At 41.4% G+C, this 72089-nt stretch overlaps 1 protein-coding gene across 2 annotated transcripts; it reads left to right on the top strand.

Moving 5' to 3' along the window:
• The first annotated feature begins 24002 nt into the window (after positions 1-24002).
• Positions 24003-68338, top strand: LOC148032215 (adaptin family protein). 2 transcript variants are annotated; one of them, XM_087682869.1, is made up of 11 exons: positions 24003-24268; positions 24337-24853; positions 25363-25487; positions 52808-53006; positions 56568-56796; positions 58487-58653; positions 62892-63101; positions 63533-63643; positions 66845-67021; positions 67213-67707; positions 67801-68338. In XM_087682869.1, the coding sequence occupies exons 1-11, from the start codon at positions 24252-24254 to the stop codon at positions 68095-68097; spliced, it is 2544 nt and encodes an 847-aa protein (XP_087538995.1). In that variant the 5' UTR covers positions 24003-24251; the 3' UTR covers positions 68098-68338. The 2 variants fall into 2 exon arrangements, with proteins under 2 accessions (XP_087538995.1, XP_087538993.1); XM_087682867.1 differs by having other exon boundaries at positions 24004-24249; positions 67801-68337.
• The last annotated feature ends 3751 nt before the right edge of the window (positions 68339-72089 follow it).

The following is a 72089-nucleotide window of genomic DNA, read 5'->3' as shown; positions in this document are numbered from 1 at the left end:
ATTTGGGTGCCTAAAAATGGCCGGCTAAGAAGCTCATCTACAAGCAATCTCATCCTAATGAGAGAGGCTTGCACAAGTGGCGCCCAGAACATAGTTAGCAGGCCATGGCCACCTGTGGCTAGCAAGCCTCAGCTCATCTATCGACCAAAGCAAACGCCATAGGCCTTAAACCTACCTAATCCAGAGAACTTACAAACCACCATTACTGCTCATCCACAACCTAACTCAACCCCCATGCCTACGGATCTTCCTGTAGCACCTCAAAGTGCTTCAGAGTGCAAGGCCCAACCCGTGACACCGATGAGGGAGTCACAACTATCCAGTCCAGTTGCACCACCCCCACCAGCGGGTCTTAAACCTTCATACGCAATACAACCTTTCCTCTCTTTGGCTAAGGACCTTACCGCAACTTCTGGGGATGACTTAATAACCTGCATTAAAATATTAGAGGAAACTTTCACTACATTTGCTAGAAGCTACGAGAGGCTAGACCTAGGACTTCTTAATGAAACGCTTGCTTCGGATGTTCATGCATTACCATGCACTTGGCAGGAATACGAACTTATGACCACTAAAGTCCCCAAAATTGCTGCCGAACTTATAGCAAACGACGAAATCTCGAAGGATCAAGCTGCCCTCAGAAGACTTATCACTTTGTATCGTAAGCCTCCTCGTTCTACCCCTGAATAGGAGTTACAAGAGCTCACGCAGATGGCAAGCTCACCTTCCACATTCTTGCAGCAATGGTTTACGCTAAGGATCCAATGGGAGAAAAAAGGTTGTCGCATAATGACCAATGCTGAGCAACGTAGGGCAATTAAAACTATCGAATATGACCCCACTTATGTGGCACCTATCTCCTTTAGGGTCTTGGCCATCACCCATAATCAGCATTTGGACGACCATGTGCTCGTCCACCCCTACATTGACCAATTCCTCACCAAAGAGGAATTGCATGTTGCCAGTCACCTCAATACCGGAGATCTCTTCCATGACGTTTTGACCTACATTTCCCAAGTCTCCATCCAACCATCTACTCTGGATTGTCATGCCCAACTCGAATACAATCCAAGCTTCTATGATTGGCTATTGGCTAGGTAAGTCAACCCACGTGGAAACAGTGCTTACCTCATCCTTCCCGTGCTAATCCTAGGAAGGATTCTTTGAAAGATCCCCGACAGAGGGGGGAGCAATGTGAGCAAGAGTAGAGCAAAAATGAAAAGTTATGCTATCTAGCTAGCGGATTGTTATAATTAAGAAAGTTTCTATGGAAGAATACTGCAAAGTAAAACAATAGCAATGGTCAAGCCTCTAAGCAAGTGTACCCATTTTGGGCCCATATACTTTTCTCTCAAACTTAGTTCTAATTAAAAATAAGCCGATTGTTAGGCAATAATGTTGGCATGGTGTGTTGCCAGGTCACCACCATGGCAGGAAAGGACAAAGGAGGCAAACTACCGTTCTCTGAAGAGGAAATGACCAAATTCGGCATCAGCATCGAGATGCGCAGATTCAGTCAGTTCACTTTCAAGCACACACTGAATCTGAACGAGGCCATCCTGGAGGAACCCGCGATCAAAGACTTAGTGGACAGATGCCACCTCCACAAGTACGTGGAGAAGGTGGGGCAGGCTGTGGATTACAGCATGTGCGCGGATTTCCTGAGGAATTTCGACAAAAGCAGGAAGTGTGGCACCATCACAGTAAGGACAGGGGAGCAAGAAAGAAGAATCGAAGTGCCCCTCAATGCAACAATCATAGAAAAGGCCCTGGGGCTTGCGCCCAAGAAAGAGAGAAGGCCGAGATGAGATGTTTACACCATGTTGGGGGTCAAGAAAGAAGCGGTGCATACTGTGGATGGAATCAGCTTGGCTGACATCCCGGACCCAGTGGTGAAATTACAAGCAAAGATGATCCATACCCTCTTCTCGGGCCAACGTTACAATGCACTAATGAATAGGATCGGGGTCCCACTATTGGAAAGCATAGCAGTAGGAGTCCCTGAAGAAATAGACTGGAATGGATTCGTACAGAAGACCATTCAAAGTTCAGCTGCCCTCCTCACTCCGACGGAAGCACCAGCAGGAGGAGAATCCCCTGCCTCAACCGCGCACTCCGCAAGGAAGAAACCTGCATCAAAAGCAGCTACAATCAGATACGGGGGCATCCTAACAACCATCATAGATGAAGCAATAAAGAATGAGAGCGTCATGGATGAGGAAGCTGCACGTCAAAGCCCACCTCACCACGAAGGAGGGGAATCAAGCGAAAGAACAGTAAGCGACAAGGGAGAGCAAGAAGTGCCGCCTCCACGAGCGAGCAAACCCGAAGAACAAAGCAAAAGTGGTAGGAGACAGAAGGAGAAGAAAGAGAAATTAAGTAAGGAAGAATGGGCTGACATCAAAAGAGCTAAAAAAGAGTCTCGAAGGGCCAAGGAAGAAAGGAGGAGGAAAGAGGAGGAGGAGCTTGCCAGAATAGGAGAGGAGTCGAAGAAGGCAGAAGAGGATAGGAAAAGGAGGGTGGAGGAAGAAGCCGAGGAGCAGCGACTCAAGGAACTGGCCGAACTGGCGGAAGCTACACGAAGGTCGATGGAAGAGACCCATGGGGGCGGAGAACTCAAATCCGCAAGCCCTGGCCACAAAGCCGAAGCCAGCGCAAGTGTGGAAGCAGCACCGGTGGTCGTAGGCAAGGGAAGTCCCTCCTACATCCACTCCCTCCCTCCTTTGTGCCAACAACAATTGAAACTATGACCGCAACTACTGCACAACCCACGCCTCCCCTCGACAAGGCACAGCTCATGACCATGGTGCAGATGCTCATGAGCAAGGTGGCCGAAATTGTCCCTGAAACTAGATTGAAAAGGCCCACCGCCGCAGATGCAGAGTCACGGCAAGACCCCAAATGACAAAGGCTGGAGGCATCGACCACCATGCCCAATACTCCTATACCTGCCATAGACTATGATGCATATGTGGCCGAGTTACTGACACAACTCGACAAGGCAAAAGAAGAGAAGAAGGTGACCCTGTTGGAACTAGAGAAAGAAAAGGAGACGTCAGCGGCCCTCAGGCTAGAGGTCTCAAGGCAGGAAGCCGACAGACGAAGAGAGATAAAGGCCCTGCAAGACCAGCTAGTAGAGAAAACGAAGGAAGCCCAAACCAATGAAAGCTGCCTTAGGCAAAGGTTGGAGGATGAGGAGTAGAGCTTAGTGGCGGAACAAAGAAACCTAAAACTATTGATGCAGCAATACAGTGATCTTCAGCAAAGGGTGGCCTAAGTGGAAAAGCTCTACCGGGAAGTTCAGGAAGGCGAAGCCACTGTTCCACAAGAACATGCCACAGAGCCCCAGTCATGGCAAGAGCAAGAAGAACAGAACAGACTAATAAGGGAAATCGAATTCCTGAAAAATGAAGGGCCGGGGGTCTCAGCAGGCTGAAGCAAAACGACTACAGGATGAAGTGCAGAGATTGCAAGATGCGTTGGAGACCTCCCAGGAAGACGTGGAAGCCCTCATGGCCATGACCTTCAATCAAAAGAGGCTATTCCTCGCCGAAATCCAGAGCCAAGAACAGCTGGTACAAGAGAAATCAGAAATCCTGGTCGAAGCGCACCACAGGCTCAGCATTGTTGATCAAGCAAGAGGGATCGCTGAAGAACAGCTTGCTCAGAAACTAAGAGAAAGAAACCAGTTATGGTTTTTGTCAAATGAGCAGCAACAGGTAGTAACCACCCTGGCGGGCTAGCTAGAGGAACAAAGGCAAAGGATGGAGGAGAGAGCCATGGAGTGGGAAAAGATACGGTCTTCAAGAGCGGGAGCTTCCAACAAGTACAGGAATAACTAAAGAGCAACAATTCTACTACTTGCGCGGTACGGGCCTTTCCACTGCGGAGCTCAAGGAGTTGGGTTTTCAGGAGCAGGAGCAGCCACCGCCACCACCACCAGTCATTCCTCCTGTGGTAGAGCAAAATGTCGAAGAGGGCTTAGACTTCGAGCAAGATGATGACGAAAAGCCACAAAGGATGCTGAGTCCGCCTCAACCCGAGATCCCACAGGAGGAACCTCCGATGCCGAGCTACCTGAACACATAATTGTAGCAAGGAGAAGGAGGCAAGAGTTAGCAGAGGAGGCCCAACGCCGAGCACGCATACTTCCATGACAACTCCCTGAGGATCCCATGCCACTGACAAATGATACACATCCTGTAGATTGGCCCCAGGAGTTGGTCATCTGGCGCCAGAGGGAGCTACATAAGATGCCATTCGAGCTTTCATTCGCTTTTCCACGCTCCCTGGACCGGGACCTACCTTTAGGAGTCGTAGCCAAGATCAAAGATATGGCTAACGAACTCGCAAACAGATGGATGGAAGAAAGAAGCATGATAGTGACTAGGTGGAGACGAGAGCCACGAGAATACTGAGAAGACAAGGTCAATCTGGTTCCCAAATCCGTCCAAGGCTATGAGGCACAGCCAAAATGGCGAAGGAGGATTTGGGACACCAATTTTGATGCTTGGATCGCATTTTGTAGATCCCTCCCCGAAGAGCGTAACGATCCCATCTAGATGCCCTACCCCATAGGCATGGAGTGGATTACGACAGAGATTTACATGGGGATTTTGACTTCCCAAAAATCTATAATGTAAATGCTAGAAGCTCGAAGGAGTGCTTAGTATTTAGGGTAGAAGATATACTTCCCTCCATAAATCGTTTTCTTGTAGATTTCTCTTCATGCCCCGATCCAGCATTCTTAACCACTTGTAATTACCTCCGACTACTCAAATTCCTGCTACTCCAGAAACCTGCAGCAAAGGAAGCCCATCTCCCTCCACTCTTTTTTTATCTTAACCTAGGAATAGATAGTCGAGCCATGACGAGGTTGATGATGCGCGCTACTCTCCTCCCTGCCTTCTGCTTAGAGCTATTAGAAAATATGAGTGACACCTGTTTTACAAGGTGTAATCACCCCTTTTTGTCCACCACTCCTCTAAGAGCTAGAGCCGGTATTAAGAAATACCTACAAAGTCACACATTTTTATCACAATGCCTGCGACCGCCCCGTGACTAAATAGGTCCCCTATACCTTGCCCAATGTACTCTCTCTCATTCACCCAAAAAAAAAAGTGCTTGCAATCTTCATTCACTATTATGGTGCACCATACTCATTGCATCTAGAGTCCTCTCTAGCCCCTCCCCCACTTCACACTTAGGGCATATCAAGGGCAGGACTTTCAAACATGTCACCCTGATTTTTGCACCGCATCTCCACTGCCGCACGAACTAGGCCCTCAAGTGTGGGACATTACCAAGGGCTAGCCCAAGGTTAGACCCATCTCCCAATTCCACTGGCACGGGCACCATGCACTACACAGTGAGACAGACATACCCCCTAAGAAGTGCACCACTTTTCTTGCAGGTTATGTTCGTGTTTCAAGAACGGGCTGCTTCGTTGAAGGAGATCATCTACTACATCCTCCAATGGCAAGGAATTTTTCCCAGGAATCGGAGATGACCCCATTACTGCAACTTTAGGAGCTTCGCTGCGAAGGTTTAAATGGCTCAACAAATTTCATGCTGCCAACCATCCGCCTACTGATGGCTGCAATGACTGCACCAAATCAAGCAGAAGGAAAACCCAGTGATGGAGCTGCCATTGGCATAGATCTTGGAACCTCATCGTCCAATGATCCATGCCCAACGCCTCAAGATCTATGGATCACTTATTAATACCACAAGCCTGAAGAATTTCAACTCAAACCTGAAGACCCTCTACTCACAGACAAGGGTTTTCAGCCCATGCCATGACTTTTCAAGGCAAACAGCGTTCGGGGGGTTTCTCCAGAATAAATCCCTCCAATACCATCCTCCTAAGGGACTGCTTATTGCTTCAAGCGTTTCGAATACTCAAAAGACGACCGGCAGCATAGGGGTGCCAGAACAGTGTGAAGGATGCCGAGCATCTTCAGGAAGCCTAAAGCACGCCGGAATCTCTCCTCATCATCGTCATCCAACTCCATCACCTCTCATTCACAAGCATCAGTATCATCTACCCACCAGTTCCTTCTTGTTTACCTAGCAATAGCATCATCTATCCCACTACTTCCCACCACAGTGCCATGGGATTGGCACTCGTCTAGGAGGGGGTAATGTTAACCCCAACATGAAGAAAGCAAAAGGAAATAAAAAAGACGTAGGGCAAACGCGGAAAAAAGGTAGCCCGACTGAAGAAAGAAGAGGAGAAAAGGCCAAAAGTGTAAGGGCAACATTAAAAGTCCAAGGCAAATGCAAAAAAAGAAAGGCGCATTTTAAAATAAAAAGGCGCACCCTGAAATCTTGTAAAAGAGCGCCGCCCGTGCAATTTGTAAATGTAGACGGGCGGTGGAAAGGAAGCTAGGAAGATAGAAGGATAATAAGAAAAGGGGCCTAGGCTAATGGCCGGCCATGTAAAAAAGGGGGATGACCACCCATGGAAATTAGGGCATGTATATAAAGTTGAAAAGTGAATGGAAAGCTCATTCTTGTATGTGGCAAAAGCTTCTTCTTCTTCTTCTCTTGTTTGTTGCCTTCTTGCTTGTGCTTGAGAGAGGGATTGAGAGAGTGTGAGGGAGTGAGGGAGTGATTGTGTGAGAGTGAGGGATCTTGGAGAAGAAGCTCTCCATCTTCTCTCTTCATCTTCTCCTCCTCTCTTCTCTTCTCTTGTCTCGCGCGTGGCTATGGAGGATGAAGGCGCTAACCTAGAGTTTAGGTTACTAGAATCCCAATTTATGATGTTTTAGGGGAATGGAATGGGACTATGCCTTATGGGCAGAGAGGTTGAGCCTTGCATCCCTCTCATTTTCCATTCTCCTTGAACCAAGTGCAGCATGAATCCGCTTCATCCCTGGCGTTTCTGCGTAAAGTAGTTCGCATGGGGTTCGATGCTAGCTGCCGTTTAGGAAAGTGACCATTAGGGGAAACCCTGATTCAGGTTGATCCTAAGTGGGAACGGCCAGAATACTTCCATTACGTGGCAGACGCGGGAAGTCCTAGATCGCAAACCCCGTAACATTCCATGAGAGTGCCGGGCGGAGCTTTCTAGACTCTCTTTCCGATGGATTGCTAAGACGTGTCCTGAAAGGGAACAGGTCGACACGTTACAAGTCACTACCACTCCCTATATAGGTGTTTTCAGTAATAATGCCATGGTATAGCTACAAAGCCCTTACACTCATCCGCGCTTACTGGATTGCTATCCTCAGCAATCTAAGGATAATGTGTATTTGACTCATCCGGGGTCTTAACACAGCTTTTTCTAACAAGATGGCCAGTGTTTGTTGATTTAGGATTTTTGGTGAGATGATCACGAGGTCTTAACATAGTCTATGACTGGTCAGTGTATGCCGCACTAGGACTTGGGGGTCTTAACACAGCTTTTTTTAGCAAGTTGGTTAGTGTCTACCCATCTAGACTTGGTAGGGCTCTTTTCTGAGTTTATTGTTTTTGGAGTTACCATTCAAGTCCACCCTCGACTCAAGTACATTTGAGGAGTGGAGGTGCTACTAGGCCTATGATTGAGAATCGTTCATTTGGAGAGGCTTAAGGGGCATTGGAAGGAGTAGTGGGGTTCTCCTTGAGCCAAATGGCAAAGGCATATTTGCTATGCTCACATGCCTCCACTTTGAAAATCTGACTAGCTTCCTTGAGGGGACACCCACACCACTTGGTGAGATACTCAGGGTATCTTTTTTGTTCCCGGTGTCAGAGGATTTCTTTTACTTCGAAGGGACTGTTGAAATGGAGCATTAGTAGGTGCCGTCCCCATTGGTTGTTGGGATAGAACATGCGTAGAAGACGAGCATAAAAAGCATTGTGAACACATACACTTTCTGGCAGGACGAGTTTGTAGGTGACTTCATTCAGCACTTGGGTGATGCGATAGGGTCCATAGTAGTGGTGATTGAACTTGGGGCTCATATTCTTGGGGAGTGGCATATTCTTAGAGCTGACTAGGACCATATCGCCTTTAGTGAACAGTACAGCCTTCCTCTTTTTGTTGGATTGCTTAGTCATCATGGTGATTTTAATTTGTTCTAGGCTCTGCTTGGCCACCACGCAGATCTCTCCATTTCTTCAAGAATTCCTCTACATCTTGATCTTCAGCTTTGGCCACTCCAGATGCTAAGGCAAGTGGGGTGATGACTTCTTTTCCTATGGCCAATTCAAAGGGAGTGTAACCTGTGGCAGAGTGGATGGAGTTGTTGTAGTGAAATCAACACATCGAGGTACAACCAAGCTAATAGGCAAGTAGAGGATACCAATAAGCAGCTTGTGGGGATTTTATCCAAGATTGTATCCAAAGGTAAATGCGATTGGGATAAGAAGTTGTATGTGGATGTTTGGGCTTATAACTCGCTTATAATATGACATTCAAAAGAGCTACAAGCCACACTCCTTTTAAATTAGTATATGGGGAAGAGTGTGATCTACATTTAGAGATTGAGTTGCCTACAATAAGGTTTGCTCTAAATCATTCTTTGGGAGATGAAGAAGCATTACAAGAAAGCTTCATTTTCCTTTCACATCTTGACAAGATTAGATTACAAGATTTGTTACATCAAGAAGTAGGAACGAAGCATATGAAAATAATTCATGACCTTCAGGCTAAAAAGTATAAGTTTATTAAGGGTCAATTGGTTTTATATTATGAGGCCCATCAATAGCTCTTCCCAGGCAAGTTGGAACCCAAATGGGATGGTCCTTATAAGATTGTTCGTATAGGAAAGAATGGCGCTACAGCCCTTTTAGCAATGTGTGCAAGGGGTAGAGTTTAAAACTAAAGTAAATTTAAATAAACTAAAGCCCTATTATGTATAGGGGCTGACATGGGACTTGGTGCCTTTGCAGGTCCTTCAAGATCCAGCCTAAACTTGCAGAGGGTACCATGATTATTGGATGGGGAGAGTTATTCCTTACCTTGAGCATCCATAGATAGAACAACAATACCACCAAGGCAAAGTGATTTGGTGGAGTAAGGGTTATCACATTACTGAGTGGCAAGACGGATCTTTTACATGGGATATTAAGGTCTATTGCCACCATTGTCATAGGGTTTTTATTGGCATTCTTATTGAGTTCAGTGAGAAAGGAGGGATTGTACATCTCTTACATCCTCTATCTCAATTAGACTTTGACTATCATAAGTATGAGTAGGTTGATTACCATGGCAAGTTATATCAATGAAGCCTATGTTTATACATTATATTTTGATGGAGCTTCTTGAGGGCATACTAAGCATGTGAATGTTGGGGTTGTCATTAAAGATCCCCATTGTCAACTGGCTCTAAAAATGGGAGTGTATTTAGGCACTGCTTTTACGAATAACATGGTAGAATACAAGGCCTTGATTATGGGGCTGAATCTAGTCAGATGTGGTGGTATTCGTTGGTTAACAGTGAAAGACAACTCACAATTAGTGATCAACCAATTGAATGGGACTTATAGTGTGAGGGATCCCATTCTAAGAATGTACCATCGTGCAACCTTAGATGCCCTAGAGATCTTTGAGGCAGTGACTTGCCAGCTAATTCCTCAACAGTGGAATCACTTTGTAGATTCCCTATCTAATTATATATTTGTTGAATGTGTTTTTCTTAACTATGGTCATGAGGGGCTTTTACATGTGCCTCCTCATGTTATTCTAGGACTACTATGGGGATTGCTTGGGCTGACATGTCCTATTTTGGCCGTCATGATTAGTATGGGTCATGAGTGAGGTAGCGATTGACCATCTTCCTATTCTATCATGGACGCTTCGAATCATTCAACGCTATATTCAAGGACACCCCTTGCTATTTATACAAGGGAGTTAGCTAATAATTTGATGCATTTAGCGTAGGACTTGAGCAACCCATCCCCTTGGTCATGTTTTGTGCTTCAATATGGTTTATATGGGGACCAAGGGTTTGTTTTCAGTAGTAGGTTGTTGAATGGTGTGTTGTATAGTTATATTTTTGTTAGGCCAAGAGGGTTATTTCTTTTGTAGTGAACTAGGTTTATCTCATTAGGTCAAGAGGGCCATTTGATTGTTGGTGCAAGTGCAGTTAATAGTTTTTTGTTTTAGTGTTGCACCACATAGATTCGACTGAGCACTTGGAGGGAGTCTCTTGCTATGTAGAAGCTTCTTGTGGCCAAGTCCAAGTGATGTCCTTCCTTTACAAGGTCTTTCTCTTTGTGCTAATTACATGTATATGTATGTGAAAATTTTTTCTTTTGTTGGGGACTGGCATTCAAGTCGTGAAGTTCCAAGATTAGGTTAGGTGTGTTTGGGAAGGCTTGAGTAGTTGTCCACCTCCTATAAAAACATTTCTAAGGGAAGCCTACTAAAAAAAAGATAAGAAACAATGAATATATCTGAAATATATGAGATATGGAGATGTGTAAAAATGGATTCAAGAAAAGAAAGCAAAGAAAAATCCCAAGAGCAAATGATCATTCCTGTGCAAAGGCCTGGTAGGTTCCTAGGAATGAGTCAGCACACCCAGGGTTGATGCCTTCTCTTCTTGGGGGCAGCATTTGGCCAAAAATAAATAAATAAGGATGGTTGGAGCGAAAATAAAAGTGAGCGAAATAAGAAAATAATTTAGTGTCGCCTTGTGAGAGCTTGGTAGGTTCTTGGGTATCAAGATAGGACTTAAGGCTGATGCCCTATTCTCCTTGGGTCACAACATGCTTAGCTCCCTCCTTTTTACATGCCCAAGTATAATAATATTGAAGAAGGAACAATGTGATAAAATGGAAAATATATAAACTAGCCTATAGGATTCTTCACCTAGTAGGACTTCCTGGTCCAGTTGTCCTAGGTCCAATAGGCAGGTCAACCATCGTGTACTTAGGATGACTCCTTTGATGGTTCTTTTTAGTCGTTCTTTGTTGGAACAATTAGTTGGCAACTAGCTCCAAATCTATGTTAGATTATGCTTGGCCTATCCCTTGTGGATCTTCATGCCTTAATTTTATTTCAGGGGGTAGGGTGACAGCTGTGTTTGTGTTTTGTTATGTGTTCTTCTTTGTAGCAGCTTGATGCTCTTTATGGTTTCTGTATATATAGATTAGTTCATGGATTCGATGAGCTGAGTCACCCTATCCTATGATTGCCAATGAGAGCAAATTTTTAAGTGTAAAAATACCTCGAGACATTTAAAAGATGCATTTTTAGTGCAAAATGAAACAGTTTTGCAAATCAAGGACCTATAGTTTCCTAGATGCATTTTGATGTTGGGAATCCAATGCTATTGTCCGTTAATCAATCAGAGACCGTTTGACCCCCCATTTAATGGCCGCAAGGTTTGGCATTATGAAGCAACCATCCAGAAGCTAGAAAGCATGTGACAGAGGCCAAGGTGATAAATTTCGACACCAGAAACCCGTCTGTCCAATCGGATCACAATTCCAACGCCATTTGCCCCCTCAACTGAGCCAGAACTACTTTGCACAAGTGTGAAAGTGCAAAAAAGAACTAGTTATTTGTTGGGTTAAGTGTAAAGCTTGATTAAGAAGAGGGAAACATGTAAGGAATGAAATAGTCACTTTTAGGAAAAAAAATATAAATTATTCCCTTCCCTAACAACGTCTACCATTTTTCTATTATTTTCATCAGGAGTGGAACCACACTTGATAAGTGGTAACATGAAATGAAACCCTTGAATCAATCAACCAATACCGAGCATTAGAGAGGCATCAATCAACTGTAAAACATCGAGAGAGGAAGTTTGAAGTATGTAATCATCATCTAAATCAATCTACACCACATTAATCTCTTCAATCTTGACAATGGACTTATTGGAAACAATGCCACAATCATCATCATGCATTTTATGGCACCCTAGCCAAATATGACCTAACTTCCCACAATAATGACAAGTCAATGCGGACTTACTACGAGACTATCCAAATGATAGAGAACAAGAATTTTAAGAGTCTCTCCCATGGTAGTCATTACTGCTCTTAGCATCCTTACTACCTCTAATTATCAAAGCATGAGAGCTACATGAAGCATCAACATTTTTCTTGTTAACTTATTCATTCAATAATGCACCCTCTACATCCTGCAATTTTAGTCCATCAATAGGCATATTTGCACACATAGCAGTACTATGGAATATGTCCCATGATTCAGACAATGTAATTACTAAGAAGAATGGTGGAAAATTCTCCTTAAAATCAATCCCTTGCAATTACAAGGGTAAAAATAGAATGAAACTAATTTAAGTGGGTGGACATGAAAGTCCCTTCCTTCATACAAAGATCCATGAGTTACTTTAGCCAATACACTTGAGAGGTAGGGCTTGGCTTATCATAGATATTACAAGTCTTCTCCCATAACTGCCATGCATTTTGCTCTTTAGAGACAAATTGTAGAATACCTACTTACAAAGTGACAAAATGATTGTAGATTTATATAAGTCATCCAAACCCTCCTCGTTAAAGTTTTTGGGCTTTACACCCTCATGTCTTAATGGCTTAATCTATAATTTCCATACCAAAACTTGCCATACATGTGCCTTCTTGTAGTTATGATTAATGCCATCTAGTTTGTCAATATTAAAGATAGCATTGTTTTCGATCCACCATCCATCATGTCAACAAATAAAAGCATTGTACAAAAACAGGATGCTATAAATGATTGCAAATCAATCGAGACAAGGTCTAAATAGAAGAAACACCAAAGTGTAGGGTTGTCCACTAACTACTAGTAATGAACTATCAAATCAAAGCAAGTATCCAAGCTCCACTGCTAGGTATATCTTGCAACAAATGGGATATGTAAGAGCAACTAGTAGTGAAAATGCATACAACCAATACCAAGGTCTATCACTAACTCAATATGTCAGAGAGAGATACATCCAACGAGCATAGACATCATGCATGTAGTAGGTCTCACGGAGTAAGAAAAGAGAACTGCCAAATGGACAACCAACTGAGCAAGGTTAATGAAGGTCAATATATAGCCAATAAGCATGTATACATCACTAACATCATGTTGATAGAGATAAGCATTAGCATCCAAGACATGTAATCAAATCAACCCATTAAGGAGTAATTGCATCCAACAAGTATCAAGAGAGTGTATACATAGCTCAATGAGTCCCACTATCTCAATGAAAGAAACTCAAGCTCAACTGCATGAATCCAAAGCTCAATGCAAATATCCAAGTGTTATGTGACTCCCAGTAGAACAAAACCCAAATGCCAAGTGAGCAAGACAAAGCTCAATACATCATGTGCATGACATCTAACCATCCAAGATAGATGAAACATAAGCAGAGAGCATAAAACCTAATGAAATCTTTTCGGAGCATCAATGCATTATCCAAGCATTGTAAACATTCTCCATAAGCATCAATAAAGCATAAACCAATCAATTGCTTATTGTTCAAATAAAAACTATTATATTCATATAAAACAGAGAATTGAAAACTACATAAAATCAACTCTATGAGTGCTTAGATCTAGATTCTCATCATGCTCTTTGTTTTGAGCTATAGAATACCTAAAATTGATATTGTATGCAAAAGTTATGGCCAACTACGAAAGTATTGTTAAGTTACCATAGTTTTCCATGACTTCTGCATCATGCTTTTTGTATCCACTCAAAATAAATAGAATGGTTGCTTCTCAACTCAATATCAATAACACTTTAAGGGCTATGGTGAATGGACCAAGATAGTGGGAGAGAGCGACACCGTATATAGAAACTTCAATAGTTGGAATGTGTGATTGGCCTTCCCTTATTCAATAGTCATTGAAAGAATAAAGAATAAAGTAATAGTGATGGGCACATACCACCTACAATGTATAGGTGTATGGTTGTGGTGTGTGTAGTAATATAGGGTGGTATAGATATATGCGTCCTTACCCCCAATATCTTCTTCTATAAATTATGTGCACAACTAGTAGTAGAGATAACATTGAAATATGCGTGCTTAGAAAAAGATAGTATGATAGTGGACTTGTATAAAAAGCTAATCCTAATCATCTTTTTCATTGGTCTTCTATGGCCTAATTTACTTCTTCGGTATTAATACTTGCCATATTTGTGTCTTCCAATATTTAAAGTTGTTACCATCAAGCTTTTCAATGTTGAAAATAACACTATCAATCAATGCATGAGAAGTACAAACCATCACAACAAAATAGCCCCAAAACTAAGCCAAAAGGGAAGGAAAGAGGATAGAAACAAAAGAGGGTATAATATTCCATAAAGAATAGGCAATAAAGTGCTCAAAACAAGGTGTTTACGCTCAAAGAAACTCCTCAAAAATAGTATTCGGCATTACTATCCATAAAACTACACTAAATAACTATATCAATAGGCAAATGACCAATGGAGTAGCTCCCACTATTAGGAATATTCAAGTGGAGCACAAACTGATCAAAAGTTTGCTATCCAAGTTTGGATAGCAATCTGCCCCGAATTGTAGAGTATTGGCTAATCCAAGTCTCTTCAACAATTGATCTCAAAGACAAAGTCGAAGGAAGTAAAAAATACACCCATGAAAAGTATTGAGCAAGATAGAATGACCAAATGGCAAGAGAGGGAGCAACAAGGCATCCCCCTAAAAATGCACCAAAAATTATGAGGGATGCTCTTGAGCCTTTGCCTATTATGAATGAGCTCAAAGCTCACTTGTTGGAGCTCAAATGGTCGGGGGGAAGGCCTTGATCAATGCTAGAAGGGGCAGGGATGGTCAATAAAGGAATGGGATTAATGCATACCTCATTAAGTGACTACCATGAAAGTCAAGTTGAAGCTTCTTTTGTCGGGCTAAAGCCAATGATCGATGAAGCTTTTTAATGTCTGCTTTGATACCAATTAAAAGGTGGAGCAAAAGGTGGAAGCACAAGCAAAAACAAGAAGAGAGCAAGAGCTATGGAGGTTCAAGCAAGAAGAGAGAGACATGTGTGAGAACTCCAACAATCACAATGTGTGTCCTACCTTCCCTTATTCTAGCGCCACTAAAAGAATAAAGAATAAAGTGATAGTGGTGGGTACCCACCATCTACAGTGCACAAGTGTGTGGATACAATATATAAGTAAATGTAGGCGGCTAGGCACAGGCAACCTTTAACCCTCAACAATAGTTCCATGCTTATAACAGTTAGATGATTTATGGATTATGGTGATTTAGGATGTTTGGAACCCAAGCCCAACACTCCTTAGCATTCTACGAAATGCCAAAAAGCTCATGTGGATGGCACTCCTATACTCCTACGAGAAGTAGGTGTTTTCTATTTTGAATCACTTCAGTACTTGAGACGGAAATGGACTTAGTTATAAATACCCCTATTGTTCAAGATGGCTATGGCAGGTCAAGAAAGCTTAGTGGGGCTTTGAGATAGTAAATTCATGGTTGTTCGTAGAAGGAGTGATCACATACAACCCAACCTTGTGAGTGGAACAATTGTCTTCTCTACAAACAGAGAGAAATTGCACCCTATGGAGTGATGAATTTATATAATATTTCATGAAATAAAGGATTATTTTCCAAAGAGTTTGTCGTATGCTAAAGGTTGTGTTAATCAATCATGTTTAATGGGGTAATAAAAGAAAGTTGTTTTGACATATTCCAATAGTATGGTAGCATACTCTACTAATTATATTGCTAAAATAAACCTTGTCAAGGAAAGTGAGAGGCCTTAGTCCCAACAGTCGATCACCTATGGTTGGGTGGACTCGATAAGTTGGGTAGCTTTCCTAACACTATATAGAGTTGTTTAGTATGCGACCCTCCGAATTCAATAGGATAGTTATCAAGCTTAATATTGTTTTAGGGCACCAAAGTTGAGATTTTATCTTATGGGTAGAAAGGTTGAGTTACACTCCCTTTTGTCTCTCACTCTCTTTGAGCCAAGTGTGGTGCTCATCCTATTTTTGCCTCTGATTATCCTTCTTAGGCACATCTTAGATTATTGCTAGGGATAACACATCCATAGTTTCCCTAATTCCCATGCTTGATTAAGTCCTAAGGAGAGACTATGCGGTGATGTGCATGGACACAAAAATCGATTGAAACTAGAGGACTCTTGTGCGTATATTAGAGGAGGCACCTCACATGTGGTATCGAAGTCATAGTTGAAGAGATAGATGGTCATCAAATAAATGAAAGTAATTAGTCAACAACACTTATTTAAATGAATCTCAATTGTTTATTTTCCACTAAATCTCATAAGTGCATTATGGCCTACAAGAAATCAAAGACGAAGAGGTTGCATGGTTTAGGGAGATTTTCTAGCTAATGTATCAAGTGGCCTTAGACTTATACCACTTTTCATATCAAAAAGCAATATTGAAGATATTGAAAAGATATTTATTTCTCTAAATGTATTGCAACCTCACTAAGGTGATTGGTATATGAGTGACTTTTGGGCATGAAATAGGTCACACATAGGGATATACGCAAGCCAAAACTTATTACTCTGATATGAACTGTGGAGGATCCACTAGACTATGATATATCTTTTGTTTGTTGCTTTTAATGAAAAATTGTTGGCAATTGGCAATGAATTGGTACCTAAAACATTGTGGTTCTATATGCAAATATTGTAGGTAGTACCATGTGAAAAAGTTGTCGTAGTGCCAAGAAGGCCTACATTTGGATTTGGATATTGGGGATATTCGCAAGAGCTTGCTACGTATGTTATTTATCATGCTCAAGAGAGACCACCAAGATATAAGGATGTAGATTCTAATGACTTCCATGAAAACAAAAATCATTAAATGGTATTTTGATACATTCATTATGGTTAGTAAAATTTGTAATTACTATTGCATTAATAATGAGAAGCTTTGCTATTGTGAAAAAATCTAAGTATAATGCCCATACTTATTAGTTGAATTGTTTTAACAGGAGAGTGATAGGGTACACCTTATGCAATTGATTTTTAAAATTGCATACACAACTTCTTATCAATCAACTATGCTGGAATTTCAAGAAAGCATTATGACTATATTAGAAAAGACATGTTTTTCAACTTGTTTGAGATTACAAAGAGGCTTCAATTGGAGTTCAACATGGGGTTGGTTGGTCTTGACCCATACTTTTATCTAGATGTAAGCTTGTACAAAGATGATGGGAATTCATCTTAAATTCTTGAAGTGGCTCGAGAAACTTAAGTTAATCAGACTTTATGAGTATGATATTGTTTGAAAAGATATAGTGAAGTTTATATACAAGGAGTTTGCAAGGGAAGATAAATGGATATATGATCAATATACCAAGGTTATCTCACCTCATAGGATTGCTTTTATTGAGGAGTAAAGTCTAATAATTATGAACTCCCTAAGCATCTTGATCTCCCCGAGTGTCATTGATTTTTGGAGACTAAGGCTAATGTGCCTTCCTTTGTAATAAAGGAGATTAATGAGATATATTGTTAAATTTTTATGTTTTCTCAAATTAATAAAGATATTCCTATTTTCTAAACCATGGACATTGAATCATGATGGCACCTTGAGAATCTATCAAATCCACACTATAACTAAATCCAACATGGACTATCACAAGGGATGCCATGGAGAATTTCTTCAATCAATTGTGATTAAATTGGAAACCTTCGAAGGGACCTCAAGAGAATCTAGTGATGCAAGAGCTAAAGTTAGTTCATTACTTCTTGTTTGAAGGAAAAAGGACTAATGATATTGTTGTGATTAAGGGAGAAAGGATTACCTTATGTCATTGAGTCTACTATCAAGTCACTTGAGTTATACCTCATGATTGTATAGTGGTACATAGGAGACATGCTTAGAATGGATATGCTATTAAAGGACACCCTCCTTTGCCTACAACTTGTAGACCCTTTGAAATAACTAAGAGACACTCTATTTTTGTAATTGTACCATTGTGCAAAGTTATAATTAAGATTACAATAATCCTTTGTTCAAGGTATGTAAGAGAGAAAAGTTTTAAATTCTTTAGAAAGTGAATCCTAATATTTTGATTTGTGTATCAATTAGAATTGCCAAGTAATATGTATTGATTATATTTACAAGGAGATCCAAGAAAAGATGTTACTTCTAAAGCAAACACTACTACCTAAGTTTAATGGAGAAGGATCCAAGGTAGAACAAGATGTAGAAGCCTAGATTGCAGCCATCAATTATTACTTTTTGGGTACAAAAACTACCATTCTAGCTAATCCATGAATGTACATCTGTGTCGCATCAATGAGGCCAAACTTTGGTGGAAGCAATGGTGTTTAGATAAGTGAGTGACTAAAGCATCATGGACTTGGAAGTAAATTAAAGAAGTAGTGAAAGAGCAATATCTACTCCCATCTTTCGAATCTATCAAGCTGAATAAATATATAGCCTTTGTTAACTTAAGTTGACCTTGGAAGGATATTACTCAAAGTTTGTGGTCTTCACAAGTATGCACCACTAATGATGAATACTTAACGAATTGTGAGGTTTTGTCAAGGGTTAAATCTACCTCTAAACACTTGAATCAATGAGATCAACAACCATTGAGGATGTCCTAATGTGAGCAAAGCCTATAGCCAAATAATTTACTTGGAATGGTCAAAGGAACTGCCTTGTGAACAACAATTATGGAAGAAACTATCTAAATTCTAGAGCTAATATGGACAATGCCAAAAAAAAAGGTCGGGCTAATGCCATTATTTAAGGACCAAATGTGTTTAAATGTCACAATAAGTCACCATATAGATTGTTTAAATATGAGTGTGAAGAAGTAGCCAAGCAAATTAAGGAGATATTAGAGATGGGTTTCACTAAGCCTAATTCTTCAAGTATGCTTCATGGGGTCTTATTAGTGAAGAAGAATGAATAGTCAAGCCTAGTTGACGATAAGCATTTCAAAGGTCTAATCAACATGAGTTTGTATATATCATCCTTGGGGACAACAACCAACTTCTACAAAGAATAACAATGTTTAAAACAAACAACTTACCTGCAATAGGCTCATCATGCTCGGATATCACCTTGGAGAATGCACTATTCCCAATCCTCTTTCAACCTGGATGTGATGTATATGATGGTAGCATGTACCTTAGTAAATACATCAAGATGCATGTGTCAACACTATTCTTTGTCTATGCCTTGCACAAGCCCTAGATCCTAATCTTATACTAATCAAGAAGCAATATTGATTACAAACAACACGAGCAGTACTTGCTTGCAAAGAGATATTGATAACTGTAAGTGAGCAAACAAGAACATTTCCAATGAGGAAGTGATTAGGCATATACTTTGTTATATCATTTCTACATCAATACTAGGGTCCCCTTCTTGGCACCGTTGTAACTTGAAGGACCTTATTACAATGCTAGACGTGTGGGGCATGCCTCATTTCCTTTTTTTTATGTTCACTATAGATGGGGTGACCAATAAACAAGGTGGGCTAAGATCAACATATTGGAAGCCATTGCAAAGCAATTCAATCTTAAATTCTCATGGAAAGATTGTCTTGTCGAGTGCGCTATCCTATTCATGTGATCAGGTACAAGATTCAACACAAGGGCTTATTGCATGCACATGTCATCCTATGGTTGCACGATGCAAACATTGACAATACAACAAACAAGATCTATGCATATATTCCATCGAATGATGATTAATACAAATTGATACAAGAATTAAGAGTGCAATATCACTCAAAATTACTAGTCTTGTGGGGGCCTCCATGAACATTCAACAAGTAACATACTCATCAATCTCATTCTAACTATTGAAATATGCAATGAAGCCAAAGCCAATGGATAAATTAAACATTCAAAGAAAATATGCCAAAAGACTATGCCTAGAGACTTGGACTCAAACAAGCAAAAACTAGTCTCTGTCATAATACATTGTAAGCCAATATCTTCCACCCAGGTAGCCTTGAGCTGCATGCAAATTTTGATTGTAACATGAAATGAGGTTGTTGAATAAATAGACATCTCCCCCACTAGCATACGACAACAAAAGCTCACAAGGACATGGAATATTGTCATGCACCTTGTCAACCCCTTTAATATGCCCAACCATAATGCTTAAACCACCTGACATTCTATGAATACCACGAAAACTATAGCGCTATTAAGAGATGCAGACACAATCATCATCAATAAGATGTCGATGTTGACACGAATAACATTTGACATAATAGTATACTCAATAGTCAGCATTTGCCAAGGGTTTCTACTTTATCCATTCAACAAAAAATGAATATTGTTCGGTGGCCTTATATAATTGGCATTGATCTATAACCATCGGATCGAGTTTTTCCATTTCGAGTTTTTCCATTAATGTCACATCACCTTGTTAGCATATTGGATATATATGCAACACCACACTCTCCATATTTCGGTTTGACACCCTCAAGATCTACGATTCCTACAATTCTTGTAAGTGATTAGGGACCGGTATCCAACCAAGGAAGAGATATGACTATGCCTACATGAGTACATCATTGAGGAGAAGGAGGCCCTAGACTTCATAGACCAGAGAACAACAATCATATACACACAAAGAAGATGTCCATAAGTACAACAAGCAGCTTCTGCATAAATATTTATGATATATCCGAACAGGTCCATACTATTACTATCAACCTTCAAACAAACATAACTAAAGAGCCGACATTGCAAAGATGGTTATAAGATAAGAACTTTCATAAGATAGAAGAGATAGTAGTCAGAGTGATTGCAATGATAATAGAGAATATCGATCTTACTATAGGTACTACAAATGGTGCCACATGTAAAATCTACCATATCAAAAGAACAAATGATGACATGATCTCCAGAATCGAAGTCACAATCTAATTTACCAACCAATGACTAACATTGCAATATAAAATCACACATCACAAATCTCAAAGAGCTATAGATGCCCAAAAAGTACTCGCATACATAAGGAGCTTATTCATGCCTAGACTAGTCTATGTGATGCTCTCTCACGTAATTGAAAAGAAAAATTTATGTATATTTAGACTCTCAAATCCATTTGCCTTTGCACCAGTACCATACACAATACTATGATTGTTGGAATGCATGGCTATGGTGGCTTGAAGGTATAGAGTAAACGAATGAAGACATAGAGTTGAAGGTAGAATGTCACATGTGTGATTGCAAATATCTCAACACCCCTCCTCAATCACAACCAGAAGTACAAAGTGTGTAGAGGCTTTAGTGAAAGAAACACCTGCAAGACACCATAAACATGGCAAAACACTAGAGGCTATTGCAGAAAAGACTAAGTGTGGGTACCACAAACATGGTGGATATCCATAGGCTGTAATAGGGGCCTCACAAAGTATACTGAGGCTATAGTACAAGGATACATGAGGAGTTTATAAGCTTATGATAAAGGCATTTGGGATTTAGATATTACAAGGCTAAAACAATCTATCAGAGTTGGCATAGAAGGACTGATGAGGCTTGTCCTTCTCCTGGTGGTCTTCTTCTTCCTTTGCTCCATGGTCTTCTTCTTTTTTAATTGCAGCAAGATAGGCTTTCAGGGACCTTTTTTGGCGTGGTAGAACTTATCGATATGTTCAGTACTTTTGCAAAAATCACAAAAAAGCTGGTCCTTCTTGCCTTTGTACCTATTGCAGACAAGAGGCTTGAGTGAAGTTGGAGATGAAAATGGAGTTGATCATGAAGTCATGAGCTCAGGTTGAGCTGGATAGAAATGGAATAGAGGTGGAGGATTGGTGCCATGCTCACCATGGGTCTGATACCATGTTGGAATGCATGGATCTGAGCATGACTATGGTGGCTTGAAGGTATAGAGTGAACTCACGAAGACAAAGTTGAAGGTAGAATGTCACACAAGTGAATTAGGTTCCAAGATTGAGACTTGGACTCATAAACATAGTCTTGTGTGGTTGGACATTGACTCATCAGTCACTTAATTGAAAGGACAATAGTACCATCATATATTGCATGAAAATGAAAGGCAAGTACAGTGCTTTATAGAAAAGTCTAGGCAACACATCCTCCTACTGTGCTTATGGGATTCTTGTCGTGAGCCCTCACTGCTCCATCTAAAGAGACTAAAGTAGGTGTGATTGCAAATATCTCAAGAATGACTCACATACACAAACAACGGATCTCAACAGAGTCCAAACTAAACCACTACTATACAACACATCCCAAAAGACATCATTTACACTTCGTCCAATAAGTACGAAAAACAAACAATTTGGTTGTTTATTTACCAAATATTATCGCTTGTATTAGAATCCTTTCAATATTATTAACATGATTACTTTTCACTCTTTTTTACAGGTAAAGAACATTTGCAAATGCAAATATGACTCCAAATTAGGTACATATGACACAAACAATGCTACTTAGATTCTATAAAAAAACCTATAGTATAAATGCATCTAACAACATCATACTATGCATGCAGATGTTCAAGCTGTACATTTAAAACCATATGAACACACCAATAACAAATCAAGCACAGTTCGATTAAAGCACATTGCCGCATGTATCTAATAACAAACCAGACGAGAATGGTGAACATCATTGGCCATAGGCCATCCACATACATCAATGGCCTCACAAACTATACTGATCTCCAAAACTCAATGGACACATCCAAGTGTATACTCAACAAGAACCTACCTAGAAAATAGAACATAATTACAAAGGGTATAAATCTTGCTATCATCATCAATTCTTTCTTTTTTCTTATAAACTAACCCTACTAACATAAACACATCTCATATGTGGGACTTCTAAAACACGTACTCAATAGATTCAAAATCTAATATGAAGATACACACGATAATCTACTATGAACAGTTTTTGCCCAAATCTTACTAGACACCAGAACAAATGACATCTCTACATACACAATCAAAACCTTGCATTATGGATCCAACATCTCACTCAAGGCCCTAGTAGATGTTTAAAAAAAGAAGAAGCCAACACACCACCAAAAAAATATATGATAGAGAATAAGAACACTCATGACTGTGAAAAGCTTGCTGTGACCATCGAAAAAGTAATATACTTACTCAAGAGAGATGTCCACAACCTTATCCATGGCACCCAAAGCAATCCATTTAATGCTATCATATACCTCCTAGGCAAGTTCTCAAAAGATACCTTATTTAATACTCGCAATATGTTTATCTTAAAACCAAAAACTATCTCTACTAATAGTAACATTCATTGCAGAAGAGCAGAGTCCAACAAACTAACAAGAAATCAAAATTCTAACGGTACCGAACACCAACTTCAACCACTATAAATCTTGTCACCAGCTCAAGCACAACTACATCATCCAATACCAACTCTAAGCAACACTTATCAACAAATCCAAAAGTGACAATGCAAGAAGACAAGAGCATACACTTCATCTACTACATCAGATTTTAACAAAATGGAAAGGTTTATGTAGGCAACACAACAAGCATTGAATAAAGACTCCATGAATACAAAAGAGAACCTGTAAAAAAACATCAAAATCTACCAATTGTTAGAAGAAAAATTTGAGGTTAACATCAAGGTGACTGCCGATAGCATAGATAAGCCTGGGAACTTGGAGCAAGAAATGATTATATTCTGAAAAAGAATATAACTATTGTAGGCTACAACCTATATGGACACTTGGCAAGATGTAAAAAAAAATTACTTTTTGAAGAGAAAAAACCTCATTTAGCATAGTATTATACTGTACATGATCTATTCCATGCTTCTCAACATTGAATGAATAAATACAATTACCCCACTTTCCACTTTGTCCATGCCTTATAAAGAATTTATTGTTAAGTACATTTATCATCACTCGAACTACAATCAATCATTCACTAGCCTTCAAAATTTTCAATATCTATGAATAGAATACCATACCTTAACTTAATGTTAACTGCTTTTCATAGATGATTCAGATCCCCCCCCACCCCCACCAAAGAAAAACCTCATACCGAAGCTAATTCCTCCCTTGTTACAAAAGAAAGCATGCCCTTATGGGCAATTATAATAAAATGAAAAAAGGAAGGAAAAAAGAGGAGAGACTTGAGGCTTATGCTAGTTGTTTTGAAGAATTACTCATGCAAAATCTGTTGGGCGATTGGATCGTTCATTTCCTTCTGGGAGAGAGCAGGGCGTACGCAGCTGCCTAAGATCGGGGCCTGGCTCTGTGTCCCAGTAACTATGATCTACGGCATTCTTGGGTGACCTCTAGTTTCTGCTGCTCCCGCACGCAATGCCTCCATCGGCATCTCAGCGCTCGTCTTCGACCTCAAGCCCATCCGGGTATGTTCCAATCTACCAGGTGATCTCCTTGCTCCCCTTAAAATAAAAATAAAAACCGCATCCACCTGAATGGAATTCTGCAAACAGGAAAGGTGAAATCGCAGAGCTCAAGACGCAGCTCCGTCAGCTCGCAGGCAGCCGCGCCCCCGGCATTGAGGATGTGAAAAGAGAGCTTTACAAGAAGGTCATCTCATACATGACTGTTGGCATCGATGTGTCTCCATTGTTCAGCGAGATGGTCATGTGCTCAGCTACATCGGATGTCGTGCTCAAGAAAATGTGTTATCTTTATGTCGGGAACTATGCCCGGGTTCACCCTGATCTAGCTCTTCTCACCATTAATTTCCTACAGAAGGACTGTCAGGATGACTATCCCATGATTCGAGGCCTTGCTTTGAGGAGCCTATGCTCTTTGAGAGTGAAGAATCTGGTGGAATACCTTGTTGGGCCCCTGAGATCAGGCCTGAAGGACACACATGGTTATGTCAGGATGGTAGCAGCCTTGGGGGTTCTCAAATTGTACCACATTGCCCCCAGTGCCTGCATAGAGAATGACTTTCCAGCAATGCTGAAAGAGCTGATGCTGCGGGACCTTGATCCTCAGGTGCACAAACTTTGTTTTTTCCCCCCTAATTTGGTGGCCAATGTCACAAATTTTGATTCAGAATTGAGTGGCCCTAATTTTGAACGTGATCAAGCACGAATTGTCATATAAGTTCAATAGGCTACAGTCTTCTGTTAGGCCAGTATTGATTCTTAAAAAAATTATTAGCGTGGCTGGTTAGGCTGTTAAATGCTTATCTTAAGCTTATGTGAAAAACTAAGAGAGGTTGAAACTATGAGATCTGTCAGAAACCTGCTTTGCTCACATCACAACATTCAAAAGAAATGACAATAAACTTTAAAGGAAGTGCAATTGATGATAAGTACTGCTAGACGGGTGCCATCTCGTTCATTATCGCATTATTACTTAATAAGAACTGAGAAAACGCCTTGTGTCCAATGCAAATCTTTGACAATCAAGCCACCTTATAGTTACGGAGGATACAGATAGGTGTTCTGTGGCCTGTCACCCCTTAGCTTTTACTAAAGTTATTTTCTGTTTGATTCCAGGTCGTAGCAAACTGCTTGTGTGCTCTACAGGAAATTATTGTACAAGAAGGAAACAACATACAAGAGGCAGGCCTTGAGAAGGACTTTCTTGTTAGTAAATCTATCATTTACTCTCTATTAAACAGGTGGGCAAAGGGTTTCACTTCATCTAAGAGTAAGTTCTCATTGGTATAGTTGTTATGGGAACTTTCTTTGAAACTGTGTATAGTAGCCTTTCTAGGTGTTCAGTATTACATGCACAGGGTTTGGCTACTAGCATCGTCAATCTTTGTCTACCTTCGTTGAAAGCATCTTTTGATGACTTAGGCATGTGGAGAGGAGTTTATTTGCGGGAGTCCTCCCAAACAGGTGGTTGAATAGTTGCATAATTTATACGTAATGTGACCATTGGGTAGTTATACACTCCACAAAATCCATAACATACATGAAAACTATATCGAAAGAGAGACAAAGTGGTCCAATAGGAGAAGTGGGATGAAGAGGCCTAACATAAGGCACCAAGAGTCTGAAGAACATGACTAATAAAATGGATGCTTAGAATGAAGTGAGTGAGAATGGAAGGGTGAGCACAAGCTCCTCTGCAGAAGCGAGGTAAGAAATACAATGAATGGGTAGGGCAATTGGACTTGCATTTTGTGCAGCATGGCAGTGTGACAGAAAAAAGAGATTCCATTTACTTGCAGCAGCAGCTAATGTCAGCCAAAAGGCTATGTCCTGTTTAGTATGTATGTGGACATCTGGGGCAGCAAAGTTGATTGCCTGGAGCAGTCAGAGTGCTGAAAATACCTCTCTTTGGAGCAGCAGATGCACCATGCAGCAGCAGGAAGGGTCACTTGGAGAGCAACAATAGTACTCCACCTATGCAAGGATTGTGGCTAATGAGAATGTGTTGTGGCAGCAGGGTGGTCTCACTAAAAGCTGGTGAGGAAATTGGCACTAAATGCTAGAAAAAGTGGAATGAAGAGCAGCCTTGGTCCCCTCTTATAGACTTTTTGAGGCAATTATCCTCCCATAACTTGCAGAATTTCCATGTGGTTTTGATTTAACTAGATTTCCAACAAGTCAGGGCTCTATGATAGCCAAATAAATTGGCCAATAATTAGAATGATCTAAAAAGAAATTGACCCCCCTTTTTTTTGGATGGGAACTCAGTTAGGGTAGGATCTAACACCCCCACTTAGGCCCAAAAAGGGAGCTCATAAATGACAAGCAGGGCTCCATGTCCTTTGTTTGTTTGTTTGGTTTTTCTTTTCGGTATAAATGTGTTTTAACGGAGTCAAAGTATTGGACCACCTTGAGGATGAGTGATTGTTGCCATGAGTGAGGAAGCTACTTGGGGATCTCAATCATTTGCTTTGGGCCAAACACCTAGAGTCACCATGTCATGCACTTTGGTGCTACATATAGCACCTAGTCACCCACCTGTCCATTCAATGCCACCCACTTATGAGACACCTCACACAAACTTCCATGTGTCTACTATGGCTAAGCATGCATTTATTGACAAGGCCCATTTCAACAGGCTGAATTTTATAACTCGGTCAAACTCAAAGCAGCGCGTCTTGGATGCTTAGGATTCGCTGGACCTCATTTTGGGGTTGGAACCTCGACATGACCCTCGTTGGTCCTCATTTGAGGTAGTTTACTCTTGGAAGAGTAGAATTGATTTTGACCATGAACTCCACGAGTCCAAAATCACTAAGAGGGGTGACTTGATTGGCATTTACTTGCTGAATTTGCCATTAATGACCCACCAAATTTCAAAATTAACTAATTGTCGAGTCCTGTTGTTCATGGATTTGATATATCCCAAATATTTCAACTTCGTGCTGTAAATTATCTCACAGCCCCATTTACCCACCTTTTGTGAATTTGGATGTGAACCTTTGCATTTCACATAGTTGTTCAATCAGGTTCACAAGAAATCCCTTGTGCCATATTTAGAGGGGACCCTCGTTCCCATCTCCCAAATGGCGAAGTAGGGTGGTGGGAAGAAACAACTATAATACACAATTGGCTAGTGAGGAGCAAAGTAACTTCCCCCCTGGATTAACATTGGGTTCACAAATGTCCCTAAGAAAAATAGGTATTCTGAGCATTGTCAAAAGTTTGAGTAACTGATGATGAATGCTATTTAAGGGCCAAGGGCTTCGCCCAAACCTTTACTTTTTGCTCCACCTTAGAGCTCAAGGTGTATTGGATCCCCTCCACATCCCAATCCCCCCCCACCCAGCCACGTGGGGCGCCCTTCGGGATCGATATGATGCAGTCTCATTTGCTTTGAGCTTTGTGTGAAAGATCCACTCATTCGTTATTGACTTCCTTGTGACTAGGAGAATCCACCAATGTCCAAGCCCCATTATGGTTAATATTTTGAAGCTCCTTTTCCATGGGAATATGTCAATTGGGATGCTCGAGAGCTTCTTGCCACATTTTGGGCTCAATGCGAGCTACATAATTTGTTGCAAAGATAGATGCAAAGGATGTAGTAGTGCAAGCCTAGTAGAGTGTCCAAGACCATCTTGGATAGAGTTTGATGAAAGCATTGCTAAATCTTGTACGATTTGTTGGTACCAATGAGGTAACAAGTTTGGAGGAGGTGATCTAGGAGCAAAAGACTTTGTGGGTGGTTCAAGATTGGGAAGCAAATTTGGCTTAATAGACATAGGAGAGGGAGAATCATCAAGTACACTTAGTAGTTTGCATAATGTTCCTCTCATCTCATATGTCCTTCTTAATTGGAATCTTGTTCATCCAAGGATCAAAGTAATGGTAAGCTTTGGCTTCGGAGGTACATTTAACAAAAATGGGAAGCTTAGATCGGGCAATGAGATTACCTATCTTGTCATTTGGTGTGTGTCAATCCTATGCTTAACCTCTTTGTTTTGAGAAGAGAGTTGATGCGAGCTGATGTTGATTGTCATGGTCATGTAAAAACTTGATAAATTCGTGGGAAAATAACTCACCACCATTATCACTCCTTGTTGTCCTTGTGTGGACACCCATTGTTTAGTTACTAAGTACACTCACAAATTGAGGTGAATCAATCTAAGTATCCCCTTAACTATATATGTAGAGTGTTGCGGAAATGGGGTTTGGTGTTGTCTTTGCAGCTAGCCGTTAGAAATGGTCGTTTCATAGGTTCTTGGGTTCCCATTCCCTATTGTTTGGGTAGCCTTTTATTGTTTATTGGCCAACATATTTTGTGGTAGGACAACTCATTTATTTTTATCTATAAGGAGAGAGTGTGGCCATAGCCATTCATTCATGTACTTGTAGCTTCTTGGTGGTAAGAGAGGGAGCTTGTGGAGTATGTGAGCCCTCTGTCAATCATCACACTCTTGATTATCATAGTGGATTCCAATTTTCTTTTTGATCTTGTACATTGTCTCTTTCATCAATCTTGTGTCTTTCTTTTGTAGCATTCTGCTATTTGTTTTGTTCTTCTAACCTAGCTGGTATCAAATGTTAAGGTCTGTTAGTGCAAATATTTGTTGCTCCATCGCTTTTGGTTGCTTGCATTTTGTTGTATTGTTACTGCTGATGTTTGCATTGACCCTACTTGCACGTGTGAGTGGTATATGTAGTAGATAGATATCCTTGAGCTTCTTTTGTGCACCCATGCTAAGATATCAATGATTTGTTTTGCCTATTGATGCCGGGCTTACGTATCGTGATGTATGCATATGTTCCTAGTGTAAGTCGTCATTTGCTTGATACTTTTGTTAACATTGATGCGTTTGTCAAATTGTTTGGTTTATATATGCCTTGCTATAGTTGCATTTTGATCAATCATTGTGTATCTATTGACTTGTTTTGGTTAGGGGCATTGCTAGTTACCAAGTGTTGGTATATTGGCCTTGTCAACTTTGTGTTCGACTATAAGTTGTCGGTGTTGACCTTGAATGGCAGGTGTGGCATTTAAGTGCTGTTGTTGGCATGATAGAGTGGTGTGTTTGCCATGTTACATCAGGCAGGTTGTTCTCACATACTTGTCTTTTGTGTGAATTCGATTGTGGTGGTTTATGTGTTGCTTGTGTGATTGGTGGTTCTTGCATTTATCATGTGGGTATTTCTTTCTCATTCCATATCATTGTGTTGTATCCTTGTACTAATAGTTATTACAAAATCAAAGGCCTTAATTATGCTCATTGGAAGTTGTGCATGAAGGCTTGGTTTGTGTAGAAAGATTTTGGTAGGTGGTTGTTTGGTTTCAAGCCCAAGCTAGAGCATCCATTGAATCCCTCCAAGTGGTTTTATTGATCCATGTTGAGGTTTTCATGAATATTTGTACCCATAGCCTGCACATCAACTGAAGTTAATAAAGGACTACATGAAAATATGAATTGAATCTAGGCATCATGATGGCACGTCTTGAATTCGACTCAAGAAATTATGACACTATATTCCTTTTTGCCTTCCCACTTGATTGCATCCTGGCAAGAGAGACCATATTTCACTACTTGCCATCCCCTTGACTCAAGACAAGAGACTTGTTACTAGTTCCATGCAAGATGAAGCTCTAGTTACCACTAATTGCTTGACTGGCTTCATAAGCACATGAGGTACGATAAGTTTTGATAGGATGGCATGTCTAGGTTTGAGGACTATATATGATGCAGTCTTCTTGTATTGGTATCGGGTTTACTCTTTCCATTGTATTTGTCAATACTTTGGAGTTTCTTATGTTTGTGTGTACAATGGAAAGAGGAAATTGAACACAGAGAGGAGGAGACAAAGAGAGAATGTAGGAGAGAGAAGGAACAATGTGACTGCAGTGGTTGAAGCTACAAGGTTGCAACAACTAGTTCCAACACGCAACTCTACGCGTCAATGTGGGAGCCAGACGGTAGCAGGGGGATGAGAGAATGAGGAGGGTTGGCTAATTATGAAGGATCAATGATGGATAATGGATAATGAAGGTGGGAGGGTAGATTGCCCATATATAGGCGAAAAAGGGAAAAAACCCTAAATGTGATCAACCCCCTAAAAAATAGCCAAAAGTGCACAAAAAGAAATGCACCAATGTGTCCTCTATCTAAAGTGTCCAAAACACAAAATGATAGACAAAGACAATGTCAGAGCTCCTAATGTCCTCGTCTGACTCAGACTAAGGCTCATAGGTAGGACATGACTACACAAGGCACACATGATTGCTAACATCCCCTCTCAGATCCTAGATGTGGTGGAAGGCCAAAGGAGATGCAATTCTGAGGGTGGCAAGAAGAGTGCCAATGCTGATGTAGTCCGATGATGAAGAAGGTCAACCAAGGAGCAAGACCCCCTCTCCATATAAACATCCAATCAAAACAAAGGCCACCAAAGGGCAATGGAAACAGAGAGGCCTCGAGCGGATCATTCCTGAAAACTCTAGTTGAGAATGGGTGAGCAAAGCCTCTAATCCAACTATGAGACAATAGTGAGGAACTATCGAAGGCCCCATAAGCTGCGTAGAAACACTAGGGACCAAGGGCCACGCGGTAGGGAGTGGTGGCTTGATGATGAAGAAAAGGGGTAGTCACATAAAAGAACGGCTCAAAGTAGACTAAAAACCTTGAAGAAATTCCTTACGATCTTGGGAAGCCCCCTTTGAAACAAAGGGCTAGGAAATCCGTAGCCACATCACCAATATCGGCCCCCTTTGGAAAGGATGGGAGGTACAAGGGAACCACGAGGGGAGATGTTGGGGGATGCAATGGAATCTGTGGAATAGATGGTGCACAATCGGGAACAGGTGTGGTAATAGAAAATTTGCCTCCGAGGGCCCTGCACAAAGAAAGGGGAATGGAGCATAGATAGCCCTCTCTTGCTAATGTCTCAAAAGTGGCTCTGGTAGAAGAGTCCCCAACAAAGATTGCCGGCCCGGCTTGGTGAAGACAACGTGGTTTCCAAGTCTAGGAAGGCCATGAATTGAGAGGAGAGAAAAGCCCAAGTCCAAAACATGTAGTAGGGCCTTAGAAATGAAGCGTGTTGGATGGTTAGACAATGGAGGCAAGGTGCCAGCACCACTAATAGGTACTAAAGAAATGTCACGAGCAATGACAATATCCTTTGACGGACGGAGATCCTGTAACAAATCACCTTGGGGGAGTCGTAGGACTTGATGCGCCATTGTCAAAGAGCCAAGGTTGCTTAGAAGAAGAGAGTCAAAGAAGGCTCCTCCACTTGATAAACGTGTAGAAACATTGACTCCATGGAAATAGCAGGTGACGAAGTAGAGGTAGATGAAGACTTTGATGTAGATCCACCCTTAGCTCTTGGATGAAGATGAGGTTATATCCTCCAACACTTCTCCTCGGGGTGTCAGGTCTTTCCACAATGAGGACACTTGGGGTATCCTCTATACTTCCCCACAAAAGTTGTATTAGAGTCGAAAGATGACTCTAACTTCTTCCTCTTTCCTTTATTTTACTTGGCTTGTCTTGTACTTGTAGAAAAAGCCACATAAGCATGGCCATGTGCATGGCTTCAGCAAGAATTTGTCTCACTGTGATGTGTATCCTCCTCAAGCACCAATGGAACTAGCTCCTTCCAAGTGAGTGTCTCCAACTACGAGAAGTGAGAAGATTGGTGTAGAACACATCATATGTCTGTGACGGAAGATGTGAGAGAAGTGTCATAACTAGGTCCTTCGAAGAAATGTCTGTACCAAGGAATGAAAGCTCTATCCTATGGATGTGGTCTCTCATCGTAGGGGAATGTGCGAACGAGAGAGAGCTGTTGTAGCTTCAACTCAAGAGATAATCGATGCCCAAATGCCTTGATCAGGAAGAGAGATGCCAATCTCCTCCAAATCTTTGCAGCGGTGTGAAGATGTCTCTAACATGCACGAGCACAGAATCTATACAACTCAAAAGGAGTGAAGAGTGGGCTTTGGCATTCAACTGATCCCATAAAGTTGCCAAATCCACGGTCACACTATCATGAAGATCCACAGTAGGTTGGGGTATAGGGACTATAACAGAATTCCAAAGGTCACAATCGTCGAGGAGATGGAGTGGCACAACCATAGAGGGTAGTTTGTCCCATCTAGCTTGTTGGATGGGGAGAGACAGGGTAGGACTGGCACTTGCATAGGAGATGCCATTAATGCCAACCAGGGACTAGAAGCCTTGGAAGAATATAACGAGAAAGAGTAATAAGATGGTGGTTGATTTGAATGATCCCGAACCACACGATCCTCCATAGCATACATGTTGGCCATATGTGTCCTTCAAGAAATACTTGCAAGAAAACAAAGAAGATGCTGCAACTGGAATGTCCACTTGTACGGGGTCCGTCAACCTATGGATCAGAAAAGACTGATGGAGATGGGGAGTATTCAAGGTAGGAAGGGAGAATTGGATTCTGGAAGGTATGCTGACTGAAAATGCAGGCTGTAAGCTCTACAGATGATGATGTCAGCACCAAAAAGGGGTTCCCAGCCCAAAACAGAGATGAATCCAGTATATTCAGCAATAAGGTGGGTCTGTCCACCTGATAAACAGGTCGTCCAGCCTGCAAAAGGGGCTCTCCAGAGGGCTGAGGTGCTGAACAGGGGAGGACCAACTGCACAGACCAGAGAAGACCTCTGGCTATGCTGAAGATGACGCCCAGTTCAGAGAGAACCTGCCAGCAATAAATGCAGGCAAGAGGTGCCTAGCACCTGTGAATCTGGCTGCCCAGGTTAGGGGAAGATCCCAAGCAGTAAAACACAGCAACCACAAATTATGACAAGTATAAATGCAGGTCTGTCAGTCGGAAATAGGGTCACCCTGGCTGTAGGAGAAGGGTCCTGGTCTGTAAATGCAGAACATGGAGTACCCTGCACAAACGCAGATCTGCTGTCCCTGCTAAGGATGGCAGCCGCCAAGCAATAAATAGGAAGCACCCAGTGTAGATGAGGACCTGCTGACCCAAAATGCAGCAGACAAAGATTATCCAGCACCTGACTCTGTGTACAAAGATAGAGGATTGATCGCCTTGCTCAGCTGAGCACTGAGCATAGGAAATCTCCACCTGTAAATTGCGCCTGTTGGTTGGAATGGTGGACAGATCGCTCCTCTTTGTAAACTCTGGCTCCCACACGTGGTTTTGATACCATGTGTGTGCAATGGAAAGAGGAAAGTGAACACGGAGAGGAGACAAAGAGAGAGAAGGAACAATGTGATTGCAACAGTTAGCCCCAACAGGCAGCTCTATGTGCTAGTGTGGGCGTTAGATGGTAGTAGGGGGATAAGAGAATGAGAAGGGATGGTTGATCACAAAGGATCAATGATGGATAATGGATAATGAAAGTGGGAGGGTGGGCCACCTATATATAGGTGAAAAAGAGGGAAAACCCTAAATGTGGTCAAACCCCTAAAAAATAGCCAAAAGTGCACAAAAAGAAATGCACTAATGTGCCCTCCATCTAAAGTGACTTAAACACATAAAATGATGGACAAAAACAATGTCAAAGCTCCTAATGTTGTCTGACTCAGAATGAGGCTCACAGGCAGGAGATGACCACACAATACACACATAACTACTAACAGTTACTATGCCAAACCTCCATCCAGATCCTCCCTACATTGGTTCGACCATGGACAAGTAGCCCTTTGGGATCAGCTCAATTCTAGGGTGTGATCCTTTCTCTTTATGGGTTTGTAGGATTTTATCCTTGTGCATGTGGGCAAACTTTGGATGGTAGCCAAGGTGTGGACGAAGCTCTTTACTCTCTACCATCAGAAGATGTTTGCCCAGTTTGGGATTGCCTCAAGGGTGTGATCCTTTCTCTTTATGAGTTGGTAGGATTTTTTCCTTGTGCATGTGGGCAAACTTTGGATGGTAGCGGAGGTGTGGATGAAGCTCTTTACTCTCTACCATCAGAAGGCATTTGCCTAGTTTGGGATTGCCTCAATTCTAGGGCACAATCCTTTCTCTTTATGAGTTTGTAGGATTTTGTCCTTGTGCATGTGGGTAGACTTTGGATTGCAACGAAGGTGTGGACAAAGCTCTTTTCTCTTTACCATCAAAAGACCTTTGCCTACCACATCACCATAGAGAAGAAACTTCGGATGCTTTTTGTTGATGATTTTCCTTCTATACAGGATGATATTAACAAGATGGAGAATATGTAGGATGAGCTTGCACCCATGGTAGGATGATCTCATAGGAGGACATGGTGATGATTTTCCTTGCTAAGTTGCCATCTCCCAAGTATGATGTTTTCCATTCTAGCTTACTTACCTCTAGGATTTGGGAAACTTTTCTATGGGAAGTGCTAGCTTTTGCTTTTTTTCGAGCATGGAGAGCAATTCAAGGAGATTGAACTAGTGGTTTCAGGCTTTTATTGCAATTTGTAGGTTTGGGAGGGGGCAACAAGAAGGACAAGAAGGCTAATAACAAGAAGCAGCAACATGTTAAACATTTAGTCTTCCTTGTGTCCGGACATAGATTTACAGAAGCCTAAATGCCTACACTATGGGAAGGATTCATTGTCAGAGTGAAGCAGTGCCGAAGCGGATGACCAAGACAAAGAGTGAATAGAGAGAGAGGAGAGAGAGAAAGAGACAATGAAACATAGAAAATCGGCAGTGAAGAATGTTGTATAAGGATGCAGAAATATACACGGGTGCATAGCAAATGTTTGCATATGTCTCCACCTTGAAGACCTCAACCTCTGTGAACCCCGAGGGCAATCTCCACGGTCTGCAGCTTGAAAATTGGTGTGACCATGACTGTGAAGACAATGGCCAATGTTGTCTACAAGTCTGTGCACGAGCTGAGAGTGCAGGGAGTTGAGAGTAGTAGTGTGTGAGAGAGTGTGAGCACGACACAATGGGTATTCAGTACAATGACTAGTGTACCGCATTTTAGGTTTTGAATATATATAAAGTACAAAGTGTAAGGGTGCGTTCACACCCGAACACAATAAAAGGTACGGTGACCCTTAATTCCCAACAACCTCCCACCTAAAGGCAACGTGCTTGAAGGTAGAGGAAAGAATCAGCTAAGTCTATGTATGCACAAAGTTGAAAGACACATATACTATCCAACCCTCATCATCTGGCAGCAATGAGCAAACCACTCGGCTGGGAGACCTTTCATGAGAAGGTCTGTAGGATTATCATCTGTATGTACCTTGACAAGCTCAATGCCTTTGTTATCAAGTATATCCCTGATGAAGTGATACTTCACCTATATGTGCTTTGTTTTTGCATGAAAGACAGGGTTCTGTGCTAGCATGATAGCACTCTGACTGTCACAGTGGAGGATAGGAACCTGTGTCTCACTAGACGCGAAAGCCGTAAAGCCTCTTTGCATGCCTCTATGGCAGCCACATACTCTGCCTCTGTGTAGTAGACAATGCAACACACTTTTGCAGTCTAGATATCCAAGAGATTGCTCCTCCTGTGAACATAAACACATATCTTGAAGTAGACTTCCTATAGTCAGGATGGCCAGTATAGTTTGCATCCGTGAAACCAACAACAGATGACTTTTGCTTACCAAAGCAAATACACAAATCCTTTGTGCCCTTAAGGTATCTCATGATACCTTTCATTGCTTCCTAATTCTTTTTGCCAGGATATGCCATGTATCTGCTAACTACTCCCACCGCAAATGCAATGTCAGGACATGTAGCAACCATAGCATACATCAAGCTATCAACAGTTGAAGCATGAGGTATCTTGGCCATTTCAGCCTTACCATCATCTAATGTAGGGCTATCATCTGTACTAAGTTTCACATATGGAGGCAATGGTACACTAATAGCTTTACCTCCCTCCATATTGAAACGTTGCAGAACTTTGGTAATATACTCCTGTTGTGACAGATAAAGAAGACCCTTTGATTTATCTCTGAGTATACGCATGCCAAGAATGTGATTTGCCTCACCGAGATCTTTCATATCAAAGCTATTGTGTAGACTCTGCTTCAAGGAGTCCAAGGCATGAACATCCTTGCCTGCAATTAGCATGTCATCCACATACAATACCAAGAGAATAAGGCTGCCATCTGCTGCCTTCTTGGTATATAAGCAATGATCAACTTGAGAACAATGAAATCCTTGAGATTGCATGAATGTATCAAATTTGTGATACCATTCGTGTGGTGCCTACTTCAGCCCATACAAACTTTTGTCGAGTTTACACACCATGTGCTCTTTTCCCTTTGCAACAAAACCATTAGGCTGCTACATATAGATTTCCTCATGCAAATCACCATGTAAGAAGGTGGTTTTTATATCCATCTGTATGAGTTCCATGTCCTCAGATGCAACCAAGCCCAAGATGGTTAGAAAAGTAGTCATTTTGACTACAAGAGAAAAGATTTCATCAAAATCAATTCCATGTTCTTGCTTGTACCCTTTATCAACCAAGCGTGCCTTGTACTTGGGCAAAGAACTAGAAGTAACTTTCATTTTGTAAACCTGTTTGCAAGGTAGCACTTTTTGTCCTTTTGGCAAAAGTACCAAATTCCAAATGCCATTATTCATGAGAGATTCCATCTTTGATAGCATTGCTTTTTGCCATTTCTTACTATCTTGTCTGTCCATTGCTTCTTGGAAGCATGACGGTTCACCATAATCTGTTAACATGACATAATCAGCCACATAGTTTACTCCAGGAACAAATCTACTTGGTTGTTTGTACTCTGGTCGACCTATGGACCCAGTGGTCAATATTTGCTGGCTATTCAGCATGTAAATCTGCATTAACAGCTTGCTGTTCTGTAGGTACAACTTGCTGTATATCTGGTTCAGGTTGTTCTAGGTGCACATGTTCTTATTGAATTTGTGGGACATCATGGGCAAGATCTTACTGATCATTTACAGCATCATTCCTTGCATTTTCAGGGACATTTTCAGTATGTATTTGCTGTTGTCTAATGGGCATTCTTTGTTGTCCTATTGGTACATCCTCCCAGAATACAACCCTTCAGACTTCCTCTGTTCTTTCGGGTTGTTTGTGCATGCGATCTTCTCGGAAGATGACATCATTGCTGCGTACTACTTTTCTTTTCTCAGGATCCTATAATCTATAACCCATTTCACCTTCATCACCATATCCTAGGAAAATACATTTATAGGACTTTGACTCAAGTTTGATGTGTTCTTCCTTGCGTATTTTTGGGGCAGATTATGAGGAGCAATAAGCTACCTCTTAATCCCTTTGTTGTCACAAAAGTCTTGAAAGGCTTTGTACACATATTCCCCACCATTGTTAGAGCAAAGGTGTTTTAATGTCTTACTGGTCTGATTTTCAGCAAGTGCCAAGAAATTTTTAAATTTATCCAAGGCCCTGTCTTTGCGACGGATTGGATAAACCCAAACTTTGCATGTGGCATCATCAACAAAGATAATAAAATACTTCTTCCTCCCCTAAAGATAACCTTGGCATTTGATATACATTTGAATGTACTAACTCTAAGGGTGAAGACTTTAGAGAGAGATTTTTTGTGTGACGTTTGAGTATGTTTACCATAAATGCAATGATCACACTGTTCAAAATCAACATACCTCAAACACGGTAAATAACCCAAACGAGAGAGCATTTTCATTCTAGGTTGACTCATGTGTCCCAACCGGCTATGCCACAAAGAAACACTTGGCTGCTCAGTTATGGTGACAACACGGTCACACTGACTAGATACATGCAAAGGATACAGAGTATCACTTTTGGACCCCTTGGCAACAATGCGGGAGCCCTTACATATTTTCCATTTGCTATCCCCAAAGGTGGCGTGATAGCCTTCATCATCTAGTTGCCCTGTGTTGATTAAGCTCTTCTTGAGTTGAGGTACATGTCTCACATTATGCAAAACAAACATGGAGCCATGCTGAAATTCTAGTTTCACATTGCCAATACTTGCAATTTTACATGCATAGTTATCCCCCAAGTGGGCAACGCCACGTATTGCACCATTGTAGTTAGAGAACCACTCATGATGTGGTGTGACATGAAAGGATGCACTTGAATCAAGTATCCAAGTGTGAATGCCATCCTTAAAATCTGCAATCAATGCATGTGCATCTAAAGAAGAAGCTAGAAGTACATTACCATCATTGTCATTATCATGAGTGACAACATTAACCTCTTCTATTTTTACATTGCTCTTTTTGGCATGCTGACTGTCCTTGTTTTCAGCCTTGTTGGCTTCATTGTTTTTGTTTTTACCCTGCTCTTTCTTCAGCTGAAAGCAATTCCTTTTGTAGTGCTCCTTTTTGCCACAATGATGGCACTCCACATTCTTTCCACGAAATTTTCTGTGCGCTCAGTTTTCAGAACTGCTCTTATGCTGAAATAGTGTGTAATGCATTTGAAGACTTGTTTGCTGAGTTATTTTGCCTATTGAGTTTTTCCATCAGCAAAGAACTCTCCACATTAGAGTATAACAGCTGAACATTTGAATTACTCAAGGCTGTTCTGAAAGTATCCCAACTTTGAGGTAGAGTGCATAGCAAGAAGGTAGCTTTGAACTCTTCATCAATATGAAAATCCAAAGCAATTATTTGACTGAAAATTGAGTTAAACTCATTCAAATTTACAGACATGGCTGTATCCTCTTTCATGCGAAAGTCCATCAGTTTTTTCAGCCAATAAACCTTGCTGGCTGCACTTTTCTGAGCATACAATTCTTCAAGCCTTTGCCACATTGCATATGCTGAATTCAGCTTCTCAATGTTGAAGAGTAAGTTGTCTGACACTGAGAGCTCGATGGTAGAGTGAGCAAGCTCGTCCAAGTCATCCCACTCGTTTTGTTCCCTGTTTGCTGGTTTGATTCCCTTTGTTTTGATGGGCTTTACATGTTTCTTCTGCACCAAGACATTATAGCATTGTTTCTACCAGATTGCAAAATTATGGGCATCCTCAAGCTTCTTAATGTGCAAAAGATTACTGCTGTCACTGTTTCCAGCCATAATTTGTAGTCCCAAATTGACTAACCAATCACCAAAGGCAAGCCCAAATATGACACAAGTGACCACAATGCACAAGAGGACCAACCAGCAATGAAAATCCCAAGATTGTCGAAATTTTCACATTTGCAAATGAGTTTTCAGAATTAATAAGTGTCGTTTGGTGCACTCCTCAAGCAGTTTTTAACACAATTAGAGACCAAGCCACCAGTTACATGTGAAATCCCCAAAATTTCATTGCAATTTCTACTCCGAAAGCATTCCCGAGCACAAATTTGACAATTTGGGTCAAGAGGCCCAAATTTTTAGAAGGTAATCTATCATTGCATCAATACACATACCCAAGAGCACATATCAGTTGCACAAATTGAAAGGATTTTGCATAAGCCCCAACTTTCTTGGGTTTAGGGTGCACAAATTTCAGCGAAATTGAGAAAATTCCACTAGAATGTGAGAAGCCCCAAAATTTCTCGGAAAAATGTGCACAAAATGTGTAATTTCTGAGTCGGATTGTCCTGGACTTTGCTGAAATTCCCAAATTGGAGAAAAGCCCCAATTTTCTTGGGCGAAATTTCACGTTGTGCCTATGCGTGTGAATGCCCGACAAAAGAATGGCAAAAATTAAGGAGAAAAATTTTGAAGAGGAAAAGAAGAAAAAAAAAAGTGACAAGCCTGTTTTGGCGTTGACTAGGACCCATAAAGTTTGCCGCCTAGCCTGCGAACTGTCGCCGGACTGTCTTGCTGCCTTCCGACGTATCTGCGACCTGTCTACTGCCCGTCGAACCTACCGCCGTCGAACGTGCTGCTTGGGTTGCGGCTTGTATCCCCGATTGTTTGTTACCTGGCGATGTGCCAACCGCCTACAGTCTGTCGTCTCATCCAATCTCAAGTTGTAGCATGTCCGTCAGCGCCAATTCGTCTGCGCTGAACCTGTCGCCTAGTTGCCTAGTCATGTCACGGACACTGAGTCTGGTCACATGTACACTGACTGGTTGTGCAGGTCTCGTTTAGCTTGCGTCAACCTCAGCTTGTCGACTGCCTCTCCTGTACGTGCCAAATACTGACGACTAGTGCCTAAAGCTCCTGCTTGTCTGTCACTCAGCCCGACGACTGTTATTGACTTTGGAAAGCGTGCACAGGCTGTGAGCTCTGATACCAGTTTGTTGTTTACAAGTTTGTGTGTGAGCTGAGATGAGAGTGCAGGGAGTTGAGAGTAGTAGTGTGAGAGAGAGCGTGAGCACGACACAATGGGTATTTGGTACAATGACTAGTGTACCACATTTTAGGTTTTGAATATATATAAAGTACAAAGTGTAAGGGTACATTTACACCCGAACATAATAAAAGGCACGGTGACCCTTTATTCCGAACAGCCAATAAATAGGCCAGCAAGAAAATGCCAATAATAACAGGTCAGCTGGTCAACAAAGCTGACCAACCAGCTGTCCGACCTGCAGCCTGCCCTTGTCTGACATGTTAGCTGACATGTGGCACTTTTGTACCTGCTGTACCTAGTGTTCTTGCCTGTCTAGGGGATGTCCAACTCTAAAACCCTCTCTCAGATCCTGGACATGGCAGAAGGCTAAGGGATTTGGAGTGTTGTCAAAGTAAAGCCTGAGGAAGCACCTTGGTAAACGAGTTTGCAAGATTGTCCTCTGTCTTGCAATAGACCAAGGAAATGGTCTCATCTAGAATCTTCTCTCGAATGAAATGGTACTGGATCTCAATATGCTTCGTCTGAGCACGAAACACAGGGTTCCTGGCCAAGGCAATGCAACTCTCATTGTTGCATTGTAGAATAGTAGGACCTCTCTGTGGGCAGCCAAGCTCCTCCAAGGGCTTGCAAAGCCACAATGTCTCACATGTAGTAGAACACGCCACTTGATACTCCGCCTTAGTCGAAGATAGGGCAATTGTAGGTTGCTTCTTGCTATTCCATGAAACAACACCAACACCCAAGGTAAAGTAATAACCGGTCATGGATCTTTGATGATCCACATTGCAAGCCCAATGGGAATCACTCCATCTTGTAAGTACCAAGTGTGTAGCACCTATATCAGTGATAATAGATCCCAAGAGCAGGGGACCCCTGTAGGAACCGCAAAACTTGCTGAGCAGCTTGCTAATGCACCATCTTGGGTTCACTCATGAACCTGGCCAGCACACCTACAACATAACATAAGTCAACACAAGTATTAAGAAGCCAGATCAAGGAGCCAACCAATATAACGGGTAGCATCTGCCAAAGGAGAATCGGAATGAGTTGTAGCATTCCAATTCGGGTCCATAGGAGTCGTAAGAGATTGGCATCCCTCCATCTCACATGTAGTCAAGAGCTCTTGTACATACCATTGTTGGAAAATAAAGATCCCCCTCGGAGTTTGATAGATCTCATGACCTAGAAAGAAATGAAGAAGTCCCATTTCTGTCATCTCAAACTTCTCATGAAGTGTTGCCTTCGTAAGCTTGACGATCTGAGTATGGTTACTTGTCACAATCAAGTTGTCCACATAAAGGACAAACAACACACAACCTCCACCTGACGTGTGAACATAAAGCTGGGGATCGGTTGTGAAACACCGATACCCCAATTTCTCCTAAAGGAACAAGGCAATCTTCTTATTCAAAGCATGGGGAGCCTGCTTAAGGCCATAGAGAGCCTTCCTCAACCGGTACACCTTACCATTAGAAGAACCAAAGCCTAGAGGCTACTCAACATAGATCTCCTCCTTCAACTCCCCATTTAAGAAGGCAGACTTCACATTTAGTTGATAGACCAGCCATCTCCTATGGTTAGCCAAGGCAAGAACTGCGTGAATAGTAGCTATCCGAGCTGTAGGGGCAAAAGTATCATGGAAATGAATGCTTGGGCGTGTGTAAAACCTTTAGCAATAAGGCAAGCCTTGTGCTTGCCCAACATGCCATCATTGTGGTACTTGGTCTTGAAGATCCATTTGACTCCAATGATCTTCTTATGAGGAGGCTTCAGGACAAGATACCAACTGCCATTCCTCTCAATCGACTCCAGCTCCTACTTCATTGCTTTCTGCCAATGATCATGGCCACCTTCATGGAGGTGGGCTCTTGATCTTGCATGACATGGGTCATCAAACAATAATTAGTGTAAACAAGCTCGGTGTGGTGTGCTTGGTTTCGCTAAGAGCATCGCAGGCCATCCTGTGGCGGTTGCCACTTCCTAGGGACCCCCTCAATCCTTGCATCAAGAAAGTGTCACGAGTCCAACGAGGAGGAGGTTGGATCTCACCTTGTCGCTCTCCATCTGCTGAAGTTTCTGGAAGGTCCATCAATGGCGGGGGAGCAAATGGTGAATCTGGTGGCTGAGAACTAAGCTTCTCATCTGACGAGCCCTCAAGAGGCATAGGCTCTAGAGGAACAGTCGCGGGTGCCTATCACCGGGATCCCCAAGAACAGGGTGTTCCTCACTCCCCTTTGAGGTTGGAACTTTCACAAACCTAATATCATGACTCGTGTAGATATCTTGCTTAATGAGATCATACAATCTGTAGCCTTGAGATTGCAAGCTATAGTGCACAAACACCTGTCTTTTGGAAGCCGCTTCAAATTTGTCACGTTGTGTCTTCAGGATGTGAACATAGGCATCACACCTAAAAATCTTGAAATAAGAAACATTTGGCTTAGACCCAAAGTACGCCTCACAAGGGGTCATACCAACCTCAACGGAAGTAGGGGATTGATTACGGATGTGAACTGCAGTAGCCACAGTCTTAGCCCATAGACATTGAGGTGTCTGATGATGCTCCATCATGGTACATGCCACTCTCTTGAGGGGTGTTTGTATTGGCAAATTCTTGGTGAATACCACGATCTGCACAAAAACAAGCAAGCTCATTAGAAACAAATTCTTTGCCGTTATTTGATTGTAAGATCTACAATTTCTGGCCTGATCTGTTCTCCTCGAAGAGCGACCAATCCTTAAAATTGGAGAAGGCTTTTGACTTCAGCTTCAAGAAATAAGCCCATGTCATCTTGCTGTAATCATCCACAATTAGCATGAAATACAAGCTGCCTCTAAGAGACTTTGTCCTCGTTAGTCCACAAAGATTGGTAGAAACAAGCTCCAAGGGTGTTGAAGACCACCTTGAAGCCTTGCTGGGAACATCACGAGTCTGCTTCCCACAGATGCAGGATACACAAGGCTGTTGGCTCACCGCAATATCCGGCAAACCTCAAACAAGCTGTCCCTTTGACGCCTTTTGAAAATAATCATAGCTGAGGTGGCCAAACCGAGCATGCCAAAGCTTAGACTGGGTTTGGGAGGTAAGAAAAAGAGAAGTCAAGGCAGAAGAATACTGCAACTTATAGGCTCCATTCTCCTCATAAGCTGAAGAAAGGACTTGTCTCGATCCATGATCAAGAATCTGAAAAGAATCCACATCAAATTTGACCAAGAGGCTGAGGGCGCAAATCTTTGTGCACCAAAAGAAGATCGTATCCTCAACCATCTCCAAGTGGAGGAAAGCAACTGATGAGGAAGCAACCACCGCTCCGGAATCCTTTGAAGATTTCTCCTTCTTCTCTTTGTTCTTCTTCTCCTTGTCGGGGCAATCCTTCTTCTAGTGACCTGTCTTGCCATAGATGTGACAAGTGGACTCCTTTTCTTTGTTCTTCTTGGATTTGTCCTTCTTCTTCTTTTGGTCCTTCCTCTTCTTTTGAGAGGATTGACCAACCGAAGCCTTAGATTTAGAAGCATTGGTTCCTTTCAATCGCTAGCGGCAAAATAAGACCAATCTACAGCAGGAGACAATATCTACAGGCTGTTGAGGCAGGGCAGCAATAGTAAATGACTGATTTTCTTCAATTCTTTGCATCTACATGCTGTTGTGGCAGGGCAATAATTGCACCTGATTGATTTTCAGTCATTCTTCGCAACAAAACTCTGAATTTTCTCTCTCTACAGCTTTCCCTCCCATCTCCCAGTCATTTCACAGCCTTGCTCCGAAGATCTTAGAATTTGGACCCTTGGAGGCTGAGAAATTGCAAATTTCTCCACTGTAAACCCTAATTTACAACAGAAATTAGAGTTTAGCAGCAGCCTTGGGAAGCGTGCCAGAAATTGGAAGCTCCAATACTTGGATTCAACAAGGTTGAAGGTGAATTTCAGCTGAATTCAGGTGGAGGACCAGCCAACCATTGAATTTGGGGTATTTCCATCGTCTATGAAGTGGGTGAAGGCCAATTGAGTACCTGAATGAAGGGGCAAAATAGATTGAAGACTTGTTGGTCACTTTGGACAGCAAGGGGAGTTGAAATACCGAAAGGGATTGGGAGAATCCCATTGTAAGTCAACTTTTTCTTCAATAAAGCTAAAGAAATACCGAAAGGGGCGCCAATTTTTGGGCCGATCGGGTGTGCATTGTCCAAGATTAGTAGGTAAATTTGTACTTTCAGATTTGCTTTTATTGTTTGCTGTTGTAATTAAGTTGTAATCAAGGATTTATCACCCTATCCGAGGAGGAAGGCTGGTTTCATGGTTCCATTGTCGGGATACCACTGAATCCCTTGATTTGGTGGGCTAGTGGCGCTTGATTGCAAGCCAAAGCTTTGTGCTAGTGCTGATTTTTACTTCAGCTGAGAAGTTACAGCAATATGTCTTCATACAGTGAGATCGACTCAAGTAGTGATGATGCCTCTCAGTATGAACGTTCACATGGGAATGAAGGAAATGCAATGCCTGACCTTGGACAAGGCTCAGACCATGGACAACAAGCTGAAAATGTTGCTGTTGGGCAAGATGCATGGCCTTCAGGGCATAAGGAGGTTGATGATCAGCAAAGTGAAGAGGAATTTGATGACCAGTTCAAGAATCGGATGAGGACAGTAGCAAATCTCTTTGCTGAATTGGCAAAGGATCCTCAATTTACCCAATTTTTGAATGCTCCAAAGGACTGCAAAGGCAAGAAGAAGAAGATGTCCTCTACACCTTCGGGACAACAAGATGCACCGAAGAGAATGCCAAACCCTTCATTTGAAGCTCCTAAAGATGCTAATGAAATAAAACATTTGATGCCTACGAGGCAAGGGATGCAAATGCAAGGCCATCACGGAAGTGCCAATCCAATGGATCTTGGACAGCCATGCGTGTATGCTATGATGGGACAGTTAGGATATTTTGGTGGAAGCATGATTTTTCATGCTATGGTTGGACAAGGACCGCATACGGGAATGTATGGCACAAATCCCTATGGTATGTAGCAACCAATGCATGGAGTGCAAGGCCCAATGTATTTGGGTATGACTGGAAATATGCAAAACTCTATGTGTGGCAGCATTGGCTTGATGCCTGGGGCACAATAGTATGTTTGGTATTGCGTCTGCACCCCCGAATGCTTATGGGGCTCAAGGAATGAATGTTGGTCATGCAAATGCTCCATTTTACGTTGGTTTTGATGTGAATTCAGCAAATGCACCCTTTTTGCAGCAGCCAGTGTATGACAACTTGACACCCAAAGGGGCAGCAAAAGACTATGATGAGGGTGGAAAAGGAGTGAAGTTTGAGTCCTTCAGCGGTGTATAAGATAGGCTGAAAGCTTTGACTTTCATTCAGCAGTTTGATGCAACCTATTCAAGGGGGAACCTCACGGAGTCCTCAAAGATTTGAAAGGCAGCCACTTTCTTGAAAGGGAATGCATTACAGTGGTGGTCCACTCTTTTGATGCAAGGTAGAGCACCGTCAACGTGGGTACAATTCAAGCAAATGTTTGCATCGAATTGGTTGACAAGTACCTTTGAGGTGGACATCATGACAGCTTGGAATAAGCTGGATGCTAAGAAATGTAAGAATTTGGAGCAATATAATAAGAAGTTTTGGGATGCATTGCTGCCTATTACTTCTAATTGCCCTGCACCCCTTCATGAGCAAGTGGAAAATATGTTTGTGGGCTGCCCAAAGGAATCATGGATTTTTGTATTAAATCCACCTTGTTTAGCATGTCTTAGCTTACAGAGATTGCTGCTACAGCCGATGCTTTGCTGCGTGGGAAGGATTCGGGCTTCTTAGAGAGTGGGGAGAAGCCGAATAAAAAGTTGTTTAAGGTTGAGAAAAGGGGAAGATCTGAATATCAGCCTGAAAAGAGGCCAAAATAACAAAGAAAGGGCTCGAAAACATTGGCACAACATAGGGAATTGATGGCTGCAAATAAATGTTTTATTTGTGAACTGGAGGGTCACATTGCAAGGGATTGTTCCGATAGGGAGCAAGCTGGAAAATCAGAAAATCAGAGAGATTCTAAAGGAAAAAAGCCCAAAACATGAGTGGGATTGGTGCCCGATGTTGTTAATGATCAGCCCAATGATGATGCTACTGAGTTGTACAGAGCATGGGGCAAAATTAGGGATCAACATGCATTGATTTTCTTTGATAATGGTGCACAAGCCAACTTCATTTCTGTTGACATGGCCGCCCGTCCAGGCATTAGAAAGGATGAGATGGGACCCATGGGGGAAGTTGGAATGGCATGTAAAGGCCATGTAGAGCCTGTCACACCCCGCTCATCGGAAAGCTTCGGTTGCACATATAAGGGTATGTGGATAGTGAAGAGTTCTTCATTGCTCCACCTGAGGGTTATAATGTATTGCTTGGTATGCTGTGGTGTCACCGTATGCATGCAGTGATTGATTCTCGTGCAAAAAAGATTACTATTCAGCATAAGGGAAAGGTACTCACACTTGATGTAAAGTTGAAAGGTGAATCTATCCCTGTTGTATCTGCAGCTGTCATTTCTAAAGTAATGAAAAATCATCTTTCAGCGTACTTGGTTTTTACTAAGAATAAAGATGATAGTGAGAATGTTGGGAACATATCTAAGTTAGAAAAGGATCGCATGTCATTTTTGAAAATGTATGCTGATTGCTTCTCTTAGTCACTTCCAGGGCAGCTATCGCTTGAAAGGCCAGAAGATCATGGCATAGATCTTATCCCTGGAAGTAGCCCACCTAGAAGCCACCCGAGAGAGAGAGAGAGAGAGAGAGAGAGAGAGAGAGATGGAGACCTGCCATGACCTGTCTTCTGCAACGACCTGACCTCGTCTGCTGGCTCTATCGGGCCTGCGTCTACGTTATTTTGCCTCGCTTCTGCACGCAGGCAGAGTTAGCCACACAACGAGAGAGAGAGAGAGTGAGCGAGCGTGGGAGAGAGACGTCGTGTTACCTGCCTGCAGACGTGCCTCCCTTGCCCAGCGGATGTGTGTACCTGCTCGTGCGCTGCCTGAGCCCCTTCGTCAGAACAGTGTAGGGTCCGTTCTGCCTTGTTCATGACCTGCCATCGCCTACTCGTGAACAGTTGGCCTTCCTGGGGAGCCCTACTCTGCGATTGAGAGAGAGAGAGAGAGAGCGTATCAGAGAACTGTCAGGATCTGGGAGCGCGTGGCTGTGACCTTGCACAGGACAACAGGCAGATTGTGGCAGCAGAGAGAGAGAGAGCGCCCTGCAAATAGTTTCAGATCTCTGGTTAAAGGGGTGATACAACATGGCTGGTCTGGACATGGCCTTTATTGACCAAACGGTGGCAGCCCTTGGTCCGGATTCTGAAACTGAGGAACCAGAGGATATGGTTCCTTGCATAGAGGAGATACCATCTGGTCCTGACTTCCAGCCTGCAGGCAAACGCACCAAGCATACTTCTGAAGTTACAATGGATCATTAGGAACGTTCTTATGCTCAGGTTGCTTCTGATTCCGTGGATTCTCAGGATGTTGACTGGGAGCATTTGTTGGAGTTTGCCAACACTCTGCTTGGTGATTATGTTCAACATAATCATGAAGCGTTCTCTGACTCGGGAACTAAAGATATTCTCGAAGCCACTGTGGATCCTAAAAATGTTTTGCGCTCATTCTCAGTGTTTTATGATCGTGCTGTTATACTCTTCTTTACTGGTAGAATTCCAATGCTGTCCTATATTTGCCAGTGGTTGCAAAGTCTCCTATAAGGGGAGTGTGTTGAAGAGATTTTTGTTGGGCCCTGAGGCTTTTATGAGGTGCATGGGTGGTGGGGCTATTTTAGATGCCAAAACTCATATGTTGGCACTCCGTTGGTCTCTTTTTGGTGCCATGTGCTTGGATCATCAACCGTGGGTCTTTATAGCCCGTTATTTTCTTGAGGATCACGGGCTTGTGCATGGTAACACCCAAATTCGGAGTTCTCGGTGGCATGTTCTTAATGCAGACTCTCGGTTTTCTAGTCCTTCATCATCTCTGCTTGCTCATTTGGTATGTTCCTGGAAACGGTTCTCCAGAAGGCTCAATGGCATCCAGCGGAGGACCGCTTAGCTACTAACTCTTTTCAACTGGAATTGTTGGCAGCCTCGTGGTTACCTTTTTTGGGAAGGCAAACATGAGCTCAGACCAAAATTTAACCGCATGGCACGTTTGGGCTTGACTTCAGTTGCAGATGCCACCCTTGCTCGTCGCAATGTGTTGATATCATTTCGTACATCCAGGAGGCTTTTCAGGTTCCCTCGTGGATGCCGGGATTTATGGGGACAGCTTTTGATGGTGCTCCAGAGCAGACAACTCTTTCCTGCCCTTGCTTCGGATCGTCCCTGGCTGGATTGGGACCTTGCAGGCCTTCTGAATTTAGAAAAGGGTTCAGCTAACCAGGTGTATCATCTTCTGATTAAAGATCAACAATGGCTGGTTACTAAAGCTAATACTGTATGGGGATTGCATAAATCTCGGTCATGGTGGAAGGTAACCGTGATGGAGGGTTGGTTGAACAAGACACCTTTCAAATGCAAGGTCTTTCTTTGGAGGGTGATGATTGGTGGTCTTCCTCTTGCTTCAGCCCTTTCCAAGCGTCGAATCTCCAACGGCAATTGTTTCTTTTGCACCACCAGTGTGGAATCGGCCCGTCATCGATTTATTGCTTGCCCTCTCGCTAAGAAAATCTGGTCACTCTTGTCAGCAGTTTGGCGAGTGGTGGTTGGTTTCTTGCTAAGCCCTTTTGATTGGGTTTTTGTGCGGCCCAAATACCCCACACTGGCACAACCACATATGAAGATCTTGTTTCACTTTCTTAGATATTGGGGCTGTTGGCACAATTAGACCATTCGGAATGCTTTTCTTTTTGACTCGGCCTCTAATGTCGAGGGACATATTGCTAGGCTTAAACGTCTCTTGCATTGGCAGATAGATCTCATTCGGCACTCTGACTTACTCCCTCGGGAGGACTTACTTCCGTGGCATATGGCAATTTCCTCTGCGTATTTGCCATGACTTTTGTAACTCTTTTGTTGTTTAGTACTTTATAAATATAACATCCATTACAAAAAAAAAAGAGAGTAACGCTGAAGACCGCAGAGTATGAATGCTGAAGATTGAAGAAGAATCTGTACAATGGGCTATTGGAGTATCACCAGCCAGAGAGCTCTCTCTCTCTCTCTCTCTCTCTCTCTCTCACCTGCAGAAAACTTAAAACTGAATGTATGTGACCCGAGCGGATAGGCTGGCTATTAATAAGCTAAAATAAAATAATAAAATGCAGCAGGTCAACCATGCTGAAAACTGTCTGACTGCAACAAACTGATAATAATAATAATAAAATAAGCATAAAATGCTGTGATTGCTGCCTAGCTGCCACATGGCACCTGTCCGCCCTGCCCGGTCTGCCCAAACTGCGCGATAAATGCTGGCGACTGCCCTGAAACTGTCTGACCTGCTCCAAACTGGGTAAATCTGCCCTAATCTGTCCTGACACAGCCTGTGCCTGACTGGGGATGATCAAATCCCTGACACCATTCGGGTTGCAAACTATCCCATCAATTAATTGTGGATGTGTGAAGTTCAGTATTTTTGTGACACTAGAAGTCATTTGAGACTCCCAATACCAAGGCTTCTTGATACCTAGCTGATTGCAACGTGCGAGTCTATGCAAGTTGGATGCATTACACTCTCTCCTCTCTCCACGTATCAAATCCATGAGGTAATTTTAAAAGGGCTAATTTCACCTTTTTAATGTTATGGGTTTCCCAATCTAAACATTCAACTTTGGGCTTGTTCTTCTTCTTGCATGTGAATTTGGTCTTGCTTCTTTCTATGTTTAGGATTGCCTAATACACAGTTGGACCTATTCTTTGGGTTTGACAACTCGTTGATTACTATGCTTGCCCATTGGTGGATGATTTAGGCACCCAAAATTGACTACATAGATTGGTTTAGTAGGATGTTTCTGGTTACTTCTATACACTTGCTCATGTGGGATCTTGCCTCTTTGCTAGCATGCATCTTCAACATACAAACATCTCGTGGTCATTTTTGGACCAACTTCTACTGCTGGTCTTGATTCTTCATGGCAATCGATGTATCTTTTTTGGCATCTAGTTCATGGGGTCTTGTAGGGACTTACATATTGTGTATTCCCCATGTAAGGGTGAGTTACTCGCAGGTTGTTTCTACGTCCTTGTAAATTCCCAAAGTGAGTCACTTCATCTTCTTTTGTTTCCTCTTCACTACTCTTGGAAAAATTTCAAGGAAAGGGAGGGTTATGGTCTCAATCCTACTTCAACACATTCACAATATCGGGTGCACGAAGGGACTTTGTTTGAGAATGCATTTGAAGGTATACAAGATGGCTTCGTATAGTATTTCCTTTGGAGCTTGTTGAGTCTTCATTACATGGTTCATGTCTCATTTCCATTCAGGGAGCGATTGATGGGAATATCAATTTAAAGGAGTCAATGTAATTTGTAAAGGAGTCTTGTATGTGTGAGAACATCCTTCAAATGCTTTAATTATCTAGCACTAAATAAAGCAGTCTTGTTTGTGAAAGAGCGCTAATGTAATCTCCTTTGTAAGTGGGAATAACCTTTATGGGATATTGCAAAAAGTTGATGCCCTGGAGTGCGACACTTTTTATGACACTCCGCATCAATCTTTGTGATATATGGCATGTGCAGTGGCAACACATGCACACCCCTTGTAAAGGAAGTCTCACTCCTATTTAAGGAGCTGTGTATGTTTGATCTCATGTAAGATTATCAAGATGTGGTCCTTTATGCTCCCTAGTCTCATTAGATTAAGTGTGCATGCTTAGTTTTATCATGTTTATCTCTTAACTTCTTTTCTTATCAATAATCACCTCTTTGCCCAATCCCAATTGTGCCAACATGCAGTGGAGTATGGCTGGTATCAGATGGTGGTTCCATGGGGTGGAAGAAAATTTGTGAGGGCTCTTTGCGTAGGGCCCCTCGTGTCAGCTCAAATACTGTAGTGACAACTGAGAATCTCTGTGTTTGCGAAGCTCAAGTACGTAGAGTCCGAGTTGGTGCTGGTTCACTACTGTCATCAAGTGTGAAAAGGGAGCCCCTTTGATGAGCATGTGCCTTGGGAAGATTGCCTCAGATTGACACATTGCAGGCGCAACGTTCTCATTTGTTTAATTCCTTGAATTGAATAGGGTTTTGACACACGTAATGTACTAGAAATGCTGTTGCCATTGACTCTGCTTTTGATATTCATGGTCATATTGGTCGCAGTAGAGGCTTAGCATTGTGAAGGCAGCTTCTATGATATCGGCAGGGGTTGTATTTGTGATGTGGCTACTCCATGGCTCAAAGTTATTCACATGGCTTTGATCAGTGTTTGTGTGGGACAGTGGAAGACACTCTTAGTGTTTGGGGGCTTCAACAAGCTTGTTTTTCTGCTATTAGAATTTAGCAATATGGCTTATTTGTTCTTTTCTCTTTTTAGCTGTGCATATGGCTTTCACATGCTGGCCAGACCGCCTCTTGTACATTTGGCATAGATGTGTTGCACCAGGTCAGACTGGGGTCTGTGATCATGATACTCAAGGTAGACTGGTAACTGAACATAAAGAAGGAAAGAGGAGCTGAGGACATGGCCATTCAGACTGGGGTCTGTTATCATGATGATCAAGAGAACTGAACATAAGGAGGAAAGAGTGGGTGAGGACATGTCATATAGCCTGTGAGGAGGTCACATGCCTCTAACATGCACTCTTGAGCTCTATTGTTTCTCCAGTCAAGAAGTTGAGGATTGATTTTAGGCTGCTCAAGTCTATCACTTGATCAAAGATAGCACTCACATAGAGGGACTTGGGCTCTATTCATGATAAGGTACCCATAAGAATAGTGACAGTGACTCCATATAATATCTCCTTTTCCTTTCTCTTTGTGGAACTTTTTTTTTGGGGGTGAGAGAGAGAGAGAGAGAGAGAGAGAGAGAGAGAGCCTGTTCTAGTTTTTTTAACAAAACTCTTAATGTCATTCCTTGAACTGTGGGAGAGCTTACTTGAAAACCCAGAGGTGATTTACACTAAGGTCAGCATAGTAGTATAATTGGGGCCAAAGACTCTGAACCTGTTGAGCCGTATGATAATTTTTTTATTGTCAAATAGAACAGAGTCTCTTATTACCATTTGTTGAAATTTGTTGTGAACAAATACACTAGGATTTCAAGAGTTCCCTGACTTTTACTGAATTAACCTTTTAAGTGTATCTCAGTCAAGATAAAAGCTTCCATTTTTGCACGGATGGGAAGATCATTAACTTGTCACGTGGAATTGCAGGATCAAGGAATTCAATGAATGGGCACAGTGCCTGGTCTTAGAATTAGTGTCAAAATATGTTCCTTCAGATCCCAATGAGACATTTGACATCATGAACTTGCTGGAGGACAGACTGCAGCATGCAAACAGTGCAGTTGTCTTGGCTACAATTAGGGTTTTCCTTCATTTGACCATGTCCATGGCAGATGTCCATCAGCAGGTAAGTCACTTCAGCAAGTAAATTAGAGCTTCCCCCCTCTTGACACTCGACTTTTGTTTGGCTTTGGACCTATGTTTCATTGTTATGTGTTGAAGCATGTACAATCCTGTAAAGTTTGTTTTGCATTGATGATTATCACAATGTGATGGGTTTCCTGTTGTCATTATTGAATCCTTTGGGCATATGCACGTCTAGCTTCATTGCATTCCAGTCTGGTTTTGGCATCAGGTGATGAGTTTGTTTTTCTAAGCTTTTTTGCATCTCCATGCTTCAGGAAGCGCCGACTCATTTTTGGTTTGTGCAATCCAAGTCAGCGCAGATATGAAGAGCAGAGTCTTGCATACATATTCTTTTGTTTCTTGTATGCATCAGTCTGGTTGTACAAGGCTAGAGTTTCACCTCTCAACCATAGGTCAATATCTATATGCAATCCTTCAGCATGCATGTTTTTCACAATCAACCACATGTCCTCTTTGTTATGTCCTATGCAACTAAAGTACAAACTGTGTTTTGCGAGCTGCATAACCTGGAGCCTGCACCCAAGGGATTTCATGTCACAGCTTGGTGCTCATTAGGCCTCTCTCCTAGTGTGACAAGCACCCACTAGTGCCTCTATTCACCCACTAGAGCCTCTCTCCTAATATGACGAGGACCCACTAGGGCCTCTATTCACTCAGAGCATTTGGGTCTTTAGATAATCCAGATTTTTACATGTTTCCTGTGCTGGCCGTATCTTAGCATCTTGTTCCAGACACATTCATGTGCATGTATGAAACAGCATGGTTTGTGCTAAACTCTTGTAAAAACACGCTTTCAACCATCCCCATCCTTCCCCTACACATCAAGGGACACAAATTCACATGAAGATGCTATCACAAGTTAATATGTCTAAGTGTGTGAATGTGTGCCCACGCGATGGGAAGGGCACTCATCTAGAGGAGAAGTGTTGGTAGAAGTATCCCCATTTGAAGCTAGAGGAAGGTTCTAAGGATTCGAAGGCTACTTCTAGTACTATTGAGCTCGTCTTTGTTCATTTGTTTGAGGTTGAAGATACAGCACTTGCTTTTTCACTGAGGAGAAGCCATGGCTTGCTGAAGTGGAGCCTCTTCACATATGACCTACCGATAGGATTGGGTCCAAGATCTTTGTTCTAGTGGGGGTTTCGTCACCATTGATGACAACTCTTCCATACCCATTCGTGGAGTGGGGAGTATTCCCCTTTTGTTGGATAGACAAGGTTCATCTATCGAAGTTCTTTTTGTACTAGATTTAGGTTTTAACCTTATTTTTGTCCATGGTCTGACACAGCTAGGTATTCGAGTGTTCTTGACCCAGAATGTTGTGACCTTTGAAGATTCTTCCACATGTTCTATTCTTTGGACCGGTACCCAGGAGGGTGGGCTTTACAAGCTCATTGCCTTTGTTGCGTGGACTTCCCATGAGCTTGCTCGGTATGGGCACCTGAATTTTGACTCCATTAGACAGGCTTCTTGGGGCAAAGGGGGCTTCTTATGAACTTGATCAAACAACCTTATGAACTGCAGTAGTTGACACTCAAAACTCATGGAAGGTAAATGATTGAGAGTGTGAGGTGGTTTGTTGCATAAAGTGGAGATGGTAGGGTGGCAAATTCTTCGAGGACAGAATGACTTGGGGATCTAGTGGTGGCAAATTCGGCAAGTAATTGCTGATATTCAGCCCATTCGACCTTTAAGTCATCCTTATCCGCTATTTTTGAATTTTTGGAGCTCATCCTTAAGATCGATTTGATAGATCGAATTACAAGCTGTATAGTGGTTGGTCAAATGAACCCATTAATTGGATGCAAGGTCAAAATGCTGAAGTTCTGAAAAGAATTCAAACATTAGATCTTGTATGAGCTCAAGTATGGTGGTAGCATTTCTGCTTTTCCAAGATCAGACTACCTCATGTAGTAGATTAGGCCATATTGTGAAGTTGAACCCATTTACATAGGTCTTAATTACTAAACACGTTCTTGGCCATAGTGAAAGAGTGGAAAGAAGAATGAGGTGTCGAATAATTGGCGGCATTGGGTAGGCAGGTGCTACATGCAACACCAAAGTGCTTGGCATGGTGACTCTAGGTGGTTGTGCTTGATAGAAGGTAGATGTACCACTAGGCATTGGTAATTGATCAGATTGTGTGGCCATGTGAGTGTTGTGACAGGCTTGATATGTATGAGATGGATATCCTTGCACGTAGGTCCCCATGGGTGCTTGGTTTGGGGCAGCTGATTTGTGTGAAGGGTAGGATGGGAGGGTTGTGATTAGGTGATGCAGCAAAAGCAAAATCATTAGAATAAGCTCATGAAATAGAGGTATTACCTGACCTTCTATGTGCAAATAGTATGACAACATGATGAACACAATTTGATGAATGCTCTATGAATATATGGTTGAGACACTGAGAACATCTCTGAGAGTGCTGTATTTGAGACGGATCCCAAAATGCAGCAGCAGCAGTCCACGGGCTGATGACAATGTGGGCAGCAATGGAGGGAGTGAAACACAGTCCTTTAGGCAGCAGGATGTTGATGAAGATTCAGGGCAGCAAAACACAGGTATGCTGGCTGAAAACACAGCCTTGTGAACAGTAGGAGAGGTCAATGATGATCATGTCAGCTAGGGAATAATGATGGATAATTAGTGATGAGGATTGATGCCCTCAACATGCCCTTTTATGGGGGAATTTTGGGCATTTGTCCTCCTGAATAAAAATAATACCTTTTTCACAAATATATCTTTTTGGAGCTGTTTTAGTGGAGTAAGATTGGGTGTAATGCATGATAATTTTGTGTTAATGCATGCCTTTAAATTTAATGGCTCAAATTGGCTTGCAAGTTGTCATTTTTCTTAGGCTTACAAGTTGTAAAGGCTAAAGCGTACCCTCTTCTTGACATTAGAAAAGAATGCCCTTCCAATGGGAGCTTTGCAGGGAGAATTGATTCAAGTGTCATGTATTGAGATTTGTAGAAAGGTTATTTTGTCTGTCTTGCACAATGGGATTGAGAATTCTTTAGCAATGACTTGATTTGTGATTAGCATGGCTGAGAACATACTTTGATGCATTAGTTTACTGAATGATGGACTCCTAAAATGTGAAACTTCTTTATTATCAATTTAATTTGCACAGAAAAACCAATATAAATGAATCTTGCCTAGAACAGCTACCTTGGCCAATCTTTCATAGAAATCAAGAACCAATCCAGTGCATTCTTTCTTCTGTTTTGGTCCTTCCTCTGTGCTTAATGCATGGAAATGATTGTATCTTCGTGGTTAAATTGTCTGCTAAATAGATTTTATTGTATTGCTGGAATTTGGAGTTTCACTGTTTCCTTGATTAATCCCTCGCACCCAACTTCATGCTATAGTAACAATGTCTAGCTTTACAGCTCTAAATTTGGAGCTTTTGACTTTCTTGGTAATTAGTTGTGCTTCCTTCATGTTTCATTTGATCATATGAAAGGATAAACTTCCTTGACATATTTTCCATAGTGATTTCCTTTTTGAGGTGATCATTACTTTGTTATCTGTGGATCAGGTTTATGAGAGAATCAAGGCTCCCTTGCTAACACTAGTTAGTTCAGGAAGCACAGAGCAGTCATATGCAGTTCTATGCCATCTCCATTTGTTAGTGATGCGGGCACCCATTCTTTTCTCTTCTGATTATAAACATTTCTATTGCCGCTATAGTGATCCTTCGTACATGAAGAAGTTGAAGCTAGAGATGCTTACTGCTGTTGCCAATGAGAACAACACATATGAAATAGGTAAGAGTTAGTTATTTGTTGTATAACATGTTTGTACTGCTAGTATGAATGAGTGCTACGAAAATTCTGAAATTAAAAGTGGAATAGCCACTGAGGGCGATAGACTATAGTGCCAATGGATACCATGTTGATTGGTCAAGAATGAGGCCTATGTTGCTTGCTTGTGGAAAAGAAACTGGACGTGGAGAGGATGGATGAGGATGACAATAAGATGTATGTTTGAATGGTCAAAGGCTTGAAAGAGCACCATCTTCATATTGATTTAATTATGCTCATCAACTTGTCTCTATTGTCCTTAGAGGACTAATATTAGGATTCTGTGACTATTTTGCAACTTCCATGTCCCTGAGGCTGGTAAGTGCCCATAAATGGAGTATGACTGACCACCACATATTTCCAAAGATGCCCAAATTCAAGAAGCCTGGAAGATGAAGAGGCATCTTTATTAGGGGAATCTTCAACAAGTGTCCAATATCTTGTCATGATCAATCCTTCATGTCGAGGAATGGCGTTCTTGGAAGATTTCCATCCCTAGGTACTTTCTTCTTGTTTGTCCTCGGCCAGAGTAGTTGAAGGAGGAGGATGTAGAAACAAACATAGGGCATTGTTTGGACACATGACCAGATTTATGACATGCATATCCTGACCCTGCTAAAATGCCCCAATTAAGTTTATAGTATCCTTCATAAAAAACCTGAACATCTTGAATTTCAAGGGTGATGGAAAAAATATTCTTCTTGTCCATTTCTCAAAGTATGCAAAATTTGTTTTTTTGTTCCTTGCAACATTGTGGGGCATACTATACCAAACTAGATGGAATAGCAGGCAAATGCTCTTAAAGATAATCTGGGACATGTTGAACTTCCACCTAATGGGATAGCTGTGACAAATAAGGTTGTTCTGGTCCTTCGTGGGAGACCATGGAAGTGCATGCATCAAATGATGACCAAATATGAAAGGTGATTTCTCAAGCTAAATGAGATGCATCTGAAAGGATCACATTAGGAAAACCATGTTGAACAAGAATCAGGATTTCTGCACATATGAACCCCCAAATGTTCTGAGCCCATTACCCCACTTCTGGAATAGGAGGTCCTTTGCCAAGGGTAAAAAATCATAGCACAGAGAACCTCTTGAGTGGTGCCAAGATTCTAGGAAGAGCAAATTTGAACTTATGACTCAGTGGAGAACCAACTCAGCCATGACGATTTTGGCAGTGTACCACACATGCATGTCTACAGAAAGCCACACACACAAATCTGATCCAGGAAAGAGAGAAACACAAACAGCAGCAAGAAAAAAGGAAAAGGAGGGAGAGAAATAAACAGGAGCAGGAAGAGCAGAGAGATGCAGGGGAGTAAGAGAAAACAGTCCATGCACTGCATGCTCATATTTGATATCACAAAAGTATTAAGTGCGCAAGGTTTTAACTTTTGTTAGTTGGTTTATTGTGTGCTTGATGTTTTACATGATTGGGAGGTCTATTGTTTTCTCATTTGATTGATTATATCACAATTTTACTTTTTGGCTAGTGCAAGAGCCACATGCTTTCTGCCTGTGCTAGCTTTTAGACCTTAATAATTTGACTGCCCAAGATAAGGTATTGTTGAACGTCCTTTTAAAAAAACTGTGTTTATAGATTGAAAGCTTTTATTTGAGTGTCTACTCAGGACACATTCTGCTTTTACAGTTACGGAACTCAGTGAATATGCAGCAAATGTTGATGTGGCTATAGCTCGTGAATCTATCCGGGCTGTTGGAAAAATTGCCTTGCAGCAATATGATGTAAATGCTATAGTGGACAGGCTACTTCAGTTTTTGGAGATGGAGAAGGATTACGTGACTGCTGAAACTCTGGTTTGTCTGCAGAAACTCAAAGAATGTTTTTTGGCCTAATCTTGAAGCTTTGATCATGAATATCTTACTTATCATGTCATTTCGTAGTTATCAAAATACTCTCTGTTTTTTTGGCCTAAAAGTTGCTATGATGGTGAGTGTTGTGATATACAGATACGATTGCAGTGTGAGATAGCTATTGGGGCTACTACACATAAGTAAGCTTGGTCGATCTTTTGATGCCCAGTGCAGAGAAAGAAGTGTGATTTTTGGTCAAACTGGAGACATAGATATGCACATGTTCTTGGGGTAGGATAACAAGAGGGCATGGAAGATGTTTCAAGGGAGATTGTTGGGTACTCCGATCACAACACTGGAGGCATGGTACAACTATGCAAAGAATCTATATGATACATAGGGTCAACCCCTTGTTTCCCTGGGAAGGCCCTTTCCCATCTTGTACTTCATACTTTACTATAGGGATGGTGATAGAGGCATTTTGTAGATTGCAACATGGGAAGGCACAAGATCATGATGGTGATAGAGGAGCAGTGAGGAGGTCCCAGCCCAGCCCTAGTTTGCATCTACACGAGCGATATTGATTGATCTAGTGGTCTAGCTTGGCTGATCCAAATATCCTAGATTCTGACCCATGTGTTGGGGGACACATAAATAGGACGATTCATGTTATTATTGCTGGAGCGAGATTTAGGCTCCTCGGATTCCTCTCTGCATGGGATGATGGTACCCCTAGGCCCAACCCATGTCTATTTTGGCTTTCGATATTACTACCATTTTTATGTATTATAGATACCCAAGTCATGTTTTGTACCCCAGCCTCTAGGCATCTCAATCATGTATCATGTTATCATTTAGGACTTCCTTTAGTTCTCTCTCTCTCTCTCTCTCTCTCTCTCCTTTTTCTTTCGTGAAGATAATTGAATTAAATGGCAATATTTGCCTCAGATTGTCAGGTCAGCTAAGAAAAACAGAACAAACACTAGTCAAGCCAAAAGGCCTCTAAGACCATGATACACAAATATCACACAAAAAGGACAGCCTGAGCGGAGCGAACAATATCCAGCCAAGGAGCAACAATGTCAGGAAGAACTAGGTCAGTTGAAACCATAGAGGAGATTTGCCATAACAATAAACCACGAACACGGGCCACATGACCATGGATTCTTGAGGCAGAATAAAAATGAAGGCATTTCGAGTATGCTAAATATGCCATAGAGTTGTCCAACTAAGGAAATGAAAAAGGCAGGAATGATTTGATTGCAAGGTGGACATAGAAGGCATCCTTCACATAATCTACGAACAAGCTGATATCCGTTGCTGAGTCATTGAGGACCACACATGGGAAACAAAACTCCAAATTTGTTGAGCAATAGGGCAAGAGATGAAGCAATGTCTCATTGCATGTAGTACAAAATACACAACAACCATGGGAGATCTTATGAGCACGTAACACATCCATGGTTGGAAGACCCCTAATAAGCAATCTCCCTATGAAAACTTTACCCTGGTAAGAAATCTTAGACTTCCAGAGTTGGAGAAATATTTTCGGCCACTTCTTTTCGTTGTCTCGAATATTCCATATTTTATTGGCCTTTCTAGTGATCCATCTCTTGACCTTGACCATCTGATGATAGATCTGATTTGTTGACCTGTTCTCGAAATCATCAGGTAAGTAGCACAATATCGAATCCCGCCAAGGAGACGAGGGCTGTAATGCAGGCAATGGAGAGTACTTCATAAGCTGTTCCTGTAAGGACGACCAAATGTCATTTTAGCCACGAGGCACCTGAAAGTACTGATGAATGTGCCGGAAAGAATAAAGATGAGGCTACCCAGGAATGACACCATCATGGACTGTCTGCAATCCCAAGCGAGCCATCCGGTTAAACTTATCTCATTGCAAGTCTTTATAAGACTAGTCCAGCAACCTGGAGGTAGCTAGCACTTCTCTTGGCAGTGAATTCTCTTCCTTACGAAGATCAGGAGGGCGCCAAACTGTGAAATACAAAATCTCTTGCTAGGATGCAATCAAATGAGAAAGGAGAAAAGACCGGGAGACCTTAATAGGCCTTGTAAAATTCAGCACATGCCCCCAAGAAACTTGAATAATCGTGCGACCATGCGAGATACTAGTCTTTTCAATTAAAAATTTTGCAATATCTATCCAGGGATGACTCTGCACACATAAAGCTTGCAAAAGTGCCAATATCAAAGCAACCATATGGAAATTAACATCCAATAAAGCTGCTCCTCCCATCCTTTTAGGAGTAGTCACATGTTTCCAAGACATCCACACTTGGCCCAAACAATTCCCTTTCTTTTTCCACAACATAAAGCGGATAGATTGAACCCGTTCCAAATGAGACTTCTTAGTCCAATGAAGTAAGGGTAGAAAAAACGAGAGCATATTGATCATGATGCATTGAGCAACTTTAAGTCTCACATGAAGAGGCCAGCCTTGAGATTTCCGGTACATAAACCTATATGGGATAATATCCAATCAAGTAATGCGCGAGGAGCTACATTCATAGCAATAGGATAGTCCAAGTGTTGGGTAATATCTCCTTTAGAAATCACAGCTCCTTGCCTACCCAAAGCTTGCAAATCACTCTCCGTATAAGAAATTAGTGTAGATTTTTGAGCATTAATATGAAGCCCTGAAGCTAAAGCAAAGAGATTCCACGTAGCCATTGCCCGATTCACATTAGTCCAATTAGCCTTGAGAATCATAAAGGAATTATCAGCCAAAGATTGACCCAAAAGTTGGGCACCATTGGGAAGAGACAAACTAACAATCTCGCCTTGATCAGCCATCTTATCCAACAAAGAGAGCATTGGGTGAGTGACTAAGGCAAATAGGAAAGGACTGAGAGGGCAGCCTTGCCAAAGAGAACAAGGCTTCCTTTAGTTCTTTCTCTCTCTCGCAACCATCTGTTAAGTGTACTATTAATGCAAGCGAGGAAAAAATCGAGTGAAACCCACTAAAACAGGGCATGCAATTTGACATTTTTTTGAAACCTCATGGCAATCATACATAAGAAATTGAGTATGTACTGAATTTGTATGGTTTTTAAACAAAGTACAAAGTTCTAATAAGAGGGATTCAATTCACCAAAATCTATATTGTATCCTCAATGAGGATTCAGACTTGTCCTTAATGAAAACATTTTTCTTAAATATAATGCAAATGTTGGGTACAGAATTTGAATATGCTGATATAATCAAGTGATCTGGAGTGCTCAAAACCCCAAAATGATTTTTGAATCACCAACATTGGAGTTTGGATGAGTGAGAAGCGACAAGCTTAAGTTTTTTTGCCTAAAACAGGGTGCTGTTTTGTGGCCTGCTTTAGGCAAAAAAATTCCCAACATAAATCAAACAGGTAACAAAATACACATATTTAGCTAAAATGAAAAGTTAAGGCGGATGCCCATTGTGTCAGATGTCTTCTCCAAGATGCAACCTTCTATCATTGATGAGTTTTCGAAATGTGTCAAACTGCGTACTATATCTTGGTAAGGTTCGCCCAGTTTTTTGTTTGGTTAGAAACTCGTGCTTGGAGCTCCATTTTGCTTCCTCCCTCCATGTTTTCATGTCACGGCCTAGTATGAGCTTGAAAGTAGCTGCTGTTTACTATAGGCACTCTTCCAGGGTATTCTACAGCTACATTTGTGTCTTCGAAAGCTACACAGGATATGGCACTATTTATATCCTGTCTTCTGCGTCTCTTGTCAAAAGAGAAGGCTGGCCTTCCATGGCTGGCTTTTAAGCATCACTGCTGGAGGCCTGCTGGTGCAAGCTATGGCTCTTTCCTTTGCTATCATCTCTGGTCAGAGTTTCCCTCACTGGATGAACATTGTTGGTAGCTTGTGTTTGTCACCTAATATGGGTTGTTTGCATGGCTTAAGGCTGGGGATTCGGAGTGCCTGTATTTGTGCTTTTCAGCTTATGTGGTCCTGTGCTGCTTAGTATCCTGGAGTCTTTGTGCTGGTTCTGGCTTTGTTGTAGGGGTTGGTGACTGTCTATAGCTGCGGCTTTATATCAAGGTCATGGTGACTCCTCGTGATAGAAATATCTGAAAGTTTTAAAGGTTGCCGATGTGCATTACAAAGGCGTCCATTATTTAAGTTAGCTTTCTGTCATCAAAACCTCTATGTGAACTAGTTTCTTCCTGCTGGCCACTAATTAATGTTTGTTGACGTTAAGATTGATGGACACTTCTTGGTGAAACTAAACAGGTCCTGGTCAAAGACCTACTGAGAAAGTACCCCCAGTGGAGTCATGATTGCATTGCTGTTGTGGGTAATGTAAGTAGCAAGCATGTGCAAGAACCGAAGGCGAAAGCTGCTCTAGTCTGGATGCTAGGAGAATATGCACAAGAAATGCCAGATGCTCCTTATGTCCTTGAAGGTTTTGTTGAAGGCTGGGCAGATGAAGAATCACCAGAGGTAATGTTTCTGATTAGATGACCTAAATCACTCGTCAATGAATTCTTGGCTTGTTTTGTGTCTTGTTACACACTCTTGACTAGAACCTAGTCACATGACCTCATACTAATGGAGTTATTGTTTAGATGGTGCTCAAAGATTAGACATTAGATTGTGACTGTTGTTTGCTTTGTTCTATGATAACTAAAGATGTGCTCTGACTAAGCTAAGTTTTTAGCATTTCTTTGTATTGCACTTTTCTTACTTTCAGGTGTTCTAGTTGGCCTGAGACTTTTCAGGCTGCTAATGAGGATTGCAAACTTTGTGTGGAGGAAAATTTTTAATAAAGCTAGATGAATACCTGATAGCCAGAAGTTTACTGATCCTGAAAAACCTTTTTTACACCACAGATGCTCATAGTGCTCTTTGGTTCTTTTTCCCCTCCAAAACAGGTTCGATTGGAACTACTTACAGCGGTTGCCAAATGTTTCTTTAAAAGGGCCCCAGAAACACAAAAGGTGTTGGGGTGTACCCTTACTGCAGCTTTATCAGATGCTCATCAAGTAAGTTGTTTTTCCTGGATAGCAAATTCTAAGGGAGTGAGGGAGGGAGGGAGGTAAGCATATGTGAGACGCCTGTTGATACTAGGGTTGCAACTAATATATTGCCAAAAGTTATGCCAAAACAGCATATTCGCTATGTGTTCTATATGCTTGAACCAAGAGGGATTGTGGGTGTTAACCAAATTTACACTCAGTTTATTAGCCCAAAATTTCAAGAAATTAACTTCTACTTTGGGAGAGAGATGTACTTGACACTCATAGCAAGAATGCATCCTGGCAATAAAGCCGAAATTGACTGTCCATTCCTTCAGTTTAGTGATACCCCAATTGGAAAGGTGTCCAAGTTGAGGTTCCAGTGCCTTATAGTTCCTGCACTTCAGTTCAAGTTTTGAGGGCCTCTTGAGGGGATTGTGTTCAGATGCCACATGGACCAAAGTGACTTGTCAAATATGTGCTTATTGTCAATATGGCGGATTTCAATGTACAGTTGCAGTTTTAACCCAAAACTTTAAATCTGAAAGTTTCCAAGGTGTATTCAGTCTTGAATACTTAGATAGGATGTCATGTCTCCAACATGACTACAGTCTTGATCCTCAAATTCATTTGTTCTATGGCCCTTGTGTTGTCGATGTAGGCACTAAGGTGACCATCAATTTTCTTTCACAATCAACAAGGAGCCAAACATAGCTGTGCTTTTTTTTGTACAGAGGTAGAAATTTGCCTGGTTTAGGATAGTCAGAAATGCGGAACCAGTTGTATAGTAGTCTTTGAGATGTGCATAAATAGCATGGTACTTGAAATTTGTTCATGGTCACACATGTTTTGAGACTATGATTCAGTACAGGAATTTGGGTCATGGGATTGATTGACCACATCTTTTCACTTTGGTTAAATATTTTCATCAGGACTGCAGATGCAGGTTAGCTGTTGCCGTAGATCATTTTGGTTGCTTTTCGGCTTATGTTTGGATGCCTATAGACTATGATCGTCCAAAATCTTGATGTTACTATAGAGAAGCCCAGCTTGATCCATGTCGCTTGATTGATGCTGTTTCCACATGTTATATGTTAGGGGCTTTGATACTCTCAATGGTGGTTACACATTTCAAAAGATTTGTCCATTCATTAGTCAATTGTACCTACAGACAGATCCACTCTTTAGACCATTGTATCTAGATCATTCTTCATTTCATTCTCTCTATGTCCATCCTTCACTCCTCTCTTCCCTGCACATATGCCTACTTCCATCATTGCCAAGTTGTGACTTATGTACACACAATGAATGTTCAGTTTAAAATGACTGAGCAGAATTCGAACAGTCAGCCTTGGGAGGAGTTTCATGAGGAGAGGAAATATGAGGAGAAGGCGCCTTAGGGAGAGCTTCGTCAGGGAAGGAGCAATGAAGAACTCTAGCATTAGGAAGAGTTGCTAGAGAAAGGCACAGTTAGATCTGTAAGAGAGAAGTTCTTAGGTCAATCTCTGAAATGACAAGATGTAAAGTTGAATCTGTGAAATAAGAATGATCTAGAGTTTGATTTGTTGAACAACAGGAGAAAGAGTAGGTCAGAAAGTGAAACAAGATCCATAGTTGTTGTGTGAAAGGAATTACAGATTCAAGATCTGTAAAGAGGGATTCACAGTTCAAATCTGGGAATTATTCAAAAAAAGATTGCAAGTTGACTTGATATAAGTGAAAGTGATTGGGTAGTAATACTCAAAACGTTTGCATGTATCGTAGAGTGCTTTGAGCATATGTGCATACAACAATAGAATTTTAATTTGATGATTTGGTTAAAGTGTAACCAACCTTTTGTATATTACTTGTTAACAAGATGTATTGGTTCAATCATTCAAATTAATTTGATGCTCATGAACAAAGCCATCTTTGCATTAATTTTTGTGAAATTAAAGAAGGTATTGTTCTTCTCATATTTGTTGTGTATTCTCTACTCTTTGCTCATATTTTGTCCGTTGTGCTCTGTAATTTTTACAAGAAACAAACAATGAACTTGTGAATCTATACAAATAAGTTCTCTAGAATCTAAATTTGGTAACTAAATTTAGGAGGTTACTATTTTTGGAAGTTGCTCAAATGGAAATTCTATTTGTGTCAAAGGGTTCGAAATTTCACTAGGAATAACTTTTGTCTTCAAGGGCTATCTTAAATTCTTAACTATTTGAGAGATTTTTAGAGTAAAAGGTTTAGAAGTTTCTTTTTCTAGAAAAGTGATGTGGCATCTAGAATAGGACACGTATCATTCCAAAGAGACAAGTGCCCTTACACGTCATTTTCAGCAAGCACTTGTCATTTATAGTCTCTACTTTCCACTTTTGAGTACCTAGGCTCCAGACCTATAAATTGGAGGTTTGTCTCTTCATTTTGAACAAGCTCTAATACTGAATTTTCAACCACATGCTTTGCACTCTTCTTTTTATCACTCATCCAAGAAGCACTTTCTACTTAGCTTGATTAAGTCCAAGCATGAAAGAAGAAAATCAACTTGTTGCTTGGAGTATATAGAAATTAGGGAATTAAAACCCTAATTTTCAGAATTGTTGCAAATCTGCCCATTGTTTATGGTTTAGGCACTTGGTGCCCATGTTTTGTGTCAATAAAATCCTATAAAGGGGGAGGGGCTGGTTCCCCTCCTAGTGTGGTGTCGACTCTCTCCTTTCTCTTTCACTCTCTCTTTGTCTTCTAATTTTCATGGGGATAGTTGATCAAGTTGGTTAAGTTCAAAGTATTGTCATTCTCATGTTCTTTGCCCTGCTTACACAAAGAGTTAAAAGAATGTCCAAAGAAACAAGGGTGATGAAGTGGAACAATGAGCTGATGGTGCCCATCAGGCACCAAAATTAATGAAGAGAATATCCTAATATTCTTTCAATCTCTAGCTTCCTTTTCATTGCTTCAATGATTCAGGGGTGGATGATTGCCACCAGTCTATCAGACGAAAGATGCATCCGGATTCTTATTTTACTTTGGGGCCTTGTATCGTTTACATTTAATTGTGCTTTAGAGAAATAGACTTGCTTATTTGGTAATTCTATAGGGATTTTGACAATTGTCTTGGGTGTGCCACTGTTGCTATATATTTTTCCAGTATTTATCAGGAGCATCGAAAGTTTCTAGCTTAGATCATGTAGAATTAGTGTTTCCACAATCAAAAAGCGAGTCATTTTCCCTGATTTTCATTTTCAGGATGTGCATGACAGGGCATTGTTCTACTTGAGGCTTCTCCAGCATGGAGTTGAAACAGCTGAGCGGGTTATTAATCCACCAAAGCAAGCAGTTTCTGTGTTTGCTGACACACAAAGCAGTGAAATCAAAGATCGAATTTTTGATGAGTTCAACAGCCTGGCAGTTGTATATCAGGAGGTGAGGACCAAGCCATGTTATTTATTCAATATTCCTACTTGCCAGATTTTACAGTATCATGTGATTTGATTGTTCAGGAGGTCCTACTAAAGTATCCTTTTGGTTGTATAGTTGTGTAGTGGATCCCACTAAAGCATGGTTACACACCCTTTGCTTGTAATATTATACTTCTTTTGTCTGTTTGTTTGCAGCCTTCCTACATGTTCTTGGATAAAGAACATCGGGCTCCCTTTGAATTCTCTGATGATGGAGCAACATTGACTGTGGAATCAGAATCATCAGAAAATATGTTGTCAGCACAGCGTGTGGATGCAAGTGATAATGACCTGTTATTAAGTGCATCAGAAAAAGAGGATACAAGAGCGGCTGTTAGCAATGGTACGCTAGCTTACAGTGCACCTAGCACTTCAGCTGCTGATAACCTGAATATGCTGCTTGCCCCTCGTTCTCCATCTCCTCCACAACCTGATCCTCCCCGTCCCACTTCAACTGCGGAAGCAGCTGTGAGGTCATCCTCAGCTGCCTTGATGGCTGTTGATGATTTATTAGGGTTAGGGATGCCTGTAGCACTTGCACCTACTCCTCTTCAGACATCAGCACCTGCACTTACCCTTACTGCAAAACCTGTTTTGGAGCCAGCAGCCTTTCAGCAGAAATGGAGGCAGCTTCCAGTTGCATTAGCTAAGGTATGCACTTTTTTGATGTGATGATGTGTCTTTGTATCTCATGAAGTAATGTGTACTCAGCATCTATGCTTGTTCAAATGGTTTTAAACACAGGAATATACACTAACATCACAAGCAGTTGCAAGTCTAACTGGCCCTCAACCTCTTCTTCGCCACATGCAAGGGCAGCTCATTCAATGCATTGCCTCAGGTGGTCAAGCACCCAACTATAAGTTCTTTTTCTTTGGACAGAAGTCAGGTGTGCCTGCTGGATCAGGTTTCTTCTTGGTGGAGTGCATCATCAACGTAATGTCCAAAAATTGTGCAGCAAAGTTTAAGACAGACGAGTCCAGTTTGTTGGAAAATTTTGCTGACATTTTTCAGTCAGCTCTCTTGAAATTTGGTTTGTAGCCCTTTCTTTTGCTGCGTCCAACAAGCATTTGAATAGCAAATGCTGCCTTGTTTAAAGTCTCAGCAAACCGAGTTTTCCCACAATAGTTACATGAGCGTCAATTCTTTTGTAAGAATAAAGCAAATGTGGATTCAGTTTAAAAGTTTTTGATAGAATGGTATAATATCAAGCTTATATAAAGTTGGCATAAGAGCTTTATCACCTTGCCTGATTGTCAACTGAGGTCGTCTGTAGTTTATTAATTCTGAAGAATGGTTGACCTTGTTAGTTGGAGGGTTCTAAACATATTCTTGCCTTCAAGAACTTTTGAGTGAATATCGCATGATGGCATCAATAGCTTGTTGAATTATGGGGTCTAGAAATAGTCTCCAATCTTCAAGATTATGTTTTATGTGCAAGGTCTACATTGATATTGTATTTACTCATACAACCTTCTAAGTATGACCTTGATTCATGGTATTTCGGACAAAGTTCATGATGCATGCATGCTCCTTCGACAAGCTTTCTGGGCATTTGATCTTGAGTTTTCACAAGTCAATAAGTAGCTTAGTAGATGTGTATATGTATCTTAATAAGGGGCAGGCTTTGTATTTAATGCGTTTTACATATGAACAGGTACTTTTTAACATGTGTGTTTGGAACAGTGGTGAGTCCATAGAGCAAGGTCGTGAAGATTAAGATTGTAGATCAAAATCCACAATGCACAAGTAATGGCTTCTCTTTTCAAGAGGTGTGGTTTTGTGTGTTCCTAGAATAATATAACTGTGGAGGGGGTTCTATTTGACAAAAAGCTATCCAAGTGGCATGAATTGAGTAGCTAACTATTGCCCCTGGTATAGCTCTTAGCATGTTTGCTTGGTCTTTTCAGACAAATGGGAAGATTTTCAATTGTATCTACGCATTGGTAGGGACTGAATGGTATGTTTGGTCCTCTTTGCAAATTCTTTTGAGGTTAGACATTAGGGTTGAAGTTCTAGCTTGATAGACTTGGGGAGCCTGCTGCATATACTTTTGCAAATGGGTTTGTTGATATTGTAAATTAGTTCCATGATGTTGTCAACTATGCCCTTCAACAAATTGACTTCTATTTTTGGGATGTAAGATTTATTGGATGGGTCCCACTATTATACAATTGTTGAAAACCAAAAAAAAATTGGAGTGGGGAGGGATGTTGTGGAGGCTTCGAGTCAAGTGTTTGAAATGGAAGAGTGCTTTTATGATTAAGTGACTTGGCAGTATTATGTATTTTGGATTTGGATTGGATTCGTGCCAATTGACCCTTGAATTTTGGTTCTTACTATAGCCATATTTTTAACAAGGGTGCATCAATTTGAATAAGCATTCTTTGTTCGGTTTTGTCGGTTTGTTCTAAGCTTAGACAAATGGGCAAGAATTGGAAAATACACAAATTCGTTGTTTTCTTCATTATGTCTAGAATGGTTTTCTTCTTTGTTGTTTGTTCTTGGTTTTTGGCATGTTCTTCTCCTTACTATCAACCCTATTCTTGTTATGAAACTTTATTGTGAGGGCTCCTCAAGAAAATATTAGGTGGAGTTTTATAAATAGTAGAGAGGTGGTTTGGTGATCATCATGACTTGTTGGAGGAAGTGTTGTATGTATTGTAGTTAGGGTGGGGTTGAACGTGATGGTTGGTAGCTTGTTTAGAGTATGAGCCAACAATATCACTTTGTACTAAATGCTCTGTTGTTTCATTCATGTGACATGACACTCCATATAGTTTTAGTCATGCCATTGATTTGGACACTATTTTAGTCAATCACATCCTCTAGATGTATCGTAGAGCCAATGATATTGGTGGAAGTTTGCGACTTGTAGGGAGGGGTGAGAAATACATTGAGAAATTTTGCTTTGTTGCCCTTGAGCTCTCTGTCATTGATATTCTCAAAGGCCATTCCATCTTGGGCTGTATATGTAGATTGACGGACTTCTTGAGTTGGCATTCTACTTTGTGTATTGGAATATCCAAAATAGTATGTCTAGTGCAATGTTGTTTCTTCTTGAGGAGTACCTCTTGAACCATGCTATTGCCATTAGGCATTTGAGTTGTTATCAAGCCAATTCCTCATTTGTCTACAAAGCTACATGTGAACTTTTGCACTTGTGAATGACATGATTTTGTGTGAGGTATGCATTTGGGTGTGACAATGTCGTTAGACAACTCATGCAATTGTAGGGTTGTAAGCTTTCAAAGGTAGGCCCTTGATTTAAACCCAACATAGGAAGATGCCCTTGGGTTTTTGGCTGTGTTAGGAAGATGTGTGGTGTGCCTATTGTCAAAGGAAACATGGAAAGTGTTCGAGCCCTTTTCATGATAGTAGCACTATGATCACGATTTGGTTGCTATGATTCTTGTGATATTATTTCTTACGATGTGAGTTGGGGTGCAAGTATCACAATCGAGTACATAGATAAATCTCAATTGTGATTGCGGGTAAATCAAAGTTGTTACTATAAATGCGAAACTAGAATTGTGGAGGGGATGCCAACACAAATAGTGTGGTACAAAAACATTGAGAGCCTTTGACAAGCCAAAAAAACAACACAAATCATTATAAAGAGTAACTACACAATAGCATACACAATAGATATGACTATGGCATACAATTGCACACACAATAGATATCACTATACATGGGTGATATTTATGCATCCCAATCAAGAACAATTGAAAGGGGGATTTAAAAAGAATGTATATTAGTCTTGGGGAAAAAGCTAGTTTTTGTTGAGAAAGGAGAATGAGAAAGGGAAATGGAATAGGCGGAGTCTCTAGCACATATGACCATAATGGCAAGAACTAAACTCATGTTTGCAAAGATGTCAAAAACTAGCATAGTTTTTTCATTTATTTTTATAAGATAGGTGGCATGTATTATATACAAAATATTAACCAAATAGCAAAGCCCTCACGTGCAAAATGGTACACCGATTGATGTGGTATTATTTGGATGAAGACCTAATACTTATGCAAGTGGCCCAGAGAAAGTAGCACATGCCATAGGTTTCGGGGTGAGAAAGCAAGGGAAATGGTTAGTGTACCAAAGTGAAAGTGTCACCATCATTGGAGATTGCCGATCCACATGTTCACTGTTGATTGGATGAAGACTTAATGTTTATGCAAGTGGTCTGTAGAAAGGAGCACGTGGCATAGGTTTCTAGGGTGAGAATGCAAGGGAAATGGGTAGCGTACTAAAGCGAAAGAGTCATCATTTGAGAGCACATATCAGCATGATGTTGTGTAGTCCATGAGACCTTGAAAATGCCAATATGGACTTACAAATGGGTTCTTATTACTAGATGCATCTTATTTTGAGGACATACTTGACGGAAGGGACATTGCCAATGTGTGGGGAGCATATTATCCTCTTGGGATGGTTGTAGATGGGAGTGAGACTATTCCCCCTAGCCATACATGGTTGGTGGGAGTAGGGGATAGATTGGTGGAAGTCCTATATAGGGAAGACCTTAAGGATATTGCCCATGTGGCACATAAGTATGTGAATGCAAGATACATGTGAACCAGGGTGAATACTCATATAACTTGGAACATGTCCATTGTTATATGCACTCATAGATCCTTAGAACATGTGCATTGCCATATGCTTTTTCTCATCGTGCACTCCACATGCCTCCCAAGCGACTCATCATAATGATATCACTATATGAAGATACCTTGAGATTCTATGGTCTAGGTGACATACTATTGTCATGTTTTTAAGCATCTCATAGTAGCTACCAAACCATCAAATACATCGTATCAATCTTCCAAGCCCACATACTCATAGACAATAATGATACTCCTCCCATGCGTGTCACTCCTAAGGAGTCTACTCTTCTCCCTCTGCTGCAATCTTTGATTGCCCTGCTCACATTTGCTAGTAAAATCCAGGAGTTCTGCGCTTGCACTATTTTGCAAAGCATAGAGGAGGATAAAGATGAAACATAACTTCTCATGTCCTTCCAGCTGCTCTTA

This window comes from Lygodium microphyllum, chromosome 8 (genome assembly GCF_053477565.2).
Source record: "Lygodium microphyllum isolate KBCC chromosome 8, Lygodium_microphyllum_v1.1.10, whole genome shotgun sequence".
NCBI classification, from domain to species: domain Eukaryota; kingdom Viridiplantae; phylum Streptophyta; class Polypodiopsida; order Schizaeales; family Lygodiaceae; genus Lygodium; species Lygodium microphyllum.
This window is presented reverse-complemented; position numbering and strand designations above follow the sequence as displayed.

What these genes read in the sequence shown, in the direction of transcription:
- LOC148032215 (XM_087682867.1), top strand. Translation starts at nt 24,200, where the DNA reads ATGCCTCCATCGGCATCTCAGCGCTCGTCTTCGACCTCAAGCCCATCC. An exon ending in TGCGGGACCTTGATCCTCAG is followed by an intron (nt 24,854 to 25,362) that starts GTGCACAAACTT and finishes GTTTGATTCCAG; the next exon opens with GTCGTAGCAAACTGCTTGTG. An exon ending in ACGTGACTGCTGAAACTCTG is followed by an intron (nt 58,654 to 62,891) that starts GTTTGTCTGCAG and finishes GAAACTAAACAG; the next exon opens with GTCCTGGTCAAAGACCTACT.